General features: G+C 41.7%; 2 protein-coding genes and 1 pseudogene across 2 annotated transcripts; 2 read left to right on the forward strand and 1 right to left on the reverse strand.

Moving 5' to 3' along the window:
• Positions 1 to 15,158: 15,158 nt before the first annotated feature.
• LOC127318124 (GDSL esterase/lipase At5g45910) lies at positions 15,159 to 17,576 on the forward strand. The gene is made up of 3 exons (XM_051348751.2): positions 15,159 to 15,861; positions 16,007 to 16,429; positions 17,136 to 17,576. The coding sequence occupies exons 1-3, from the start codon at positions 15,393 to 15,395 to the stop codon at positions 17,351 to 17,353; spliced, it is 1,110 nt and encodes a 369-aa protein (XP_051204711.1). The 5' UTR covers positions 15,159 to 15,392; the 3' UTR covers positions 17,354 to 17,576.
• A 1,766-nt stretch (positions 17,577 to 19,342) lies between these two features.
• Positions 19,343 to 25,287, reverse strand: LOC127318122 (probable beta-1,3-galactosyltransferase 14). The gene is made up of 7 exons (XM_051348750.2): positions 24,752 to 25,287; positions 24,501 to 24,653; positions 24,343 to 24,425; positions 24,143 to 24,242; positions 21,480 to 21,593; positions 20,131 to 20,273; positions 19,343 to 19,803 (listed from the first exon to the last, which is right to left on the reverse strand). The coding sequence occupies exons 1-7, from the start codon at positions 25,153 to 25,155 to the stop codon at positions 19,709 to 19,711; spliced, it is 1,092 nt and encodes a 363-aa protein (XP_051204710.1). The 5' UTR covers positions 25,156 to 25,287; the 3' UTR covers positions 19,343 to 19,708.
• Positions 25,288 to 25,841: 554 nt separating this feature from the next.
• LOC127316197 (uncharacterized) lies at positions 25,842 to 48,746 on the forward strand (annotated as a pseudogene).
• The last annotated feature ends 23,343 nt before the right edge of the window (positions 48,747 to 72,089 follow it).

Consider the following 72,089-nt stretch of genomic DNA (forward strand, 5'->3'; position numbering starts at 1 on the left):
ATAAGCTGTTTTGGAAGGATATTAAACAAGATGTTCTTATGAATTTATTTTCTCAACCTTAGCTGGGTGATCTCCAGTTGTTTAAGCTCAACTTTGGGATGGTAATTTTTGCTTTCTAAGAATAAAAATGTTATAAAATTCAGCAATATATGACTACATGTCTACTTAATCTGATTTTAAAAGTATCCACTAAAATAGATACTAATAGAATAACTCGGATCGCCCACACAGTTATTAATCGTACACAATATGCCGTTATGCTAGGGCGACATATACTTGAAGGATTAGTCTTTTTGTATGTGACCATTCATGAATTTCATAGGAAGAAAATGGACGGGGTTCTATTTGAAATATACTTTGAGAAGGCATGATAAAGGTCAAATGGTTTTTTTCTTCAACAAACTATGCACATGAAAGGATTTTACCTAAATGGTGTGAGTTAGTTGCTAGTTTAGTTCAAAGAGGGTTACTTGGAGTAAAGATAAATGATGATACTCTCCATTATTTCCAAACTAGGAAGGGACGGGGACAAGGTGATCATCTATCCTTTCAACATTGTGACCGATATGTTGGCAATCTTAAAATCTAGGGCAAAAGATTATGTCCGGGTGGGTGGTCTCGTCCCGCATCTAGTTGAGGGGGTCATCCATTCTACAATATGTGAATGCTACTATTCTTTTCATCGAACACGGCTTTGAGAATTTTTCTTAGCATGAAGTTGATTGTATGCATCTTCGAACAACTATTTGGCCTTAAGATCAACTTTCACACGAGTGAAATTCTTTGTTTGGAAAGGTTAAGGATCAAGAGGAACAGTATAAGCAAATCTTCGGTTGCAAACCTGGTTCTCTTGCCTTTAAATACTTGGTTATCTCAATCCATTACAGAAAACACGGAATGCAATCTAGTGGATAACCGCTTTGAACAAAAGTTGGGTTGCTGGCAAAGCAAGTTGCCACTAGTAGGAAACTAGCTATAGATGGGATGCTATTCTGTGGCGCACTGGTTTTGCGTGCACCACAAAAATTATTTATGTGGCGCACCATATCTGGTGCGCCATAGAAGTAGCTTGTTTTTGTGGCGCACTGAAGAAGCATGAGCCACAGAAATAAGGTGGGCCCCACAACCAGCGAGCCCCAATCATTGGGTACACTATTTCTGTGGAGCACAGTACCACGTGCGCCACAGAAATAAGACATTCTCTAGCGCACCGAGGTTGATGCGCCACAAAAATAAAGCATTATGTGGCGCACCGAGGTGAGTGTGCCACAAAAATAAGGCATTATATGTCCTTATATCTCTGTCCGTACCCTCACAAATACCCCACCCCACCAAGGAGGATGGCAACGCGGACGGTGGCGGGAAGGAGGAGGAGGGCATGGGGGCGGCGCCGCCGCGATCTCCGTCACCGATCCTCTGCGCCGCCGTCGGTGAGATCCCCTACCTTGACGTCTTCTGCGCCGCCGTCGGTGAGCTTCCTATCCCCCTCCCTCCCTCTCCCCTGTGGCCCCCTCCCTCTCCGGCCACCGTCGGTGAGATCCCCTGTGCCTCTCCCCTGCCTCTCCCCTGTGCCCCCTCCATGTCTCCTCGCTGGCCATGATCGACCATGAATTCGTTGCTAAGTACTGGCATATTAATTCTTCTTTCTCAAGTGGCTAAGTACTGACATCTTAATTAGATGGTTATACACTTGTGTTTATTGAGGATCTGCTCTATATATGCTGCTACTTGTCATGTTATAGAAATAATTCTTACAGTAGCAGTGGTGATGATGCTACTGCCTACTATTTGATGTTGGACAAATACATATGATTCCTTGTTATTTATATCTGTTGGAAAATGATGATGAATGTATGGTGCTGGTACAAGCGTATGATTCCTTGTTATTTATCTCTTTTGGAGAATGGTGCTGGTACAAGCATATGATTTCTGGAGAATATTATATGCTCCAGGTTTTGATAATATATGCTCCAGGTTTTGAAAAACTGTTGTAGTGCTAGCAGTATATGGGCATTTCCAAGTTCTTTTCATTTCATCTGTGAGCATTTCATATCTACCAATACTTGGAATATATGGTGATGAATGTGTGGTGATAATGCTACTGCGGGAGCGGCGATTTGGCTCCCGGGAGCATTTGCTCCCGGTTTTTTTTAAAAATCAGAACAAATTGAAAACTTATCAAAAAAATCAGCAAAAAATCATGCACGTACCTGACCATGGCGCGCACAACCGTGTAAAATTTCGTTGCAAAATGTCATCGTATGCGCCCTGGACAAAAATGACAAATTTCTGACATGAAATGAGATCCAAAAATTTGAATCTCAGATCTGGAAATTTGTCATTTTTTCCCAGAAGCATACGATGACATTTCGCAGCGAAATTTCACAAGGTAGTGCGTGCCATGGTCAGGTATGTGCATGATTTTTTCGGAATTTTTTGAAAAAATTTGAAAAAGAAAATTTGCTCCCCAAAAATCCGGGAGCAAATGCTCCCGGGAGCCAAGACGAATTTCCGTGCTACTGCCTACTATTTGATGTTGGACAATTACACTGATAAGAATATATATATAGGCTTGTTATATTAGCCTAGCCAATGATGCATAGGGTGAGGCACAAATTTGTAAACTAAGAACAAATACTATGACTTGTCTTTTAATTCTCTGTGATGATTGTGAACAGCACCTCTGTTCAAGACTGAGAGAAATAATCCTTCAAATCCTCCTAGGCAAGGTCTAGTTGAAGGGTAGATGGATTTGACTGCTTTTATTTATTCCCTGATGTGAGCTTGCTGGTTTGCTAGATGTGGCTTTATTGTGGCTATGTACTACTTGGTTGGCTTGCTCTATAAGCTTGTATGCTTGTTTATGGTCGCCTGACTGTTGGATATAGATGATCATTTATCATCTGACTTTTATTTATGTGTGGTGCAAGGTGATGATATCCAGCCCATGCATGGTTAGAATTGATGTTGGACACTGGTAAGAACATATATATGCTTGTTATCTTAGCCTAGCCAATGATGCATAGGTTGAGGCACATATTTGTAAACTGAGAACAAATACTATGAACTTGGGTTTTAATTCTCTGTGATGATTGTGAACAACACCTCTGTTCAAGACTGAGAGAAATAATCATTCAAATCCTCCTTGCCGATGATTAGAATGTTTGATCACATGTACACTCTAGGGTGGGGCCAGTGAACCTGGTGTGATGACACAAATATCAATCTCGTGTGCATCCTACTTGGCTTCGCTGACCCCATCCATGAATGTTAATATTTGTTTTGACCAACAAAGTATGAGGCATGCTATTTAGTTTATACTACTTGGTTCGTATTTGAGTTGGCATTCTTTGTTTATTTTGGTCTTTCTTCCATTTTAGTACCGATGATTAGAATATTTGGTCACATGTACACTCGGGGTTGGTGCAAGCGAGCCTGGTGTGATGACACAAATATCAATCTCTTGTGCATCCTACTCGGCCTCGCTTACACCATCCCTAAATGTTAGTATTTGTTTAGACCAACAAAGTATGAGGCATATGATATCTAGTTGATACTACTTGGCTCGTATTTGAGTTGGCATTCTTCATTAACTTTGGTCTTTCTTCCATTTTAGTGCCGATGAATAAAATGCTTGGTCACTCGTACACTCTGTGGTGGAGCCAGTGAGCCTGGTGTGATGGCACATATATCAATCTCTTGTGCATCCTACCAGGCCTCATTGACTCCATCCCTGAATGTTAATATTTGTCGGGAAACAATGTATGAGGCATTTATTTATTCGATCCTACTTGGCCTTCTTCGTTTATTTTGGTCTTTCTTCGAGATAGTGCCGATGATTAGAATGTTTGGTCACCGTACACTTTGCGATGGCGTAAGTGAGCCTGGTAAGATGGCACAAATATCAAACTCTTGTGCATCGGACTTGGCCTCATTTACGCCATCCCTGAATGTTAATATTTGTTTTGACCAATAATGTATGAGGCATTTATTTATTCGATCCTAGTTGGCTCTTTTTTGTGTTGAACTTTTTCATTTATTTTGGTTTTTCTTCCATGTTAGTCACTACACACTCGGGGGCGGTGCAAGCGAGCCTATCGGGAGAGAGGAGGGAGCAGAGGAGAAACCTGATGAAGACCACTTTCATCGCGATGATGCTCGTAGTGACTCTCATCTATTTGTATCTCGAGATGATGAACTTTGTATGAATTAAGACTTGTATGTAAAAGTTTGTATGAATCGATACTATATGTGTATCTCAATCGGGCTCTAAGTAATGTGATGATGATGTTCATATTATATTTGTGCAATGTACATACTATTTATTTTATATATGTATACTGCTGTATATAACATGTGTAATATATCTGTATATTGTTGTATATAACCTCTATGTGTATAGCAAGCAGTACAAAATAGTGTATACAAGTGATTAATTCTGTGGCGCACCTATTTCTGTGGCGCACTGAGGCATAGGTGCGCCACAGAATGTTTTAATTCTGTGGCGCATGAACATAATAAGGATTCTGTGGCGCACCGCTCATGCGCCACATAATATGCATTTAGGTGCGCCACAGATGAGCCTTTCCCTACTAGTGTGCTCTTATATCGTGACAGACTAGTGCGTGTAGTTCCGTCCTAACTAGTTTACTGATGTTTAGGCTATGTTTCTAGAAATGTCTAAAGCGGTCAATTAAAGCGTAAATATCGGCTAAAAATGCAGCATAATTTTCTGACCAAAAGATCAAGGGGTCTTAGGCTGGAAGTGTTAGGTATCGAGAATAGATTATAAGTGACTACAAAATAACTTTTAAAACTCTTAAATGGGGAGGGGGTATGCCAAAAATAGCTGCAAAATAAATAATTTTGGACTATAACACTGTCACAAGTGAGTGCAAAATCCACTAATGCTCCTTTCTGGCAAGGGTTGATGGGAATTAAAGATGATTTCTTCTCACAGGGGCTCTCTTAATGTTGGCAATGGACAGAAGACCCAATTCTGGGAAGACTCATGGCTAGGTGAGCAATCATTAGCGTATCAGTATCATTCACTCTATAACATCGTGCGCCGAAACAATTCTCCAAGTATCAAATTTAAAAGAACTTTATCCGATAACAAGTGGGAAGATTGGTCGCACATATATACTCCAGCACCTCATCTCTATTCATTTGATGGAAGATCCGTCTATAAAACTTTTAATAAACTGGTAGTGTGCATCAATTGATGTAGATGCCAGTGTGAAGCTCTCCATTTGGGCAATTAGGGGGAAAGGGTCATGCATGATGAGGCAACAGAGCAATCAATCTGTGATCGATGTGCGTGTAAGCTAGTGCAAGTTCGTTAAGTACGTGCGGTGGTCGCGAGAAGTCGCCGGTGGCAATTATGCTACTCTAGTGACACTCAGCTGGCGTGATGGTTACCTTGTTGGGTAACTGAAGTGCGCTGCCTATATAGCTCTATAGTAATATAAGACCTGATTGAATCCCGCACAATCATGGTAAGTATGTCGTGTTGCGGCTATCTTTGCTTAGCTATTGGTGTCTGTTCCCGGATCACTTGGGATTTCGGAGTTCTTGAATATAATGGCGGTGGTATTGATCATGGATTTCCGTTAGGATGGGTTCGGTCCGGACGACGATGGATCGCCGATGCATCCACTTCATCACCCACTTGTACCGTGGCAATCAGTGGTGCGAAACGAAATACGCTTGTTTCGACAGCGATCACTCGGATGGATATATGCCTAAAAAACAAACAAAATCGTATTGCTCTTGTGTCTACCACCAGTCAGTCATCAACAATGGACCTCAGGCTCCGCACGCAAAGTGGACACATTCCATCCCGTTTCATGCATGGCGTAGATAGACAAAACAAAAGGATAATCATGAGCCATTTATTCGTCTAGCCAAAGAAAGGTGAGCTGAGGATCGGAGCAACGACGCCGGTCAAATTAATTAAGCTTGCATATATCGTTCATGAGTGCCGGTCCCCTTACGTCTTGCTGCTACCTCGAGCATCGCAACCAACCTACTACCACGCCCATGACAAATGACAAACAACTACTCCGTATCAAAGGCAAAGCAAAAAAGAGTGACCGAATTTCAAAACGGGGGGACAACAATCCTTCCGTCGGGGAACGGAACTCGTCGCAGCCCGAAAACTCTAGAAAAAGGCTGACCTTTGCGAAGGGAAACCAACTCGCTCCGCACGCGACAAGTGGCGCGCTGTGGTGCCAGAAAATCCTTGGGAAGTGGTCTCCCTGCCCGCCACGTGTCGCAAGGGGAAGCAAGGTGGGGATGGGGGAGGAGAGAGAAGACTGGGTTGTGTCAGTTTTTCCCTTTTTCTTCTAGATTTGTATTTTTAAAATGAAATATCTTGAGAACCGTAAGTCTAAATTGCGAACCGTTTTCACTTTTGAGATCCTCGCGTCGAGATATTCAAAACTAGATCCCATGTTGATAGGTTTGAAGATACTTTTTTTTCGTACTTCCAATAATATTATGATTGTACCTGTGGTGTGTACCTAACTGTACTCGTGTTTCAACTGATAAGTACTTCTGTTTTTAGTGTATTTGGTGCAATTTTTCCCTTTACTCGCTTAATCAGATCGTGTGCGAGATTGTACTAGATTTACGCGCGATCGTACTGCGTGTGCGCATTTCTTACATGTACTTGCTTGTGTTCACGATCATACTGCTCATATGCGTGTTTGTACTGCTCGTACAATGCTGCGTATTTGTACTTGTACTATTCGTGTGTTATTTATCTTCGTGTGTTGTCGTGAAGCATACCTTTCTTCGTGTGCCTGCATGTATCTGCTCGTGTGCATGACTGTACTTGTGCTTCCTGTGTGTTCCAATACTTTCGTGTGTTGTGCGTGGTATCTTGCTTCTCTTCGTGTGCATTTACTTATTCGTGTCATCCGTATTTGTACTTATTTCTTGTCTTGCGTATCTTCGGTACTCGCTTGTGTGCGTCAATGTACCTATGTTTTGATAAGAAAACGAGGATATATGTAGTGAGCTAGCTACGTGCGGGAGTACGCGTACTTTAGGCGGATAAGCACGGTGCTCGTGAGGGAGATTGCCCAGCTAGCGCGTACTCGCGCAGGAGATGAGCGGCTAGCTACGGTGTACCCGCGCGCGGACGCGCGTACTCGCGCGGCGCGGGACGGTACTCGCGGCGGAGCGCGTGGCGCGGGACGGGATTCGCGTGGGACGGACACGCGTCCGTTTCTCGTACGTTTCGCGGACGCAATTTTCCCGTCGCAGCCACGTACAAACGTCAATTAGTTAGCTGGGCCTCGTCTCGATTAGTCAGGGGAGATCGCCGGAAAGCCTCAGCTAGCTTTGGCTACGTCGAAGGGCGCGCGCAAAGCAGAGGAGAAAAGGATCGTACCTGAACCCAGCTCATGACTCACGACGACTCAGCTAAAGCTCTCTACTCTACTCTCCTTTTCTTTTCTTTTCTTTTCTTTTCTTTTAGAAAAAATATAGGCCTCTGCTAGCCCTTGCATAGCTATCGTGATGAGTAGCCACCGATGAGCGCAAATTATTGTCACGCCGGTGCAACATCGATGGCTACCGGTTTTTCGCAAGCAGAATACCGTTTGCTAAACAGTTTCCAAGTTTGTTTTCGACAATTTAGTACCATATATTTATGTAAACAAATAGTACATGATAGAGATGCATGTGTTGCCTCCAGCAATTACAAAATTAATTCTTCGATGTCTTGAAACCGTGTGCATCATCATGATGCAGAAGCCGGGGTATATCCTCATTTCAAAGAAAAGAAAAATGTCTTGAAACTCTTTCTCTTCTTGCATGACACACTTTTGTGTTTTTCTGAAGGAAGCCAAACAAATCCAACCCAAAGACCTGTAAGTATTAAACGGTTTCCAAGCCAGTTTGCCTCAACCTATTAAACACAGTAATATTAGGTTTTTTTTTCAGCCCGTCACTATGTTTTGCTGGGAGTGCAAATTGTTAACAAACGGACTCACCAGGGATGGGCGAACGGGGCTCCGAGCTTCCACCTGGCAAGCCACTCCTAGAGCGTGTGCACCGCAAAGCCACACACCCAGTGCTCAGAACATTTTTTACGTTCTAAACTCATGTCTAAATGCTAGCAGCTGTCACCCCAAGCAAAAGATCTTTAGAGCCGGTTATAGTGGAGCGATCGAGCCTAAGTCAATAAAATATACTTCTTCGTTTTAAAATTCTTATCATGATTGTTGTTTAAATTAAACCATGACCAAAATTATCAAACAGAGGGGATACATTGGATCCATTCACCTAGCTACTCCGATAACCACCATATCTTGTCTGTGAACTCTCCATGGTAGTATTATACAAGAGTGATTCTACCACCTCCTCAACTAGGGAGTTCACTGGCGTAAAATCCTACGGCAAGCGATTTTTCATGGTGGTTTGTCAAAAAAAAAAGTGTTGTCCACTTGTGGTTCGCACAAGCTTTGAGAAGTTTCCGGGTCACCCTGTTTGTTATTATCGGAAAGTGTTATCATTTGTTTGTCAACTGAGACATGAAATGCTAAACATAACAGTGCATCACATTTTGTCTCAATTTACTTGCATCCGACTCGACCAACGCTGGTCATGCCCCAATACGCGAGTCCGTTTGAAAATTTCACTCGAGGGGGTGCATTATGTACTCTTCTTTTTATCGGGCTTGGCTTTTACATAAATTTCACAAAGTTAATCCTCTTTATCATGTTCATATATCATTTTCTATTGGGGGTTGCATATAGTTATGAGGGTGCATTGGGCACCGGTCAGATGAGTTTATCACCAGACCTCGGTCGCCTGCACCGCCGTACAATTTCACATAAAAACATTTCCCGCACATAAAACATCATCGCAACCATTTTCTAATTGTTCTATAAAATTGTGAAAAATGTTGGTCAACAATTCGATTATTCCATGTAGAAAAAATAATCAGCGTATGCATTATTTGCACATAATCCATAGATCTATGTGTTGCAAATGGTTAACATTAATGAATTCTGTAAGTATTTAATACTAGTATATTAAATCAAATAGAGTATTATTTTTTTGTGAATAAATGCATGGCGTACTTGTGTACCTAAAGTATTCGTATATTATATGATGCTATATATGCTTGTACCTAAAACTAGTGTGATCAATGTTTCCATCAATGGCACATTTTTTCCTGAAATTCGAAAGTAATCCATGATTGATAACTTGCTTGTTCAAGTATGGACAAAACAACTAAATGCCAGGAATGGTGCGCTTTTACGAAACGAAAGATGGAAACATTGATCAAACTAGTTTTGTAATGTTATAACTTGCTTATGGAACTTCGTGATTTACTTTCGTGTCTTAATGATGCTATAATTTACTTGCATATTTGTACAAGTGCAAAGTTCATGCTAGCCCTACATAATCTTTTGATAGCATCTTACTCCTACCTCATAAGATAACTCTTTCCATTCATAGTACTTGTGCCGTACTATCATCGTCTCCAATAACCAGCAAGTCAGGCTACCTGTCAGTAACACGAAATTCCTATCCTTACTAGCTAGAGCGCCGAGACGCCAGTCATGTCGTAAAACGAAGTACTTACATTCCATGTATATATATACGCCAGGGACGCGGCAGATGTATATGAATTCTGATGCAACGATTGGAGACGGTTACCGGGCTACTTACAAACAAGGTGGTTCGTGGCTGTCTAAGAGGATTCGACATGCATAAGCATCCTATATTTATCTCATTCCGTTAAGAACTATGAAACTTTACAATGAAACGGATGCGTGCAACAATCGATGTAGAGGCTGGGGCTAAGTTTCTCATTTTGGGAAAAAAGTCATGCATGATGAGGGAAGAGACCAATCAATCAGTGATCAAAACGTGCGTGTAAGCTAGTGAAAGTTCGTTAGTTAAGTACGTGTGGTGGCGGCGACAAGTCGCCGGTGGTCAGCTGGCGTGATAGGTTACCTTGGGTAACTAAAGTGCTTTGCCTAGATGGCTCTATAATATAAGACCTGATTAAATCACGCACTATCATGGCAAGTACGTCGTGTTGCTGCTCTGTATGCATCGAGCGGTTTCTTGAGTTGGGCCTTGCTCCAATCACTTTCAGCGTCAATGTCATGTTGTGCTGCAGCTAGCTAGCAGATCACACTTACTTACTTATTGGTATTTGTTGTGGGATCACTTGGAATTTCGGAGTCTTTTATTATAATGGCGGCGGTATCAATCGATCATGGTGAAGGTGCGTCAATCTTAGGGTGTGCATACACCACGATGGTTCTTGCAGGTGCTTCTTCACACCCATCTGAGTTCTCCGTTAGGATGGGTACGTCGTCATCGTCCACTTGTACCGTGGCTACAAGCGGTGTGAAACGACATGTGGAGGTTAGACTTGTCTCGACAGCGATTACTCAGATGGATATATGCATGAAAACAAACAAAATAGTATTCCACCACCAAGGTTCTGCTATTGTGTCTACCACCTGTCAGTCGCCAACGATGGACCTCAGTCTCTGCACGCAAAGTGGACACATTCCATTCCGCTTCCCTGCGTAGATGGACAAAGCAAAAGGATAATAATGAGCCATTTATTCGTCGAGCTGAAGAAAGGTGATCTGAGGATCAGAGCAACGACGCCGGTTAAACTAATTAAGCTTGCATATATCCACAAAGAGCTACTACTAGCAGCAATGCACACGCAACACACAAATAAACACATTGTCGATGCATGCATGAGTGCCGGTCCCCTTTACGTCTTGCTACCTCGAGCCTCGCAACCAACCTACTACGTCCCACGCCCATGACAAAGTACAACAACCAAAAGCAAAGCAAAAGGGTGACGGAAATTCAAAAGGAAAGACGAGTAACCCTTCCGGCCGCGCAAGAAACGGGACTCGTACCGGTGCTAATGTCAATTTGCTGGACCTTATCTCGGTTACTCGTTCAGGTGAAGTATGCAAGCTTCATCATGCCCACCGGAACTAAAGCGCAACACGAAATCACATGGAGATCGCCGGAAAGCCTCTCCTAGTTTGGCTACGTCGCCAGAGCTAGCGCGCACAAAGCAGAGGAGAGAAAAAGGCTCGTAACCAGCTCATGACTCATGACTCATGACGACTCAGCTAAAGCCCTCTACTCTCTCCTTTTCTTTTCTTTTCTTTTCGAAAAAATATAGGCCTCTGCTAGCTCTTGCTTGGCTATCGTGATGAATTGCCACCGATGAGCACGAATTATTGTGACGACGGTGCAAGACTGCAAGATGGCTGCTACCGGTTCGCAAGCGGAATACCGTTTGCCAAACCGTTTCCAAGCTAGTTTTCCTGGGGTTTTTTTCAGCCCGTTAAGTTGGTTCCCCTTTTTTTGAGAGAGAATGAAACATATATTAATCTGACATCAGTTTTACACGATTACACATATGTAAAATGTTGATAGGGAGCGGTGGCTTCCAAACAACATTCGACTCGCTCGTTTTTGCTAGTTGTGCTAGCTCATGAGCTAGTCTATTACAGTTTTATCGAAAAAAAAAGTCTATTACAGTTGCTCCCAACTTTAATAACAACCAGATCAGGAAAAGACTCTCTTAGCTTTCTAATATCTTTGTACACATGCCAGTGTATGGAGGCGTTGGACACCAGGCTGTTCATTGAGGTGACAACAGCTGCATTGTCTGACTCAACGTTCTCCATGTTCAGATCATTCGGTATTGCAAGATTGAGTCCAACCCCGACAACGTTCGCTTCTGCCTCCTCTGCATCTCTGCAGGTTTGGAGTTGGATACTGGCAGCAAGCACCACCGTACCTAGGTGGTCACGAACAGTAATACCCGCCGCCGCCTCACTAGTCTCTTTACTGAAGCTAGCATCGACATTCATCTTCAAGTTACTAGGGCTTGGAGGAACCCAGCCGAAACTAATATGAGTCTCTTTCCTGCCATAAACATGATATGAGCAACCAGGTTCAGAAAAAGACATGGAAACGGGTGAGGGCAAACCTGAGTTAGGGTTCTGGATCGTGTCGTTGAGGAAGTTGTCATATCCAAGAAGAAATGTCACTGATCTAGCAATCTTCTTCTCCCTTTTCATGAATAATGTCATTTCGAAGGTGCCAAGAGCGCCAAAGAAGCATTAAGGTTTGACTTGTTTGTTTCTTGCTCGGGTTGGCAAGGTAAAGTGAAAATTAGCCTCGGGGTAACTGCCAGTGTTTTCTCATTTCATATCTCAGTACTCTTGGTTTGGTGCAGTTAACAATGGCATGGTGGCTATCTTCATCTTCTCTTCCACATATGTTGCATATGCTATCAATTTTCAGAGTCCTTCTCATCTTTTTTTCTTTGTGTCGCCAGGTTGTCTCTAGTTGCTCTCCAACCGAAGATCATAACTTTTGTTGCGATATTTGCCTTCCAGATATTGTTCCATAGTAGAAAACATGTCTTTTGTTCAAAACTACACGAAGCATTAGTCCCGGGCGCATTTGGAACCCAGACTAATGTGAACATTAGTTCCAGTTTCAATGGCTACGACGTCGCACGGTTTTAGTCCCGGGTTAAATGGAACCTTTAGTCCCGGTTGGAGATACCAAACGGGACTAAAGGGTTGCGGCAGGCCCCGCCGGTGCGAGCATCTTTAGTCCCGGTTGGTGTCCCCAACCGGGACTAAAGATCTACCCTTCAGTCCTGGTTGGAGACACCAACCCGGATTAAACATTTTTGGGGTTTCTTGGATCACCTTTTTTAGCTATGTATAGTACAAAAAAATGATAGAAAATTAAAAATTAAAAATCCCTTTACATGTAGGTAGGTTAGGTGATCTAGTTATTATGAAAAATAACAAACATCAATTTTCACTTATTTTGCAAAAAAAAACTATATTTTTGGGTAAAATGGCAATATATTTTGCGTACAAACTCGAAAAAAGTTTAATATATGAAAATTATCTACGCGAACATTTACATCCAATTTCACCCCCGGTTAGCCAATTTCTAGATTCTCAACATGCCAAAGGAAAATATGAAAATTTCAGATTTTAGGTTTTGAAAAAGATTATTGTTATTTATTTATTCAAGATTATTATTACATCATTACTTTTGTTTATTAAATAAAATTATTTGGAATTCAAGAAATAAAGAAGTGTGATATCGTGATCAACTGGTTAATAGGATTGATATGGTACTAATATCAATAACGCGTGTGCAAAGCGCTTGGAAGCATGACGAAATGAATTCAGAAGTTAAGCGTGCTAGTGCTGGAGTAGTTTGAGGATGGGTGACCTTTCGGGGAGTTTGACCACGACTAAATAATTTAACTAGAGATTAAGTGCAGTTAGAGACTAAACTGGTCAAATAACTCAATTACTATAAATTCTAAAAAAATAGAAAAAAGAGGAAGTGGGAAAAAATTAGAAAAAATTGAATAAATAAACACACATGGAGGCCTTTAGTCCCGGCCGGTGTTACAAACCGGACTAAAGGCCCTCCACGTGGGTTGCGGGCTTTAGTCCCGATTTCGTAGTCCCGGTTGAACGTGGGTTGCGGGTAGTCCCGATTTCATAATCCCGATTGAAAAATTGGGACCAAATGCCCTTACCAACCGGAACTAAAGCATCGTTTTCTACTAATGTTCGGTCGGCCTCGGCACGGGCGCCTCTCACCTTACTCATAGAGTTGGAGAAGGTTAATAATGAGGGCTTCTTGTGGGTCCTAACGGGTCCTAAGTGATTGGACAAAATAATGCCGGTAAAGAGATCGTTGTAATAGGAACTAAGAACATTTTGCACTTTTGTAAAACTTATTCTTAATTAATAGATTAATGTAAAACTTTTGCTCCCGTTTCTAAAAAAAATACTTCATCTGTTTCTTGATATAAGCAATATAGTTTATGGCACGGAAATTAATCAAAAAAATCTAAAGATATGTATTCTTCAAACCATTATAAAACTAGCATAATCCATATGGTATGTGCTATTTTAAGTTTTTGGAATGCCTAAATACGCTCCTGCTCCATCCTAGTGTTATACAAGGGCGGTTCTACCACCTCCTGAGCAAACAACAACAAAAAAACCACCTCCTGAGGCCGGGTGCAGTGGTGTGCCATCTCATGTCAAGCGAGATTTCACAACGGGTCGTCCAAAAAAAATGTCGCCCACTTGTGGTTAGAACGGGCTTGGAGAAATTTCTAGGTCCCACGCTCACATTTTAGGAAAATGCACTACTACCAAAACCATTATAGATAGGAATATATTTTGTGGCACACTAAGTGCGTGCTCCACAAAATTATTTCCGTGGCGCATCAAAACAATATGCTCCTGTGGCGCATGTGGATGGATGCGCCACAGAATCTTCATAGGGCCCACATGGGGTTCAGCACTGCACATGGGCGAAAGGAATTATGTGACCCATTTGCCCACATGCGTCACAGAAAGTCAAAATTTTGTGGCGCATGTTGGTACATGCGCCACAGAATTTCTTGTGGGGGCCACCACTGACTTCACGAGGCCACAATTTTGTGGCGCATGTGGCAATATGTGCCACGGAAGTCCAAATTTCTGTGGCACGTATTGGCATATACGCCACAGAATGTGTAGGGTTTTTTGCTTTCCACGCTCTGTAAAATAGAAAAAAAATAGATAGAAATTTCAAAAAATAAAATCATTCGAGGTGCCCATGTATTATGTCATCTAGTACCACTGAGAATTAACAAACATGAATTTTGACTTTTTTTGTAAAATTGCATTGCCAAATCATCAAACTGGATTTGTGGTTGCATACGAACTCGAAAAAAACGCACAATATATCAAAATGACCGGGAGAAAATTCTACCTGCAAAGTACAAAGCCCATGCTAGCCTCAGGTAATCTCTGATAGCAGCATACCTTTTTATGAAAAAAAAACTTCAAACGTGCTTTATTAGCTAGCAATGATGGTTACATCATCCATCTGCAATAGTTGTATCCGACATTACTTGTGACATAACATAGTCTGCAACAACCAGCAAGTCAGACGGGTGCTAGAGTGCGTAACAAGAAATTCCTATCGGTAAGGTAACGGTATAAGCTACACAGCCCACACGGCCACACGGGTGCTAGAGTGTAGCAGCGACGGTGGTTGTACGTGGGCATGTATATATGCCTACCTACATATCTGAAAAATCTAGTTGTATATGCGCGTGATGTCCCATCCTGATCGTCGAGCTGGAAAATGCATTGACGAGTCGGAGCCTCGCGCGCGGGGCCTATAAAAGGCGCAGCCCCTGGTTCAATCCAGCCATTCATTCAAAGTGCTCTGCTCTGCTTTCTCTGCCCTGCTGACCTGTGCAGAGGCGCCATTGATCCTCTTCCTCTCCACTTTCCCTCACGGTAGCAGTAGCTTTCTCGCCGCGCGCGGTGATGGCGCCGCCGTCGCTGACGAAGAATCAGCAGCCGCTGCTGCTGGCGGCGCTGTGCGCGTCGCTGCTCGTCGCAGCAGCGTCGGCGCAGAAGTACAATGCGGTGTACAGCTTCGGCGACTCGATCACTGACACGGGCAACCTGTGCACGAACGGCCGCCCGTCGGCGATCACCTTCACGCAGCCGCCCTACGGCGAGACCTACTTCGGCAAGCCGACCTGCCGCTGCAGCGACGGGCGCGTGATCGTGGACTTCCTGAGCAACCAGTTCGGGCTGCCGTTCCTTCCCCCCTCCAAGTCCACGAGCGCCGACTTCAAGAAGGGCGCCAACATGGCCATCACCGGCGCCACCGCCATGGACGCCCCCTTCTTCCGGTCGCTGGGGCTGTCGGACAAGATCTGGAACAACGGGCCCATCAGCTTCCAAATCCAGTGGTTCCAGCAGATCACCTCCACCGTCTGCGGCAGCAGTAAGCGCTCCCCTTCCCTTTCCTTTCTTCAAACCCTCTGTCTGGCCGGACAGACATCTAGCCGTTGCCGCTGCCCCCCACCAAAAAAGACTTCACTTTTCACGGCTCCTCCTGAGTTCTGACCAAGCTGCTCCATGTGCTGCAGGCTGCAAGAGCTACCTGGCGAACTCGCTGTTCATCTTCGGCGAGTTCGGGGGCAACGACTACAACGCGATGCTGTTCGGCAACTACAACACGGACCAGGCGAGCACGTACACCCCGCAGATCATCTCCACCATCGGCGACGGCGTGGAGAAGCTGATCGCGCTGGGCGCGACGGACATCGTGGTGCCGGGGGTGCTCCCCATCGGCTGCTTCCCCATCTACCTCACCATCTACGGCACCTCCAGCGCCGCCGACTACGACTCGCTCGGCTGCCTCAAGAAGTTCAACGACCTCTCCACCAACCACAACAACCAGCTGCAGACCAAGATTTCATCGCTGCAGAGCAAATACAAGTCCGCCCGCATCATGTACGCCGACTTCTACGCCGGCGTCTACGACATGGTCAGGAGCCCAAGCAAATACGGTACGCTCTCGGTTCCCGGCCCCACACGCTTGCTAGAGCTTGGCGGGTACTGTGGCTGGCTGGCTGGCTAGCTAGATTTCAAACTTGCCGTGACCTGCTCTGGACTCTGGAGTTTGGACCCCTCCCCGGAGGGCGTCGGCGCAGAGCAGACTTTGGCCGCGCTTGGTCCGAACAGGACAGTACGTAGCAGGACGCTAGCACGGGACAGGCAACGTGCTTGGCTTAAATACATCGTCGGATTGTTCGATCCGTGATTGCAGGCCGTGCACGATCGGGCGCAATGGGGCTGCTGCTGCTGCTGTCGGATTCCTCCCGTTGGGGCTCCTGCTCCTGCATGCGGCGGCGCATAAAAAAATTGGACGAGATCGCGGCCCGACATGGGTCACACACACCACACGGTTGGCTCACGATCAGTTTTATACAGGCCATCCAATTATGGGGAAATAATTAATGGTAGATCCGCGGATTTCGTTGATATACTAGCTTTTTTTATAAAAAAAAAATCAGCTCAGTTGCAGTAGCAGAGGAAACAGCCAGTGTGTTCCCCAACCAAACACATGCCTCAACAACATGCAGCATATGCCCGCACGTTCTCGAACGAAATTACGAATCTTCCTCAAGTCATCATCATCGTCGCGTAAAAGCTAGAAACCAGCACGGCCACCCATCTCTAATGGTGATTGTGCTCCATCTCCATGTGCTGCAGGTTTCAGCTCCGTGTTCGAGGCGTGCTGCGGTTCGGGCGGAGGCAAGTACAACTACGCCAACGCGGCGCGCTGCGGGATGTCCGGCGCCTCCGCCTGCGCCAGCCCGGCGTCGCACCTCAGCTGGGACGGCATCCACCTCACCGAGGCCGCCTACAAGAAGATCACCGACGGCTGGCTCAACGGCGCCTTCTGCCACCCGGCTATCCTCCACAGCTAGCCCTAGGGCCTCTTCAACATCAACTATTATTCATTCGGTTGGATCATCATAAGATTAATGTTCCATCTGTTCTGGACTCTGGGGGATAAGTTATTAACCTCGCAAAGCAAAATGGTGCTATCTGTCTCTGTGTAATGGTGAAAAAGGGAAAGAAACGGGTTGCCCAAGAGTGGAAAAGATCATGGCAGCTTTCCAATAATATATACTCTTGTTACCACTTGTATCCTGAGAGCAATTGCTTTGCTTCGTTCCTTCCATTCAAAAGTAAAAAAGGTTTTAAAGGCAAAAATGAATGATAAAATACATGAGCTTTCTGCCATGGCAGTTGGCAACTATGGCTTTGGATCTTCTGCCCTGCTGGGTCATGTGTGGTCGGAGACTTTCGAAAAAGACGATGCACAAATCTCGCGCTCATGGTCATCTCCTCACAGACTATTCCAGTCACTCTGGTCACCCCGTGACCGTGAGAGCAGAGCCTTCCCGTGACAACGACAGACAAAACGGACCCAGCCAAACGGCCAGGCCAGGCTAACTCAACAACTCGGATTCATTTCCGTCAAACGCGTCTGCTAAATTGGCGCTGGCACGGGGCTACTGAGAGCGCCGGCACAACATCCCTACTGCTAGTATAGGGAGGGACTCCCCACACCGGACGATTCCAATAGATAGGCTAGCCTCAATAGAAACTTCGGCCCGAAATAAATTAATACTCACAAATATGGCTAGAAATTGAAACTAAGTTTTTCGAATAGATAATACAAATCTAAGTTCGGCCAACACATCCGGCCACGAAATCGTCATCGTAGTCCGGCTACCAAAACAACTTAGGTTTCATAGCCAAATAGGTCGAGTAAACGGTGTGAACGGTGCAGGCACCTCCATCACATCCGGCTTGTCAATCACCGGCGGCGGCTCGGTGAATAATGCCAGCGACGACGGGGATGCGATCCTTGAAAAACCACCGGCTTGTTGGCTCTCACGACTGCGACCGGTAACAGCGCAGTAACCGCACGTGCCTTTGGATTGCATGTCCTCCGAGGCAGGAGAAAGACCTGCGCCGCCAACGTCTCCACCTCTAATGCAGCCTGATTGGTCTCACTGGCCTTGCGGCGCCTCTTGAAGTATGTCGTCAAGATCCGACACTATGCTCGTTGGTCGACTCGCCCTCCATCATGGTCGCCAGCTTCTCCTTCAACTGGGCCTTGCGAGGCTTTACCAGCGTCGCTGGCTTCCCCTTCAACGGGGCCTTGCGAGGCTTCGCCAGCGCCGTCGCCTTCTTTTTTGAAGGCATGCCGAAATGGTCGGTGTCGGGAGAGGGCATGCTCTAGTCGTGATCTAGAGTGGTAGGCAGGGGAATGATGGAGCGGCGGACGGGAGGGGAGGAAATTAAGGAAAATAGTTGCAGGATTGGGTTGTGTGGCTACCAGGGTCACACGTACAAAAACTGACGTGGCATAGGGTGCCGGCCCGCTTCCCATCCAGTCTGTAGAGGCTTGCACAAGTCTCGGTTATCTATTGAGGTCAAAAAATAACCGGCTGCTTGCGCTACACCCACATAGGGCTGTTGGAGACGCCGATGAAAATGTTGTAACATGGCAAAACAAGTTTTTGGTCTAAACAAGATCGATAGGTGAACCATGCTAGATTTGTCTGGAGAGGATATGATCCTACGGACAGATACACAGCCCATTCGAACAGTGACTGATGTGGTCGTTTTGACGTCCGAATCTTAACTACAAGGGAAAAGTAAATACATCTGCAAGTGGCTGACGCAAAGGCCCAAGTGGACTTAGCTGTTCTTCGGCTAACAAGATCCAGACAGCTACAAGACCCATCATCCTTTGGGAGTAGGAGGAACTTTCCTGTTCAGAAGCGAAAAGATCCCTCCTATTCAATGCTACCTTATCTCTATAGATGTCGATGGCATAACTGCTGCACGAAGCTGGAGAACTGTATCGCAGCAAAAGGCTCAACTGAGAAACCCAGACATTCGAAAAAGGGAGCTGATTTATACCATCTTTCGCCGAAAGCAAATTGTATGGTGTGCTGTAGTTTGTAATGCATTTTCTATCTATACAACAAAACTTCCTCGCCTTCTGGACGACCGGCAATAATGCAGTTGTGGTTAAAAGCAGACAAGAATGCGGCAACTGGCAAGAATTGGAGTATAGTGCAGCCCTATATGGCGCCTGGATCGCAGCTGTAGAGGATTCCTCAGCGGTATTACCGCCAAAGTGGCAATGATTGCACCTGGTGATCGAATCAAATGAGCTCGCACTGCAAGAATCTATTGGGGTCAACCGTTGTGTGTGTCATCATGTCGCCTGGTCCGCAGTTCCGTGTCCAGATTGAAATTCATTCGTCATCAGATTCAGCTACCTCAGCTGGACCACCCGTGCATTCTTTTCTCCGATGAAGCTCTAGCATCTTGACCTCTGGGTGGCATAGCCCTGGGTGACAGATAGAATCCGGTTTAGCATTGATGAGCTTTGGTCTAAAGGAGTTTTTATACTCTACACAACCTTTACACCTTTCGCTCTTATGATTTTTTTTTACTGAAAATTACTCTTAAAAATAATTGGTTTTGTTCATTGCTAATTATTACTAACCTTTTGGCTTCATAATGTTGCAGTAGATCAAAGTAAAATGTATAATACAACATTACCCATGCTATTCAATTGGTGGTATAGGCGCAATAGTACATATAAATGCGGAAAACCCTCATTTCACAATCAACTTTTGCCTGAATAAAAAGCTACCCAAAGTTAGAAATCAACCTGAACATTTGGGAATATCCCAAACAGCAATTGAGGATGGTGTGCACTCAGGTTCACAGAGAGCATGTGTGTTCTCGTGGTTGACATTCATAGCAAGCATCCAGGATCCAATAGTAACATCCTCGTTGTTGAACATTCGGAAACTGCACATATATAGGTAAGAATCTTTTAAAAAAGAGATGTATGACTCAATTTGAGCTTCAACAATGGTGGAAACTTATATGTTCCTATGTGCAAAACCGGTGTTCACAACATTTCTAAATTTTCCGTGCCAGGGGCTGTCAATTTCGTTTGCTACCTCTGTATCCTACAATAGACTCAAGGGATACTGATCTTAACATGAACTGAAGAATTCCCCCACTCTTTTCCGGAGCTCTACCTTGACGGGCTTGACCAGACACAGGAAAGCAAAAGTTTGCCTAGCTACATCATTTAGTCATTTACTAATAGATGAAAGAGACATGACCATAAGCCCTATCCATGTCCAATGTAAGTTTCACGACTTGGACCATGCTATCGGCATGAGGGAATTTCGACCATCTACACATTGAAATGCCTCTAGATACATCCGTATCTAGACAAAGCTGTGTCACTTAATTTGGAACAGATGTTGTATGTTCCTGTGTAAAACTGGTGTCCACAACATTTCCAAATTTTCTGTGCCAGAGCCTGCCAATTTCGTTTCCTACCACTGTAGCCTTCAATAGGCTCACGGGATACTGACCTTAACATTAATTAACTAATCACTTTTTCCCAGAGCTCGACCTTGACAGCTTGACCAGGCACAGGAAAGCAGACGTTTGCCTAACTACGTCATTTAGTCATTTCCTAATAGATGAAAGAGACATGACCATAAGCCATATCCATGTCCGATATAAGTTTCACGATTTGGACCATGATATCGGCATGGGGGAATTTCGACCATCACTAACTGATTCCAAAATATTTTTGCCTGTAGGAAGAATGTTCCGTACCAAGACTTGTTTCCATTTTGACGTTCAAAGAACGTTGCCATGTAGTAACGCACTTCACGACTATATGTATTAGCAGTTTAGCACGACTTCATGGTACTATGGGTCAATTTCTTGTACCATCCAAAGATCACTCGAGTTGGAAAATACAATTCATCCGTCACTAAGATATGGCCCCAGGCCTACTAGTCACGCCACATTAAATAGAATTTTCCAATAATTCGTCTTCTTATGGTACATAGCTAACCTTTTAAAGATACCATTAGACATGCCTAAGACACAACAATAGATATTAGCTAGTACAATTACAAAAGCTTGCACAAGATGGCAAGTTTCAGATTGCTAGTTTCACTAGGAGCAGGTGAGCCAGTAGCTTACCTGTTATTTCTCAAGGCAACCAAGCTTGCCACCACATCAGCTGATAAAGCATATATGGGCCCATATGCATGAAGAAAGTATTCCGATCCAAGTAGGAAGGACTGTGGCTCATACCTGCATTCGTTCAATGAGCAAGATCAAACAAAATGAGCAGGCATTACTTTTCTACACAGTATGACCACCCATGTGGAGTATTAGCTATTATGAACAACCTATGGAACGAATTACGCTCGATGTACCTTAATGTGTATGCCTTGACAGCTTAAATCCCCAAATGTGGAATCTCATTTGTTAGGTCTTTAACTTTGCATGTTTGTATCGACTAGTTCTACAAACTACTCCCTCCGTTCCAAAGTAAGTGGCGGTTTTGTCGGTATATAGATGCACTTTAGTTGTAGATCCATCCATAACTAGATAAAGTTGCAACACTTATTTTGCAACGGAGGGTGTAGGAAGTGTTAGTTCTGGCATCTTTCCCAAGTTTGCACCGTAGGGGCTGTTTGGATGGCACCCGCGTGATACTTACCAAACCAGGGCATGCCAAATTTTTGGCGAAGGTTTCGGCCGCTGCCGTTTTGCCCAGCATTTGGCAGAAAAAGTGAACGTGTGACCAAAAAATTGGCTCAGATCCGAGAGTTTGGCTTCAGTCCAAACGAACGCCCAAAATTTTGGCTGGGCAGTAGCAGGCCCGTAATATCATTAGGTCACTTGACTTGCAATTCGGTTTTTTTCAAACTCATTACCCCTATAGTGACATTGTCAGACTAGTAGCTTAATCACAAGGCATTATTTTTGGATGCCACACAAAGGGTTCTTTATGACTGTGTGCATCAACTGGTCACTCCCTGCTTTTCGAAAAAAACACACAGCAGGTTCTCTTTCCCAGATACAATTCAATTGTTCTGCAATTAACCACAACCATAACCACACATTTTCCAACATCTGGCCATGTAATTCTAAATCCTGATCAAAGGGGCTTCCCAAGTACTGATGTCGTATTTGATATATCTTAGTACACCATCCCCATACGGATTTAGGCTACTACAATACTGCTACAAATTCTGCAAGCTAGTAGTGGGGAAAATTGTGTAACTTCAGGAATCACAAATGTATTGCAAGGTTAGTAATCTAACTAATAGAACCATTAATATTTAGTAACAAACTGAGTTACTAGTTCCCATCCAAGTAATATGCATATGGAAGTTTAGAGATATGATCATATCAATTGCAAGGTTGCCAATTTCAATAATAGGCATATCCAGGTATTAGAACTCATGGCACAATTCACTTCAACACATATATTGATTCATTTTCGAGAAAACGCAAAGACTTTGCGTTTCTTTTCATTGAACAGAAGAAGGGTACAAGCCTCCTAGGAGGTGATTACATTCCATCCATGTTTGGCCATTTACTTGTATTGCACATGTAGCTTTAATGGGCAAGCTAGCCAATCTCGGTTGAACATAATTCAAGTAAGCTAATTTCAATACCTAAATACATATATGAGAGATATAAGAAACGATTTTAGTTTTGGATGCTCGAAAAAGTTACTGTGCACTAACCTTATGCACATACTCACAATATCTACTATCTTTCTGGTCAAAATAGATAACATATAGACATGCATAACCAAGTTGCTACCATATACAAGCACATGCTAGGCTGCACATACCATAACCACTGAGGACTAACAAGGCCCTTAACTTCCCTCAAATAGTGAAGATAGGAATCATTATCAAAGTTCTCCAACATCACCTAAGCTTTCTTTTCTGAAACTAATATATGTACAAGGAACTTAAACGTTTGAAGAAGCAATGACATTCACTTCTTCTAATGAAAAACAAGAAACTTGCAACATCACGACAGTACTTACTTTTTTTTTACACTGGAACATTATCTTATATAGGAGACATAAAAATATATATATTAGCGGTCAAAGTTAGAATAATTTGACCAAAACATTGGATTGGAGGGAACATCACTTGACAAAATGCATAGCACACTAAAGGATAGCAAACATGAATTTTCTTCGATTCCACGCCAACTCTAACATAATTGATATCCAGAATTAGTTTTCAAGAGTTCATGATGCAGATGCATTAAGCTCCTATAAGCAATTCAGTAGACTTGTTCCATGCAAAGCAATGCATTTCTCTTTCAAGCGCAATTATTTGCTCCAGACATTACATATCTAGGGTAGCTAAGAACTTCAACTATGAAAAACCATCCATATACGGGAATTATTAGACCCAATCTAAGACAGTTATCCGCACTAAACATAGAGAAGACAAATTTAGGCCCTTGCAGCAAATATTGCCCACTACTTCCATACATCCTAGGATGTGAAGCAGGAAGTGGTAAAATCAATGCAGAGACACTTATAGGTGAAACAAGGATCATTGTCGGCACCACTCCTTGCTTATCAGACAATACCAATAATGGTGGTTTCATACAATAAGATGTGACCATTCTGTTCCGAATCTGGAACACATATACTTCTGAGACAATAGTACTAACGTTTTATGGATATTTTTTATGCTGCAGAAAGAAAATTCAATTCTATACCAGGTTTTGCTGTATTAGGTACTTTCGATATATTTTGCATGTTCCTACATGTATTGCATCTAAGAAAGCATCATGGAAAAGAAAGAAAAGAAACTAACCATTTCAATTTGGGATCAGTAAAAACAGGGCCCTTTTTCATGCATCCAATGTATGTTTGTGGATGTGGACGCTCCTTAGCCAAAAGCAAGGAAAGTCTATCTGCAGAAAAGAATTTGTTGATGGAAGTGCTAGCAGAAAAACAAATGTGTGTCAAGACCATTAAGAGGATATATCTTGGATTATGTTATTTATTACTCACCTGGTCTCAAGTAAATGTCATCATCAGCTTTAACATAGAAATCAGAATCGAACAACGCATAGGCAGCCTTAAAGTAAGCTAACCTAAAACATAAGATCAAATCAGGTTCCATATGATATACTATAGCACAACAACATGACAAGAGTTATATTATTTACGTTTTGTATGGAAGCCTGCTATACTCCTCCTCAAGATCTAAAAGCACAAAATCATCATATTCTTCAACCTCTCTTTCAAGGGCTGCCATCTTAGACATGTCATTGCTTTTGCCGATCACAAATCTGAACGCCAGACCAGTAGCTTCCTCCAACCTGCATTACAGTGAACCAAAAAAGACAATCATATATTAGCTAGATCTCGAGCAACACGAAGGGACTCGAACTAGGAAGCTGTGATACCAGAAACTAACCGGAGTAGACCCTGCCGATCCGCGGGGAGCCACGTCCGCCTGAGCGCGCGGCGGCGGCCTACGGAGCCGAACCCGGTGAAGATCCCGACGAAGGCCATCACCTTGTGCCTACCGCGCGATCCGGTGGCGAGGTGCGCCGGGAGCTCCGTAGCGCCGCCCGCGGCATCCTCCGGGCGGCGGTCCCAGGCGACGGAGACGGAGAGCGGGCGGGAGGAGTCGGGGCAGCGGCCGCGCGCCGGGTCAGGGGCAGGGGCAGGCGCCCGGGAGAGGGAGACCGCGGCGACGAGGAACCCGGCGAGGCCGAAGAGGAGGCAGGCGGCGGAGAAGGCCGGCGAGGCGAGGATGCGGCGGAGCGAGGAGCGGCGGGCGGCGGCGGAGGAGAACACTTTGGGCGAGCTGGGCATGGCTGCGGCGGCCGGCTGTACACCTCGCCGAGCGCGTGCTGCGGCGTGGGTGGGAGAGGATCGCAGGACGGCGGGAGAGGCAGATCGGAGCCGGGCGGGACAGTGGGGCGGGGGCGGGGGCGGAGGGGCCGATGGACCTCGGCCGTTTTGCTTGTGTTTGGGCCTTTGGGAAGTGTGACTCACCTCACGTGCATCTGCGTCGCGTGTGCGTGCTCCGCTGCTCGAACCGAGCCGGCCGTCGCCAAATTTTTTCTTTACAATTAATACCACATATATTATTTTTAAGGGCGCGTCTAGCGGCGGCCGCATGCCCAATAGTCAAACCGAGCGGCCGGCCCAAAAAGGAAAGTACTTGTCGCTTTGGCTGAAAAAGGAAAGCCACCTGGTCCACCACCTGGGTGCCGGTTGGCTGTTTCTGGCACGCACCAGATCCCGAAAAAACAGGGCGGGAGATCCTCCCTCCAATCCCCGCCCAAACCTAGCTCCCCCAGATCCCAGATCCAATATAACGCCCAGATTTGTCGTAAAAACAGAACCAAAACCTACCAGCTCGAGCTCCCAGCTCTTCGTCAACCTGGAGCTCCGTTCAGGCCGTTCGTCTGCCTCCAGCTCCCCATCTCCCTTCGTCACCTTCCCAGCTCCCTTCGTCAAGCTCCCAAATCCCTTCGTCAACCTCCCAGCTCTCCATGTCTACGAACCAAGAACCAGGCATCTCCAGAACAGGAAGATTTCCAGTGGGATCTTCATATCAGGTAACAAAAACTGAACAGAAACCTTCAGAAATTTAGATCCTCCTATTCCTCTCCTGATAGACTTCTTTTTTCATCAAAGAGAAGCTATGGGACATACCTGCTAGTGTCTATGAACTTTGTTGCCTATACATGAGTAGGATTTGCTCCTGCATCTAGATTGAAGTTTCCCATCTAGATTGGAAACAACGAGGCAACTTTTGTTCTTGTTAGCCCTGCATGCTATGTGCCCATGTAGTAATAGGCAAAAAACCTGGGCAGAATATGCAACTGGTACCAATTTGAAGCAAGTACTATGAGGAACTGCAAAGCTGGTAATAATTCTAGGATGAACAAGCAAAAGGAAGCAACTTTTGTTACCCATGCATGCAAATTCCTTGCCTAGTACAAGCAACAAGTAATGTTTCACTGGCAACTTGTAAAAATAAGGTGAAAATATTAGAGTAAGTAACTTTTTAGCCTATGCATGCAACTTTCATGCATAAGAGAAGCAACAAAAAATGTTCCCCAGGCAACAAAGTAATGTAGGATGACACAAAGTAGAAGCAGGTAACTTTGTAAAACCATGCATGCAAATTCAATGCTTAATAGAAGCAACAAGTAAATGTTTCCAGGCAACAAGTAATTTGCAGGTCTGCACTACGGCACATAGTAGAAAATAGAAGTAAGGATCCATCAACAGAAAAGGGAACACATATTCAACAGTGGTCTTGATATCTAGAAGAACTCCATGCTATGTACAAATCCACATATCTGCAAACTAGAGCGTGCACCTAGCCAAGAAAAGTGTACTTTGTTCTAGGTAAAGTAGCAATCGATGTTGAGGAAGTCATGATGTTGTCCTTTGCAATTCCTGTTGCACTTTATATCTTCTTTGTCAACGATGCCTATGCGTTTATAGAACAAGGTGTTAGTTCCAAGTCAAAAATGTAGTTATAAGAAGTAAATATTGCAGATGCAATACATAAGTAGTAAGGCATGAATATAAAAATTAGTATTATGTGGAAGCAACAAAAAAGTACTCACTGTCATCATCATCATCTTCCCTACAAAACCCACCTGGTTTTTGCTACATGTTTGTGCATGTTAGTTGATTTGTTTGTGGTTGTTAGTTGCTTTGTTTGTGTATGTTAGTTGCTTCCATGCCCATGTTAGTTGCATGTTTTCGATAACTATTTGCCTGAGTTATATTTTGTGTTTGTTGTAATTGCTAATGGGTCATTTGTTCTAGGTCCCTGGTACTCATGGAGTGGATTTCCTTGATCTAAATGAGGTTCCTTTTGATATTAATGAGGAACCTGGTATCTTACCTCCCAATTATTTTACACAACTGTTGGATGAGGCAATTGACGAGTCACCACAGCCACCTGTGAACACTCACGCCCCGGTTGTTAATGTAGAACCTGCTGCAACAAATACATACACAGGTCCTCTTGTTGCTACTACAGACACTACTACAATAGCACAAGATGGAAATGAGGATGAGGCTTCGTCCCAGCCAAATGACCCCCATGTTGGCATGCGCTATGATACGTTGGAGGGTGCTAAGGAGCACTACAATGCACATGCTGCAAGGAAAGGTTTCTCTGTGAAAGTAAATAGTAACATGAGGTCTACAATCACCGGAGAGAAACAGAAACAGCAGTTCACTTGCAACAAATTCAGGAGACCAAGGAAAGATGATGGTGGGGCTGAGTTGCAAGTTGATGTTGGGCCAATTCCTGATTCTGTGTCTGAAGATGAGGCTGATATTGAAAATGCAGAGCTTGCTTCCGTTGTGGCTGATCTTGCTGCTCAAGGGCGAAAAGAAAAGGCGCCCAAGAAGCGTAAAAGAGAAAATATTGTGCACACGTTTTGCAAGGCCCAGATGGTTGTGAAGTTAATTGATGAAGATGGGAGGTTATCCACTTTGTGCCTGAGCATAACCATCCGCTTATCCACAAACCATCTCTCACAAAATATCTGAGGTCACACCAAGGCATGCCAAAGGAGGAAAAGGAATTTGTGAAGAATCTTCACAATACAAATTTAACAGCTGGTAAGTTTTTCAGTTTTGATACTGCTAATATTTGTATGTTGCATGTGTAAAAATAAATTCAGCTGGTAAGAATCATTTGGAAAAGTAAAAAAAAGAATGTGACAGTAGTATTTGTAAAAGTTGCATGAAAATAATAACTAGTTGCATGTAATGGTTAATAATTTGCTGCGAATGGTCATGAAGTTGCCTGTTCTATTAATTTACTTGCAGACAGTTGATTTGGTACTAGCCTGGATAGGTTTTATGATTTCATGGATTGTTTAGGTAGTTGCCTGGTTTATTTGTCAAATTCCAGGATATGTTGTGCAAGTTGTCATTGGAGAAAATGCGTGTAGAAAATAGTTTGGAAAGTAATGCTCGAAAATGTGAGGCAAATAGTTGTGGACTATAATGCAACTAACTACCCATTCCTACTTTGTTTTCAATAACAGGGAAAATGATGGAAATCATGTCAGAATTTTATGGTTCAGAGTTGCTTGTGCCATACACAACCAAAACAATCACCAACTACTGTGCAACTCTGACTAGAGAAGAAACAAAAGATGGGGATCTGGCTAAAGTTGTGAGCTACTTTGTAGAGCTTAAAGAAGAAAAGGATCCAGACTTTTATTTCCGGTTAAAATTGGACGACGAAGACAGGGTAGAAAACATTTTCTGGGTTGATGGAGCTGCCCGGAAGGCATATGCAGAGGCTTACCACGACTGTGTCTCCTTTGATGCAACTTACTTGACCAATAAGTACAGTATGCCTTTTGCACCATTCATTGGGATAAATAAACATGGGCAGTCCATCATGCTGGGTTGTGGATTTGTTAAGCAAGAATTGGCACAAAGCTATGATTGGTTGTTTGAGAGTTTCCTTATTGCCATGAATGGTCTTGCCCCGGACAATATTATCACAGACCAAGATGGTGCTATGGCGGTCTCGATTGGCAGATTGTTCCCATCCTCTGTTCACCGTAATTGTCGCTGGCACATAATGCAGAACGCACAGTTGAAATGTGGCCCTACACTGGGCAGGAACCCTGGTTTAGCTGAAGATTTCAATGATTGCATCGATTTCAGCTTTTCACCAGAGGAGTTTGAGGCAAAATGGGCTATGTTTGTAGGAAAGTGGCCAGTTGTTGGTGGTGCAAATTCTTACTTTACGACTCTCTATGCTAAACGTGCTAAGTGGGTACCATGCTACTTCAAGCACAGATTCTTCCCATTCCTGCAGTCCACGCAACGAAGTGAGGGCTTTAATGCCATTCTCAAACGCTATACGAACCCAAAAAAGTCTATACTACACTTTGTAAAACAGTATGAGAAGTTGCAGACTCATGTACTTGTGAAAGAAGGGGGTAATGATTACAGGACGGATTGTTTGGAACTTCGTCCATGGTCACCATTCCCTGTTGAGGAACATGCTTTCAAAGTTTACTGCAGAGACATATACTTGAGGTTCCGGAACGAGTTTGAGCTGATTGGGAGGTACAATGTGTTACCATTTGGTTGCAACTTTTACAAGCTTGAGCCAAACAGGGGATGGTTGATGACGCGTAAACACACGCTCTTTGGGAACCCCAAGTGGAAGGTGTGATGCGTACAGCAGCAAGTTTCCCTCAGTATGAAACCAAGGTTTATCGAACCAGTAGGAGCCAAGAAGCACGTTGAAGGTTGATGGCGACGAGATGTAGTGCGGCGCAACACCAGAGATTCCGGCGCCAACGTGGAACCTGCAGAACACAACCAAAGTACTTTGCCCCAACGAAACAGTGAGGTTGTCAATCTCACCGGCTTGCTGTAACAAAGGATTAGATGTATAGTGTGGATGATGATTGTTTGCAGAAAACAGTAGAAACAGATGTTACGAGATTGTATTCGATGTAAAAGAATGGACCGGGGTCCACAGTTCACTAGAGGTGTCTCTCCCATAAGAAATATAGCATATTGGGTAAACAAATTACAGTTGGGCAATTGACAAATAGAGAGGGCATGACAATGCACATACATGACATGATGAGTATTGTGAGATTCAATTGGGCATTACGACAAAGTACATAGACCGCTATCCAGCATGCATCTATGCCTAAAAAGTCCACTTTCAGGTTATCATCCGAACCCCTTCCGGTATTAAGTTGCAAGCAACAGACAATTGCATTAAGTATGGTGCGTAATGTAATCAATAACTACATCCTCGGACATAGCATCAATGTTTTATCCCTAGTGGCAACAGCACATCCACAACCTTAGAACTTTCTGTCACTGTCCCAGATTTAATGGAGGCATGAACCCACTATCGAGCATAAATACTCCCTCTTGGAGTTACTAGCAAAAACTTGGCCAGAGCCTCTACTAACAACGGAGAGCATGCAAGATCATAAACAACACATAGGTAATAGATTGATAATTGATATGTCCAATTTGCATCACTATTTTGTATCATAATTTGCTGTTATTCATCGATATATTTCATATTGGGACACAATACTTATGTTATTTCATCTATTTTGCATGTTTCATCATTATTGGAGGATCAAGCACCGGAGCCAGGATTCTGCTGGAAAAAGCACCGTCAGAATGCAATATTTCGGAAGATCAACTGTGGAAGGAAATTATACCAAAAATCCTATTTTTCCAGATGACGAAGGAAGCCAGAAGGGTGAGCCAGCTGGACCCAAGGTGGGCCCAGACCATAGGGCGGCGCGGCCCATGGCCTGGCCGCGCCACCTTGTGGTGTGGGGGCCCCACAGCCCCTCTCGCCTCCTTTTCTTCGCGAAACCCTTCGTCCCGAAGACCTAAGCCACAGAGGATACCTCGCGAAGAGTTACAGCCGCCTCTGCGGGGCGGAGAACACCAGAGAGAAAAGAGCTCTCCAGCGGCTGAAATCCGCCGGGGAAATTCCCTCCCGAGAGGGGGAAATCGACGCCATCGTCACCGTCATCGAGCTGACATCATCTCCACCGCCATCACCATCATCTTCATCATCATCACCGCCATCTCCACCGCAGCACCTCGTCACCGCTGTAGCAATTTGGGGTTTGATCTTGATTGTTTGATAGGGGAAACTCTCCCGGTATTGATTTCTACTTGTTGTTAATGCTATTGAGTGAAACCATTGAACCAAGATTTATGTTCAGATTGTTATTCATCATCATATCACCTCTGATCATGTTCCATATGATGTCTCGTGAGTAGTTCGTTTAGTTCTTGAGGACATGGGTGAAGTCTAAATGTTAGTAGTGAACTATGGTTGAGTAGTATTCAATGTTATGATATTTAAGTTGTGGTGTTATTCTTCTAGTGGTGTCATGTGAACGTCGACTACATGACACTTCACCTTTATGGGCCTAGGGGAATGCATCTTGTACTCGTTTGCTAATTGCGGGGTTGCCGGAGTGACAGAAACCTAAACCCCCGTTAGTATATCGATGCAGGAGGGATAGCAGGATCTGAGAGTTTAAGGCTGTGGTTAGATTTATTCTTAATTACTTTCTTGTAGTTGCGGATGCTTGCAAGGGGTATAATCACAAGTATGTATTAGTCCTAGGAAGGGCGGTACATTAGCATAGGTTCACCCACACAACACTTATCAAAACAATGAAGACTAATCAGCTATATGTAGCGAAAGCACTAGACTAAAATCCCGTGTGTCCTCAAGAACGTTTGGTCATTATAAGTAAACAAACCGGCTTGTCCTTTGTGCTAAAAAGGATTGGGCCACTCGCAACAATTGTTACTCTCGCACTTTACTTACTTGTACTTTATTCATCTGTTACATCAAAACCCCTTGAATACTTGTCTGTGAGCATTTACAGTGAATCCTTCATCGAAACTGCTTGTCAACACCTTCTGCTCCTCGTTGGGATCGACATTCTTACTTATCGAAGATACTACGATACACCCCCTATACTTGTGGGTCATCAAGACTATTTTCTGGCGCCGTTGCCGGGGAGTGAAGCGCTATTGGTAAGTGGAATTGGTAAGGGAAACTTTTTACTGTTAGTGCTGATTTTATTTCAGCCTGCTGCTATAATTCATTATGGAGAGATCTTCTCTCGAATGTTTGTTCGAAAAATCTACTACTACTGCAAAGGTAGTGGATAAGGCGCCAGGTGAGGAAGAGACACCATACAAAATACCTATGAAAATTATTGAACGTGTAGTGGATAACCGTTATACAGGGGATGGAACTGTCCACCCTGGAGATCATTTACTGTTCTTACATGAATTATGCGGTTTATTCAAGTGTGCAGGTATTGCTATGGATGAAGTGAGGAAGAAACTATTCTCTATATCGCTGTCTGGTAAAGCGGCGCATTGGTATAAATTATTGGATGATGGGGATTCTCTTGAATGGAATGATATTGTGCCCCGGTTTTATTCTAAGTTCTATCCTCCAAGTGAAATTCATAAGGATCGGAACCGCATATATAATTTTTGGCCTCATGATGGAGAGAGTATTGCCCAAGCATGGGGGAGATTGAAGTCTTTAATGCTCAAATGCCCCATTCATGAGCTTCCTGGTAATGTTATTATTGATAATTTCTATGCAAGACTTTCTTTTGAAGACAAGACCTTGCTGGATACTTCTTGTTCTGGATCATTCACGCGCAATAAGGAAGAGTTTAAAAGGGACCTTCTTAATCGGATCCAGGAAAATACTGAAGGATGGGAAATCGACAAAGAAAGAGAATCAGGTATAAATTATGATTACAAATGCATAGAAGCTTTTATGGAAACTGATAAATTTCGTAATATGAGTGCTACTTATGGTCTTGATTCTCAAGTTGCTGCAGATCTTTATAAAGCTTTTGCCTCTCATTATGAATTGCCTAAGAAGAATTTTGATAAGTTTCATGAACCGTATAAAGATAAAATTGATTCATCTATAAATAAATGTGTTGTAGTTGAAACTATGGATCATGTTATTCCTAAAGCTTATATTGAAAAAACTCCTTTCCCTGCTAAAATGAAGGAGTACTCTGTTATAAATAGTGCGGTTCATAAAAGTGAAAAGAAACCTATAGAACCTGAAGAACAAATAAAAGTTGAACCTGCTGTTGCAATAGTTAAAGATCTTGTGACTGAAAATGTAGAGGAAGGTCATATTATTTTCTGTGAAGATGCTTCTAATATTGTTTCACATCCTAATAAACCCAAGCAAGCTAGTGTTCCTATGCTATCTGTTAGAATTGGTGATCATTGCTATTATGGTTTATGCGATATTGGTGCAAGTATTAGTGCTATTCCTTACGAGCTTTACACGGAGATTATGCACGAAATTGGTTCTCGTGAACTTGAAGATATCGATGTGGTTATTCAGCTGGCTAATAGAGAAACTATCTCTCCGATTGGTATTGTTCGAGATGTGGAAGTTCTATGTGGTAAGATTAAATATCCTGCTGACTTTTTGGTTCTTGGTTCTGCTGCTAGTGATTATTGTCCTATCATTTTTGGTAGACCTTTTCTAAATACTTGTGGAGCTATTATAGATTGCAAGAAAGAGAAAATTTTGACTAAATTTGCTGGTGAATCTTATGAGTTTAACTTCTCTAAATTTACCAAAACCCCTTATAAAGCTGATTTGCCTAGTAATGATTTTAAAATGGAACAGTGTGCATCTATTGTTCTTGTTCCTAATAATCCTTTGCAGCAACATTTGGAGAATAGCGAGAGTGAAGTTTTTAGGAAAGAAAGAGATGAGCTTGAGGAAATTTTCCTTCGCCAACCTATTCTTAAGCATGATTTACCGGTTGAAGATTTGGGTACAACTCCGCCACCAAAGGAAGATCCTGTCTTTGAATTAAAACCTTTGCCTGATAATCTTAAATATGCTCATATTGATGATAAGAAAATATATCCTGTTATTATTAGTTCTACACTTACAGAGTTTGAAGAAGAAAGGCTATTGGAAATATTAAAGAAACACTGAGGTGCTATAGGCTATACTCTTGATGACTTGAAGGGGATTTCTCCCTCTATTTGCCAACACGCCATTAATATGGAAGATGATGCGAAACCTGTTGTTGAACCTCAGCGTCGTCTAATTCCTAAGATGAAGGATGTGGTAAGAAATGAGGTATTACGACTTCTTGAAGCTGGTATTATATATCCTATTGCTGATAGTAGATGGGTTAGTCCTGTGCATTGTGTTCCTAAGAAAGGAGGAATGACTGTTGTGCCTAATGATAATGATGAGCTCATACCTCAAAGAGTAGTTGTAGGTTATAGAATGTGCATTGATTTTCGTAAAGTTAATAAAGTTACTAAGAAAGATCATTATCCGTTGCCTTTTATTGATCAAATGTTAGAAAGGTTATCCAAAAATACTCATTTTTGCTTTCTTGATGGTTATTCTGGATTTTCACAAATTGCTGTTAAAGCTAAGGATCAAGAGAAAACCACTTTCACTTGTCCCTATGGAACCTATGCTTATAGACGTATGCCTTTTGGTTTATGTAATGCTCCTGCTACTTTTCAAAGATGCATGTCTGCTATTTTTCATGGTTTTTGCGAGAGTATTGTAGAGGTATTCATGGATGATTTTTCTGTCTATGGGAATTCTTTTGATGATTGTTTGCGGAACCTTGATAAAGTTTTGCAGAGATGTGAAGAAACTAACCTTGTTCTTAATTGGGAGAAATGCCACTTTATGGTTACTGAAGGAATTGTATTGGGACATAAAATTTCCGAGAGAGGTATTGAAGTTGATAGAGCTAAAGTGGAAGCAATAGAGAAGATGCCATATCCTAGGGATGTTAAAGGTATTCGTAGTGTTCTTGGTCATGCTGGGTTTTATAGGAGGTTTATTAAAGATTTCTCCAAGATTTCAAAGCCTCTTCCTAATCTTCTTCAAAAAGATGTACCTTTTGTTTTTGATGATGATTGTAAGGAAGCTTTTGAAACTCTAAAGAAAGCCTTAACAACTGCTCCTATAGTTGAACCTCCTGATTGGAATTTACCATTTGAAATTATGTGTGATGCTAGTGATTTTGCTGTAGGCGCTGTTCTTGGACAACGAGTAGATAAAAAATTGAATGTTATTCATTATGCTAGTAAAACTCTTGATGCTGCTCAAAGAAATTATGCTACTACTGAAAAAGAATTGTTAGCTGTAGTCTTTGCTTGTGATAAGTTTAGATCTTATATTGTTGATTCAAAAGTTACTATTCATACTGATCATGCTGCAATCAGATACCTTATGCAAAAGAAAGATGCTAAGCCAAGGCTTATTAGATGGGTACTTCTGTTGCAAGAATTTGATTTACATATTGTAGATAGGAAAGGTGCTGATAATCCTGTTGCTGATAATTTGTCTAGATTGGAAAATATTGCTTATGATCCTGTTCCTGTTAATGATAGTTTTCCAAATGAACAATTGGCTGTAATAAAGGTGAGCTCGCGAGACAGTCCTTGGTATGCTGATTATGCTAACTTTATTGTTTCCAAGTACTTGCCTCCGACCTTTTCAGCTCAGCAAAGGAGGAAATTATTTTATGATTTAAGGCATTATTTCTGGGATGACCCACACTTATATAAAGAATGAGTGGATGGTATTATGCGAAGATGTGTTCCCGAATATGAACAGCAGGAAATATTGAGTAAATGTCATGGGAGTGCTTATGGAGGACATCACGCCGGAGATAGAACCGCACAAAAGGTTCTACAATCAGGTTTTTATTGGCCAACTCTCTTCAAAGATGCAAGAAAGTTTATTTTATCTTGTGATGAATGCCAAAGGGTTGGTAATATCTCCAGACGCAATGAAATGCCTATGAATTATACTCTTGTTATTGAACCGTTCGACTGTTGGGGATTTGACTTCATGGGACCCTTTCCCTCTTCAGAAGGTAACACTCATATACTTGTTGCTGTTGATTATGTTACTAAATGGGTGGAAGCCATACCTACAAAAAGTGTTGATGGTGAGACCTCTTTAAGAATGCTTTTAGATATTATTTTTCCTCGATTTGGAGTTCCTAGATATATTATGACTGATGGAGGTTCTCATTTTATTCATGGTGGTTTTAGAAAAACTCTTGCTAAATATGGTATTAATCATAGAATTGCTTCTGCTTATCATCCTCAAACTAGTGGGCAAGTAGAACTATCAAATAGAGAAATTAAATCTATCTTGCAAAAGACTGTTAATAAAACTAGAAAGAATTGGGCTAGTAAATTGAAGGAAGCATTATGGGCTTATAGAACTGCTTATAAAAACCCCATGGGAATGTCACCTTATAAAATGGTTTATGGAAAAGCTTGTCATTTACCTTTAGAATTAGAGCACAAAGCTTATTGGGCTGTTAGAGAATTAAATAAAGATCCTAAACTTGCCGGTAATAAGAGGTTATTGCAATTGAGTTCTCTAGATGAATGGAGAAGTGAAGCTTATGAAAATGCTAAACTCTTTAAAGAGAAAGTTAAAAAATGGCATGATAGAAGGATTATCAAAAGAGAATTTAATATTGGGGATAAAGTCCTATTGTATCGGTCTCGTCTCAGATTCTTTGCAGGGAAATTACTCTCGAAATGGGAAGGACCATATGTTGTTGAGGAGGTGTATCGTTCAGGAGCAATTAAAATTAGTTCTCTCCAAGGCAATGCCACGCAAGTGGTGAATGGACAAAGGCTCAAGCATTATATCTCAGGTGATTCTTATAATGTTGATGTTGATATTATTCAAGTGGAAACACCGGAGGCTTTCATTAAAGGACAAATTGACAGTCCGCCAGAACTCGACTTTGAATAGGTAACAGTACTGGTAATAAAAGTTTCGCAATTTACCCTCCGAACAATATTTTTGCTGTTTTTGGAAAATATGAAAAATTACGAGATCGAAACGGAGTGGAGGAGACGCACGAGGGCGTGCCACCATAGGCCGGCGCGGCCTAGCCTGGGCCCGCGCCGCCCTATGGTCTGGCCGCCTCGTCGCTCCTTTCCGACTCTGGTTCGACCTGGTGCTTTCCGTTTGTTGAGAAAATTTATTCTATATAATCCCCCGGACCCCTGGAGGTCCGTATATCGTCTCCTCGACGTGTTTTGTTTTGAGCTGTTTCTGCCAGGTTCTACTCCGGATCTAGATCCATCATGTCTTCGTCGGAAACTCCGAAGGGCAGCTCCTGCAAGGACGTTGACAACTTGTACATGGAGGAGCTGAGGATGCACCCAAAGGAGTTGACGCTCGTCGAGGGAAAACTGCAGATCAAGGATGTTCAGGGTCCTAAAGGAGAAGGAAGCTTGGAAGACAGGATGGAGAAGCTAGAACAAGAGGTCTTCAAATACAAGAAGATGGCTGAGCGTGAGGTGGATATCTTCCACAAGATTGTGTCTGAACTCATTGCTGAGCACGATAAGGAAACTGCAAAGCTTTGGGGCAACATTCTTTCACTTCATGACACCACCAACCAACTCCAAGCTCAACTCTATGACGTTCGGAATCAAAACTGTGAGTATGAAAACAGGTTTAAACGCATAAGCCGTGCTGCTAGTTTCAGGATCCCCGAGACCAAGATGTCGTTTCTTGATGGAGAGCCTCTTCCCTGGAAGTTTGATGATGGGAGTTCATCACCACCATCGCCAAAGGAGTAATTCATCATCGGTATTGGCATCCCCTTGGTTTGTTCCAAGCTTGGGGGAGTGCCGCGGTATCACATCATCACTACCTTTTACTTTTTACTATCAAGTAGTGTCATATCATGAGTAGGGAAGTTATCATATAAGATGGGTTGCAGTATGGAAGTATCTCTCCTTTAGTTGGTTGTCTATGTATCCCTTGGTGTGAGTTATCGTTATGAAATATTAATGAGAAGTCTTATCATTTACATATTGCACACCTTATTTTAGTTTGCAATTCTATTATATGATTGATCTTGATTTTAGTATTGGTACCACTTTGGGAGCATCGAATAAATCTATTTGGTTTTGGCAAACTTAGCATTGGTCAGTAGCAACAACACTTTGAGGTTTAAGTAGAAAAGAGAAATACATGTAGTTGTTTCATTGTCTTTCTTCCTTGATTAGCTCATAGCTTATTATTCTGAAGCTAAAATTGTTTGTGCTTACAAGGAAGGTGCATGATTTTGTCTATCACATGTATATTTGTTTGTTTCCATCAACTCTTATGCTTGCTAATTAACCTTGCTAGCCAAAGACCTGTACTGAGAGGGAATGCCTCTCGTGCATCCAAACCTGAACCCAAACCTATGCCATTTGTGTCCACCATAACTACCTACTACATGGTATTTTCTGCCATTCCAAGTAAATACTTCATGTGCTACCTTTAAACAATTCAAAAATTTATTACTTCTTATTTGTGTCAATGTTTTATAGCTCATGAGGAAGTATGTGGTGTTTTATCTTTCAGTCTTGTTAGGCAGCTTCCATTAATGGACTAGTGGCTTCATCCACTTATCCTATAATTTTGCAAAAAGAGCTGGCAACGGGGTTCCCAGCCCCAATTAATCAACTTTCATTAATAATTCTCTTCACATGTTTTGCTCTGATTCATCAGTAAGCAACTTAATTTTGCAATAGACACTCCTCCATGGTATGAGATTGTTGGAAGGCACCCGAGGATTCGGTTAGCCATGGCTTGTGTAAGCAAAGGTTGGGGGGAGTGTCATCCTTAAGTAAACTAAAATACATGTGTAAACAAAAGAGAAGAGGGATGATCTACCTTGCTGGTAGAGATGACATCCTTCATGGGAGCCGCTCTTTGGAGGTCTGTTTGGCAAGGAGGTTAGAGTACCCGCTACCAGTCGTTGACAACAACAAACACCTCTCAAAATGTTACTTTCATTCTCTTTATATGATTTCAAAACTGAAAAAGCTCTAGCACATGATTTAATCCCTGCTTCCCTCTGCGAAGGGCCTATCTTTTACTTTATGTTGAGTCAGTAAACCTATTTCCCTCCATCTTATGCAAGCATTTGAGTTGTTGTGATCAAACCATCTATATTGTGATTTACTTCATCATGTCTTTTACTCTTCTTTGTTTAGTACAAGTTTTATCTGAATGAATATAACTTTGCAAGTTATCAATGATCATTATGATTGAGTATGCAAGTTTACCATAAGCTTTAATATGAGAGCATTGCTCAATAGATAAGTATAACCTGTTAATTGTTCTCTGACCAAGAACGAAGTTTGCCATCACCGACTATGATTTCTTATGCACCTTTATTTGTGATTACCTTATACTTGTTTCAAGTTGAGTTATATGAGGAAGTTGTTTACTAGAATGATTTGTGTGTATGAATATGATGCTTCTTGTCCGTATTTCATTTATCGACTCTTCACTCCATAAACATGTGGTCCTGTTTACCGAGTTCAGTTTCGCTTGGGGACAAGCGAAGTCTAAGCTTGGGGGGAGTTGATACGTCCAATTTGCATCACTATTTTGTATCATAATTTGCTGTTATTCATCGATATATTTCATATTGGGACACAATACTTATGTTATTTCATCTATTTTGCATGTTTCATCATTATTGGAGGATCAAGCACCGGAGCCAGGATTCTGCTGGAAAAAGCACCGTCAGAATGCAATATTTCGGAAGATCATTTGTGGAAGGAAATTATACCAAAAATCCTATTTTTCCAGATGACGAAGGAAGCCAGAAGGGGGAGCCAGCTGGACCCAAGGTGGGCCCAGACCATAGGGCGGCGCGGCCCATGGCCTGGCCGCGCCACCTTGTGGTGTGGGGGCCCCACAGCCCCTCTCGCCTCCTTTTCTTCGCGAAACCCTTCGTCCCGAAGACCTAAGCCACAGAGGATACCTCGCGAAGAGTTACAGCCGCCTCTGCGGGGCGGAGAACACCAGAGAGAAAAGAGCTCTCCGGCGGCTGAAATCCGCCGGGGAAATTCCCTCCCGAGAGGGGGAAATCGACGCCATCGTCACCGTCATCGAGCTGGACATCATCTCCACCGCCATCACCATCATCTTCATCATCATCACCGCCATCTCCACCGCAGCACCTCGTCACCGCTGTAGCAATTTGGGGTTTGATCTTGATTGTTTGATAGGGGAAACTCTCCCGGTATTGATTTCTACTTGTTGTTAATGCTATTGAGTGAAACCATTGAACCAAGATTTATGTTCAGATTGTTATTCATCATCATATCACCTCTGATCATGTTCCATATGATGTCTCGTGAGTAGTTCGTTTAGTTCTTGAGGACATGGGTGAAGTCTAAATGTTAGTAGTGAACTATGGTTGAGTAGTATTCAATGTTATGATATTTAAGTTGTGGTGTTATTCTTCTAGTGGTGTCATGTGAACGTCGACTACATGACACTTCACCTTTATGGGCCTAGGGGAATGCATCTTGTACTCGTTTGCTAATTGCGGGGTTGCCGGAGTGACAGAAACCTAAACCCCCGTTAGTATATCGATGCAGGAGGGATAGCAGGATCTGAGAGTTTAAGGCTGTGGTTAGATTTATTCTTAATTACTTTCTTATAGTTGCGGATGCTTGCAAGGGGTATAATCACAAGTATGTATTAGTCCTAGGAAGGGCGGTACATTAGCATAGGTTCACCCACACAACACTTATCAAAACAATGAAGACTAATCAGCTATATGTAGCGAAAGCACTAGACTAAAATCCCGTGTGTCCTCAAGAACGTTTGGTCATTATAAGTAAACAAACCGGCTTGTCCTTTGTGCTAAAAAGGATTGGGCCACTCGCAGCAATTGTTACTCTCGCACTTTACTTACTTGTACTTTATTCATCTGTTACATCAAAACCCCTTGAATACTTGTCTGTGAGCATTTACAGTGAATCCTTCATCGAAACTGCTTGTCAACACCTTCTGCTCCTCGTTGGGATCGACATTCTTACTTATCGAAGATACTACGATACACCCCCTATACTTGTGGGTCATCAATAATCAACATAACATAGTATTCTCTATCCATCGGATCCCAACAAACGCACATGTAGCTTTACAGATAGATGATCTTGATCATGATAGGCAGCTCACAAGATCAGACAATGATAGCACAATGAGGAGAAGACAACCATCTAGCTACTGCTATGGACCCATAGTCCAGGGGTGAACTACTCACACATCAATCCGGAGGCGACCATGGCGGTGTAGAGTCCTCCGGGAGATGATTCCCCTCTCCGGCAGGGTGCCGGAGGCGATCTCCTGAATCCCCCGAGATGGGATTGGCGGCGGCGGCGGTGTCTCAGTAAGGTTTTCCGTATCGTGGCTCTCGGTACTGGGGGTTTCTCGATGAAGGCTATTTGTAGGCGGAAGGGTAGGTCAAAGGGCGTCACGAGGGGCCCACACAACAGGGCCGCGCGGCCAAGGGCCAGGCCGCGCCGCCCTGTGGTGTCGCCACCTCGTGGCCCCACTTCGTCTCTCCCTCGGACTTCTGGAAGCTTCGTGTGAAAATAGGACCCTGGGCTTTGATTTCGTCCAATTCCGAGAATATTTCCTTACTAGGATTTCTGAAACCAAAAACAGCAGAAAACAGCAACTGGCTCTTCAGCATCTTGTTAATAGGTTAGTGCCGGAAAATGCATAATAATGACATATAATGTGTATAAAACATGTGAGTATCATCATAAAAGTAGCATGGAACATAAGAAATTATAGATACGTTTGAGACGTATCAAGCATCCCCAAGCTTAGTTCCTACTCGTCCCGAGTAGGTAAATGATAACAAAGATAATTTCTTAAGTGACAATGCTACCAACATAATCTTGATCATACTATTGTAAGCACATGTAATGAATGTAGCGATCAAAACAATGGTAAATGACATGAGTAAACAATTGAATCATAAAGCAAAGACTTTTCATGAATAGTACTTAAAGACAAGCATCAATAAGTCTTGCATAAGAGTTAACTCATAAAGCAATAAATTCAAAGTAGAAAGCATTGAAGCAACACAAAGGAAGATTAAGTTTCAGCAGTTGCTTTCAACTTGTAACATGTATATCTCATGGATATTGTCAACATAGAGTAATATAACAAGTGCAATATGCAAGTATGTAGGAATCAATGCACAGTTCACACAAGTGTTTGCTTCTTGAGGTGGAGAGAAATAGGTGAACTGACTCAACATAAAAGTAAAAGAATGGTCCTTCAAAGAGGAAAGCATCGATTGCTATATTTGTGCTAGAGCTTTTATTTTGAAAACAAGAAACAATTTTGTCAACGGTAGTAATAAAGCACATGTATTATGTAAATTATATCTTACAAGTTGCAAGCCTCATGCATAGTATACTAATAGTGCCCGCACCTTGTCCTAATTAGCTTGGACTACCGGATCATCGCAATACACATGTTTTAACCAAGTGTCACAATGGGGTACCTCCATGCTGCCTGTACAAAGGTCTAAGGAGAAAGCTCGCATTTTGGATTTCTCGCTTTTGATTATTCTCAACTTAGACATCCATACCGGGACAACATGGACAACAGATAATGGACTCCTCTTTAATGCATAAGCATGTAGCAACAATTAGTGTTCTCATATGAGATTGAGGATATATGTCCAAAACTGAAACTTCCACCATGATTCATGGCTTTAGTTAACGGCCCAATGTTCTTCTCTAACAATATGCATGCTCTAACCATAAAGTGGTAGATCGCCCTTAATTCAGACAAGACGGACATGCATAGCAACTCACATGATATTCAACAAAAGAGTAGTTGATGGCGTCCCCAGAAACATGGTTATCGCACAACAAGCAACTTAATAAGAGATAAAGTGCATAAGTACATATTCAATACCACAATAGTGTTTAAGCTATTTGTCCCATGAGCTATATATTGTAAAGGTAAAGAATGGAAATTTTAAAGGTAGCACTCAAGCAATTTACTTTGGAATGGCGGAGAAAAACCATGTGGTAGGTAGGTATGGTGGACACAAATGGCATAGTGGTTGGCTCAAGGATTTTGGATGCATGAGAAGTATTCCCTCTCGATACAAGGTTTAGGCTAGCAAGGTTATTTGAAACAAACACAAGGATGAACCGGTACGGCAAAACTCACATAAAAGACATATTGTAAACATTATAAGACTCTATACCGTCTTCCTTGTTGTTCAAACTCAATACTAGAAATTATCTAGACCTTAGAGAAACCAAACATGCAAATCAGATTTTAGCATGCTCTATGTATTTCTTCATTAATAAGTGCAAAGTATATGATGCAAGAGCTTAAACATGATCACAACAATTGCCAAGTATCACATTATCCAAGATATTATACCAATTACCACATATATCATTTTCCGATTCCAACCATATAACAATTTAACGAAGAAGAAACTTTCGCCATGAATACTATGAGTAAAGCCTAAGGACATATTTGTCCATATGCAACAGCGGAGCGTGTCTCTCTCCCACACAATGAATGCTAGGATCCATTTTATTCAAACAAAACAAAAACAAAAACAAACAGACGCTCCAAGTAAAGTACATAAGATGTGACGAAATAAAAATATAGTTTCAGGGGAGGAACCTGATAGTATTGTCGATGAAGAAGGGGATGCCTTGGGCATCCCCAAGCTTAGACGCTTGAGTCGACTTGATATATGCAGGGGTGAACCACCGGGGCATCCCCAAGCTTAGTGCTTTCACTCTCCTTGATCATAGTGTATATCATCCTCCTCTCTTGATCCTTGAAAACTTCCTCCACACCAAACTCAAAGCAACTCATTAGAGGGTTAGTGCACAATTAAAATTTACATATTCAGAGGTGACACAATCATTCTTTATACTTATGGACATTTCACAAAACTACTGAAAGTCAATGGAATCGAAAAATCCATCAAGCATGACAAAACAGGCAATGCAAAATAAAAGGCAGAATCTGTCAAAACAGAACAGTTCGTAAAGACGAATTTTTAACAGGCACCAGACTTGCTCAGATGAGAAAACTTAAAACTAATGAAAGTTACGTACATATCTGAGGATCACTCATGTAAATTGGCATAATTTTCTGAGTTACCTACAGAGAATTAGACCCAGATTCGTGACAGCAAAGAAAACTGTTTCTGCGCAGTAATCCAAATCTAGTATCATACTTCTATTAGAGACTTTACTTGGCACAACAATGCAATAAAACTAAGATAAGGAGAGATTGCTACAGTAGTAAAAACTTCCAAGACTCAAATATAAAACAAAAGTACTGTAGTAAAAACATGGGTTGTCTCCCATAAGAGCTTTTCTTTAACGCCTTTCAGCTAGGCGCAGAAAGTGTGTATCAAGTATTATCGAAAGATGAAGCATCAACATCATAATTTGTTCTAATAATAGAATCAAAAGGTAACTTCATTCTCTTTCTAGGGAAGTGTTCCATACCTTTCTTGAGAGGAAATTGATATTTAATATTACCTTCCTTCATATCAATGGTAGCACCAACAGTTCGAAGAAAAGGTCTTCCCAATATAATGGGACAAGATGCATTGCATTCAATATCCAAGACAACAAAATCAACGGGGACAAGGTTATTGTTAACGGTAATGCGAACATTATCAACTCTCCCCAAAGGTTTCTTTATAGCATTATCAACAAGATTAACATCCAAATAACAATTTTTCAATGGTGGCAAGTCAAGCATATTATAGATTTTCTTAGGCATAACAGAAATACTTGCACCAAGATCACATAAAGCATTACAACCAAAGTCATTGACCTTCATCTTAATGATGGGCTCCCAACCATCCTCTAGCTTCCTAGGAATAGAAGTTTCTTGTTCTAGTTTCTCTTCTCTAGCTTTTATGAGAGCATTTGTAATATGTTTCGTGAAAGCCAAGTTTATAGCACTAGCATTAGGACTCTTAGCAAGTTTTTGTAAGAACTTTATAACTTCAGAGATATGACAATCATCAAAATCCAAACCATTATAATCTAAGGCAATGGGATCATTGTCCCCAATGTTGGAAAAAATTTCAGCAGTTTTATCACAGCGATTTAATGATTTAGCAGTTTCAGTCAGTTTTGCTCGCTTTGCATTAGGAGTAGAAACATTGCCAACACCAATTATTTTACCATTGATAGTAGGAGGTGCAGCAACATGTGGAGCATTAGCATTACTAGTGGTGGTAATAGTCCAAACTTTAGCTACATTATTCTCTTTAGCTAGTTTTTCATTTTCTTCTCTTTCCCACCTAGCATGCAGTTCAGCCATTAATCTTATATTCTCATTAATTCTAACTTGGATGGCATTTGCTGTAGTAACAATTTTATTATCTATATCCTCAGGTTTAGCAGCCATTTTATTAATTAAAGAAGATTGTGACGCAAACATGTATGAGCTTCGGGTTTCAGCATTTGCAAGTTTAGTTTGCAACCCAGAGATCTCCATATTCAGATTTTCAAGTTGATTTCCTATATTCTTCAACAAGGTAGATTGCTCATTCATAGTTTTAGTAAACAATTTATTTTGCTCATATTGTGATTGCATAAAGTTCTTGGTGGATCTTTCAATTTCTAACATTTTTTCCTCATTAGGTGAAGCATATCTACCATAAGAGTTACCATTAGTAGGATATGGCCTAGAATTATTATAATTGTTATTTTTAATGAAATTCACATCAACATGTTCTTTTTGAGCAACCAATGAAGCTAACGGAACATTATTAGGATCAATATTTGTCCTATCATTCACAAGCATAGACATAATAGCATCAATCTTATCACTCAAGGAAGAGGTTTCTTCGACAGAATTTACCTTCTTACCTTGTGGAGCTCTTTCCGTGTGCCATTCAGAGTAATTAATCATCATATTATCAAGAAACTTTGTTGCTTCACCAAGAGTGATGGACATAAAGGTACCTCCAGCAGCTGAATCCAATAGGTTCCATGAAGAAAAATTCAGTCATGCATAAAAGGTTTGGATGATCATCCAAGTAGTCAGTCCATGGGTTGGGCAATTTTTAACCAAAGATTTCATTCTTTCCCATGCTTGTGCAACATGCTCAGTATCTAATTGTTTAAAATTCATTATGCTACTCCTCAAAGATATAATTTTAGCAGGGGGATAATATCTACCAATAAAAGCATCCTTGCATTTAGTCCATGAATCAATACTATTCTTAGGCAGAGATAGCAACCAATCTTTAGCTCTTCCTCTTAGTGAGAAAGGGAACAATTTTAATTTTATTATGTCACCATCTACATCTTTATACTTTTGCATTTCACAAAGTTCAACAAAATTATTGAGATGGGCAGCAGCATCATCAGAACTAACACCAGAAAATTGCTCTCGCATAACAAGATTCAGTAAAGCAGGTTTAATTTCAAAGAATTCCGCTGTAGTAGCGGGTGGAGAAATAGGTGTGCATAAGAAATCATTATTATTTGTGGTTGTGAAATCGCACAACTTAGTATTTTCAGGAGTACCCATTTTAGCAGTAGTAAATAAAGCAAACTAGATAAAATAAATGCAAGTAACTAATTTTTTTTGTATTTTTGATATAGCAAACAAGATAGTAAATAAAGTAAAACTAGCAACTAATTTTTTTGTGTTTTGATATAATGCAGCAAACAAAGTAGTAAATAAAATAAAGCAAGACAAAAACAAAGTAAAGAGATTGGATTGTGAAGACTCCCCTTGCAGCGTGTCTTGATCTCCCGGCAACGGCGCCAGAAATTTAGCTTGATGACGCGTAAACACACGCTCTTTGGGAACCCCAAGTGGAAGGTGTGATGCGTACAGCAGCAAGTTTCCCTCAGTATGAAACCAAGGTTTATCGAACCAGTAGGAGCCAAGAAGCACGTTGAAGGTTGATGGCGACGAGATGTAGTGCGGCGCAACACCAGAGATTCCGGCGCCAACGTGGAACCTGCAGAACACAACCAAAGTACTTTGCCCCAACGAAACAGTGAGGTTGTCAATCTCACCGGCTTGCTGTAACAAAGGATTAGATGTATAGTGTGGATGATGATTGTTTGCAGAAAACAGTAGAAACAGTATTGCAGTAGATTGTATTCGATGTAAAAGAATGGACCGGGGTCCACAGTTCACTAGAGGTGTCTCTCCCATAAGAAATATAGCATATTGGGTAAACAAATTACAGTTGGGCAATTGACAAATAGAGAGGGCATGACAATGCACATACATGACATGATGAGTATTGTGAGATTCAATTGGGCATTACGACAAAGTACATAGACCGCTATCCAGCATGCATCTATGCCTAAAAAGTCCACTTTCAGGTTATCATCCGAACCCCTTCCGGTATTAAGTTGCAAGCAACAGACAATTGCATTAAGTATGGTGCGTAATGTAATCAATAACTACATCCTCGGACATAGCATCAATGTTTTATCCCTAGTGGCAACAGCACATCCACAACCTTAGAACTTTCTGTCACTGTCCCAGATTTAATGGAGGCATGAACCCACTATCGAGCATAAATACTCCCTCTTGGAGTTACTAGCAAAAACTTGGCCAGAGCCTCTACTAACAACGGAGAGCATGCAAGATCATAAACAACACATAGGTAATAGATTGATAATCAACATAACATAGTATTCTCTATCCATCGGATCCCAACAAAAGCACATGTAGCTTTACAGATAGATGATCTTGATCATGATAGGCAGCTCACAAGATCAGACAATGATAGCACAATGAGGAGAAGACAACCATCTAGCTACTGCTATGGACCCATAGTCCAGGGGTGAACTACTCACACATCAATCCGGAGGCGACCATGGCGGTGTAGAGTCCTCCGGGAGATGATTCTCCTCTCCGGCAGGGTGCCGGAGGCGATCTCCTGAATCCCCCGAGATGGGATTGGCGGCGGCGGCGTCTCAGTAAGGTTTTCCGTATCGTGGCTCTCGGTACTGGGGGTTTCTCGACGAAGGCTATTTGTAGGCGGAAGGGTAGGTCAAAGGGCGTCACGAGGGGCCCACACAACAGGGCCGCGCGACCAAGGGCCAGGCCGCGCCGCCCTGTGGTGTCGCCACCTCGTGGCCCCACTTCGTCTCTCCCTCGGACTTCTGGAAGCTTCGTGTGAAAATAGGACCCTGGGCTTTGATTTCGTCCAATTCAGAGAATATTTCCTTACTAGGATTTCTGAAACCAAAAACAGCAGAAAACAGCAACTGGCTCTTCGGCATCTTGTTAATAGGTTAGTGCCGGAAAATGCATAATAATGACATATAATGTGTATAAAACATGTGAGTATCATCATAAAAGTAGCATGGAACATAAGAAATTATAGATACGTTTGAGACGTATCAATGGTACGCAAAATATGGTACTAGGACCTACCTGGTAACAGCTAATAAGGAAGAATGGACGTACTACTGTGAGTGCTCCAAGATGGACAGGGATGGTATACTTTGTTGCCACATCTTAAAGATCTTCACCCACCTTGGTGTTGATGAGATACCAGATAGGTATATCCTAAAAAGGTGGACTCAAGGTGCTTTGAGTGGTTATGTGCCAGCAGCAGTTGCTGAACAGCCAGATGTTATGCCTCCAGAATCACAAGTGCAATTGCGGCACGCGAACCTTAATATGGGATTCACAAAACTTGCCCGTATTGCTAGTAGAACAGATGCAGCTACTGCCATTGTTAACAAACATTTGAGAGCTGCAGCAACAGAGATATCTCACTTGAACAAGTCGCTCAAGAAGAAGAAGCCTGTCTCAGCAGTCCCGTCCACTAGTGCACCTGATCAGCCTACGAAACCTAGGGACCCGGCAAAAACAACGACTAAAGGGAGGAAAGGAGCACCGTACAGTTTCAGCTCTTGAGTTCCATCCAAAGAAAAAAGTTCAGTGTCACACTTGTGGTTCGTTCGAGCACAATTCTGCAACTTGCAAGCAGAGGTTTCTGTAGTACTGCAAAAATACAAGTCCTTTGTAGTTCTCCGCGAGCTTTATTTTTTTTTTCTCTTTTAGTTGTCTACATTAGTTGTGACTTATTGAAAAATCAAAGAAAAGTCTTGTCTCCCTTATTGTAGTCTAGTGTGCAACTCTGAAATATGACAAAATTTCTTTGCTATTATGTGTTGTGGCAACTTTTAGGTTAAAACGATGCAAAATGCAGTACTAGTGCAAGCAAATTGCGATGACAATGAAGCAGCTATGAGAACATTGATATCAGACATGTACTGGCGAGTATGGAAAACTGAATTAGGATATGAATTATAACATGTAAGTAGAAAAATGATGCACTGATAACATTTATAAAAAGTAGAAACCAAAAAAAAGGAATGATGTCTGCATACTTGTTCTTCAAATGTTTAGAATTTGCCTCCAGTTTCCTTTGTTATCTTCTGAAGTAACCCAATTGTGCGTCAGCAACTTCCTTATCTTTGGGATATCCTCGGCTTTATATTCTGGTGGTGATCTCCCTCCCCAGCCGTCCGCATTCATGAGCGTGCAAACCCCACAATCATGGCTGCAACACCATAAGACGCGACAGAAAGAAAAGAACAAGTAAAATAAAAAGGCAGTGAGTAAAGACCATGGAATGTTAAACACAAAGTGGAAAAGAAAGCATAAAAAAATAGTTTATAAAACAAGTGGTATTGCTTACTTATTGGTTTGCTTTGGCACTGCTATTTCTTGCAACATGAAATCATCTATTTTGATTTTAGACTTGTTGTAGTTCTCCTCCCATAGAATGGATAGAGTAGTGCGGATCTTCTTGTAAGTTTCCCTTAGAGCTTTGTCATTGAATGTCCTCCATGAATCGAGCACTTGATACCTCTTGTCCCTCATGTTGATAGTTAACAACCAATAGTGGTTAACAAGAGGTTCATTTTTTGTCTTCTTGTTTAGTGGTTCGCAGACAGGTATCATGACCTGGTAGTTTGGCATATATGATTACTGTTTGGTCAGAGCTTAAAATAAAACAGAGCAAAAATTTAGTAAAAAAAAAGTTATTCATGAGAAGACATGTGTTTTGTTGCCTGTATTAGTTGTGAAGTTGCATGAATAGGAGCTGTAGTTGCCTATATTTGCCTTGAAGTTGCATGAAATTTAGTACAAAGTTGCTATTCATTCTATCTTAACACCAGAAGTACAAACATGTCTAAAAATAAATTAGTAGTTGCACATATTGATTATGAGTTTGCATGAAAATAGCTACTGTATTTGCCTTGAATTGGTTCTAAATTACACATAGTAGTAATAAGGATGTTGGATGGGTATGGTTTGAAATTACTTATTGTTTGGAAGTATTTGCTATACAAAAGAAAGAATGTTGCCTGTAAATGTTTTTGTTGGTGATAAATAATGCTGGAGTCACTAAAGTAGTTGCTTCTTAAACAGTAGAGTGTTGCCTGGAATGGGATTGAAATTACTTTGTATGTAAAGAAAGTTGCTTCTGAAGTACAGAATGGCATGTTTTTAGCATGAATTGCATGGTTAGCACCAACCATAAAAAACGCAAACAATAAAAATTTTAAAAAAAATCCAGAGAAAAGAAAGGAAGTTATACCATGCCTTTCTTATCTAATCGTCTTTCATAACTGAACAGCTCCTTCATTTCATGGCGGTTAAAGTCGAGGTTCTGCAACCAAGTCTTTGCAATTGTAACAAAAAAACAAAATAGTAATCATCATTTTCATGTCCAACACAAAAAAAGTTTTGCCTACTGTACATGACTTGTACTTACTCCTATCCTCAGTGGCATGATGACCTTGTTAGATGATGGTGTCATGTTCTTTGTGATTGCCTGAATTCCCACTTCCATAACTGCACTATGTAGCCAACCACCTGTTATCACCAGAATTTAACCGAATCAAGAGGTGGGCCGTGATTTAGATGGGCTTGGAAGCTATGCACGTAAAGGAGATGATGAATCGGCCTTGTACGAGATTTTGGGCTAAGTGGCCCGTGTATCTGTAAACTATAGTAGTTTCCGTGTCGGTTAGGAGTAAAGAGTTAGAGTTTAGCTCGTACACGGTTGGGATTATTCCCACGTTAGAAAGTCTACGGACTATAAATATGTATCTAGGGTTATTAAGAAGGAGGACGAACACGTTCACAACAAATCAATCTAGGCGCATCGCCACCCCTTGTTACGAGGGTTTCTTCCGGGTAAGCGTCATGCTGCCTAGATCGCATCTTGCGATCTAGGCAGTATCTGTTTATTCGTTACCTGGTGTTGCTCGTGCTGAAGCCTTGTTGATGGCGAGCGACACCATTATCATAGATGTTTTAGGGCTGACGTGGATGCTTTTCTGATATACTTGCTTAGCTACGTCACCTTTCAACGTCTAGCTACCTTTACACCTATCTTAGGCGTAAGGGTAGCATCTTGTTTAGTCTTTACTTGGTAGATCTGATCTGTTATAGTTGCTCCTTGTTCTTCAAGGATTGGTTTGATATCTGTATGGTTAGGCCTTGCAAACGGGTTGAATGATCCGGTAGTGCGTGAGGTGTAGTTTTGCTGTTCCTAGAGGGATTGTTCCGGGGATCGACTTTATGTTGGTTTTTAGGCCTCTTTAGGGATAGTTTTTCCTACTATCTTGCGTATCTCCTAGGCTCAATTACGTGTAGGATGTTCCGGTTATGCGGTAAAAACCCCAAACTATCGTAGATTGATTCATCTTGATATCGATTAAACAAGAGTCCCATGTTACTACAAATCTAACACGAACCACGGGACAATCGGCTCTTTGAGCCGATCCACAGAACAACTTAAGAGCCGATCGGGGCTCGTATTTAATGTTTACGTGTTTTGCCATGCAGGAAGCTAATCGAAGCAATCCAACACCTTCCGGACCAGGTATAGGTTAGGTGGCACGCCCTTGCATTTATCTGGGACGTGTGCCAGAAGGCATTGCGGGCCGTCGCCCGAGGGACCAGTGCCAACCGCAGTTCTGGGAGCCTCCCGGCTCTACGGTGTTGCCCGTCGCTGCTCGCCGGTGGGTTTTGGCAGGCAACACATTCTGGCACGCCCGGTGGGACAGTCTTCAGCAACCACGCCCACATCTACACCTGAGATGGCAGACGAACCAGTCACGTACGAAGATCTGCCCGAGGAGCATAAGAAAAAGTATGATGAGATGAAAGCTCTCTTAGAAGCCGATCTCATCGGCTCTTTTGCGAAGACCCGATCACATGGCATCAGGTGGAAAGGGTTCTCGCCAGAGGGTGCTCTCGATCAGGTAGATCTGTCTACCCCTTCAGAGGAACGCACCAGAGCTCTGCGCCAGGAGGTTGATGACGCGTAAAGCACACGCTCGTTGGGAACCCCAAGTGGAAGGTGTGATGCGTACATCAGCAAGTTTCGCTCAGTAAGAAACCAAGGTTTATCGAACCAATAGGAGCCAAGAAGCACGTTGAAGGTTGATGGCGGCGAGATGTAGTGCGGCGCAACACCAGGGATTCCGGCGCCAACGTGGAACCTGCACAACACAACCAAAGTACTTTGCCCCAACGAAACAGTGAGGTTGTCAATCTCACCGGCTTGCTATAACAAAGGATTAGATGTATAGTGTGGATGATGATTGTTTGCAGAAAACAGTAGAACAAGTATTGCAGTAGATTGTATTCGATGTAAAAGAATGGACCGGGGTCCACAGTTCACTAGAGGTGTCTCTCCCATAAGAAATAGCATATTGGGTAAACAAATTACAGTTGGGCAATTGACAAATAGAGAGGGCATGACAATGCACATACATGACATGATGAATATTGTGAGATTCAATTGGGCATTACGACAAAGTACATAGACCGCTATCCAGCATGCATCTATGCCTAAAAAGTCCACTTTCAGGTTATCATCCGAACCCCTTCCGGTATTAAGTTGCAAGCAACAGACAATTGCATTAAGTATGGTGCGTAATGTAATCAATAACTATATCCTCGAACATAGCATCAATGTTTTATCCCTAGTGGCAACAGCACATCCATAACCTTAGGGGTTCTTGTCACTCCCCCAGATTCACGGAGACATGAACCCACTATCGAGCATAAATACTCCCTCTTGGAGTTACAAGCATCAACTTGGCCAAAGCTGTAGGATAACGTTGCATAGAAAACAAAAATTTTCCTACCGCGAACACGCAATCCAAGCCAAGATGCAATCTAGAAGACGGTAGCAACGAGGGGGTATCGAGTCTCACCCTTGAAGAGATTCCAAAGCCTACAAGATGAGGCTCTTGTTGCTGCGGTAGACGTTCACTTGCCGCTTGCAAAAGCGCGTAGAAGATCTTGATCACGATCGCTTCCGGCGCCACGAACGGGCATCACCTCCGTACTCGGTCACACGTTCGGTTGTTGATGAAGACGACGTCCACCTCCCCGTTCCAGCGGGCAGCGGAAGTAGTAGCTCCTCTTCAATCCGACAGCACGACGGCGTGGTGTTGGTGGTGGTGGAGAAATCCGGCAGAGCTTCGCTAAGCGTGCGGGAAGTGGAGGAGCGGGGCGGCTAGGGTTTGGGAGGGGGTGGCCGGCCACTCAATGGGGTCGGCTAGGCTGTGGTCTTGGGGTAGCCGGCCCCCTCCCCTTGGCCCCTCATTATATAGGTGGAAGCCCCAAGAGTTGGTGTCCAAGTCTTCGAATAAGACCCGAACCAAAAACCTTCCATATGGTGGGGAAACCTAGCCAAGCTAGGACTCCCACTAGAGGTGGGAGTTCCACCTCCCATATGGGGGGGGGTTGGCCGGCCCCTAAGGGGGAGTCCACTTGGGACTCCTCCCCCACTAGGGTTGGCCGGCCAAGGAGGTGGAGTCCCATGTGGACTCCACCTTCCTTGGTGGTTTCTTCCGGACTTTTCTAGAACCTTCTAGAACCTTCCATAGAACCTTCCGCGTCAATTTAATTCACATAAAATGACATCCTATATATGAATCTTATTCTCCGGACCATTCCGGAACTCCTCGTGATGTCCGGGATCTTATCCGGGACTCCGAACAAATATTCGAACTCCATTCCATATTCAAGTTCTACCATTTCAACATCCAACTTTAAGTGTGTCACCCTACGGTTCGCGAACTATGCGGACATGGTTGAGTACTCACTCCGACCAATAACCAATAGCGGGATCTGGAGATCCATAATGGCTCCCACATATTCAACGATGACTTTAGTGATCGAATGAACCATTCACATACGATACCAATTCCCTTTGTCACGCGATATTTTACTTGTCCGAGGTTTGATCTTCGGTATCACTCTATACCTTGTTCAACCTCGTCTCCTGACAAGTACTCTTTACTCGTACCGTGGTATGTGGTCTCTTATGAACTTATTCATATGCTTGCAAGACATTAGACGACATTCCACCGAGAGGGCCCAGAGTATATCTATCCGTCATCGGGATGGACAAATCCCACTGTTGATCCATATGCCTCAACTCATACTTTCCGGATACTTAATCCCACCTTTATAACCACCCATTTACGCAGTGGCGTTTGATGTAATCAAAGTACCTTTCCGGCATAAGTGATTTATATGATCTCATGGTCATAAGGACTAGGTAACTATGTATCGAAAGCTTATAGCAAATAACTTAATGACGAGATCTTATGCTACGCTTAATTGGGTGTGTCCATTACATCATTCATACAATGATATAACCTTGTTATTAATAACATCCAATGTTCATGATTATGAAACTAATCATCCATTAATCAACAAGCTAGTTAAGAGGCATACTAGGGACTTCTTGTTGTCTACATATCACACATGTACTAATGTTTCGGTTAATACAATTATAGCATGATATATAAACATTTATCATAAACATAAAGATATAAATAATAACCACTTTATTATTGCCTCTAGGGCATATCTCCTTCAGTCTCCCACTTGCACTAGAGTCAATAATCTAGTTTACATCTGTAAAGATATAACACCTTGGCCTTCTGGTGCTTTATCATGTTTTGCTCACGGGAGAGGTTTTAGTCAACGGATCTGACACGCTCAGAAACGTATGTATTTTGTAATTCATTTGCGTCTCAACGCATCACTCATTTCCAAATGAGTTGGCATTAAATATGTTTGATCTTCTGGTGGAACCTTAATTCCGCGGTCTGAAATATGTCACTAATATTGTCACATACAATATAGCTTCAAAGTTCTGACACTATCGGAACTACACCAAGTTCTCAAAGAACTTCTTGACTTAACATCCTTTGTCATTGTCAAAACAATGACATACTCTGCCTTCTTTTGTAGAATCCATCACAATATTTAGAACTCTTCTAAATCTAGCATAGACAACTTCTAGCTCATTGTGCTACCTTTTAAACAACACTTAGTCTAATTTGAGATTTGAAATTTTATTTTCATATGTGACAAAATTAGTATCGGTGCAACACCTTACAGCGATTTGTTTTGTCATTTCTCCATATAAAACTATATATATATATACTTGGTTCTTCTTAAGTACTCAAGAATATTCTTACTGTTTTTCAGTGATCATCACATGAATCATGCTCATAACACTCTTAGAGCATAGGATATCTGATTGTGTACATATTATTCGTGATCTATAATCACTCATGTGTTTTTACTCATTGAGTATCAGATACACTCAAGTCTTGTTAAAACTTCACATGACAAGAACATTTTCTTAATATTTCTATATTGAACTATTTCAATATCCATTCTATGTACTTTGACTTAAACTTATTTTGTGTTTCAATCTATCTTCATAGATCTTGACACTAGATATGTTTCAGTCCATATCCTTTCATTGAAATTAATTTCTCAATGAAACCTTTTAATCAAGTATATAATTACATCATTTATAACCAACTATATGTCACCTACATAAAGTGTAATAAATGTGTCTTAGCGCTCCCACTTAATTTCTTGCAAATGCAAGCCTCTTCATCGTCTCTGATGAAATCAAAAACTCTTTGACTATTTCATCTGGTGAAGATTCCAACTCCGTGATACTTACTTCATCCAATTTGAAGTCGTATACCTATCTAGTATTCCATGGACCAGCAAAACTCCTAGTTGTATCTTGTATACACTTTTAATACACACTTCTAATAAGTAATGTATTTTTCCATCCTACTAACATATCTCATAAAGGAAATATGTAGTGTTTACTAGAATAATCCATATGGACTTTAAGCATTGCTACGAAAGATCTAATCTTGTCGTAGTCAACTCTTTGAACTTTGTCGTAAACAACTTTTCGATAAGTCGAGCTTATTCAAGGATAATCCATCCAAGTCCATCAATTTTATAGATCTATTTACTTTCAAAAAGTATTCATCTATCTTGGATTTCATGGCGTATAGCCATTTTAATGGAGTCAGGGCCCATCATAACTTCCTAGTTTGTAGTTGGTTTATCATTGTTCAAAATCAATCCTTTGTCCACAAATCATTTATTTGATCACAAAGTAAACCATACCTACAAGGTTCAATATGTACTTCGATCTCCATGACTAAAACACTTTGTAGTCATGGGAGCCATGATCGTTGTGGCCGCTTCTGAAACCAATTCCGATGCTGTGCTACTCTGATCATTATGCTCAGGTTCATAAACCTTATCAAATTATATTGTCCTCCCACTCAAATACTTCACTAGAAACAATTTCTCGGAAATAAGAAACATTGACAAACACTTTTGTCTTTGTCTCGTGGGAAGAATTCCCAATCAAATCTCTGGAATAACCAACAAAGACATTCATCCGATTTTGGTTGTAAACTTATTTACTTATGCTATGCATACCAAAATTTAAGAAAAGACTATCAGGTTTCTTACCTATGCCATAACTCGTATGGTGTCATTTCAACGGATCATGATGATGCTCTATTTAGTGTAAAAGCGGTAGTCACTAAAGCATAATCCACAAAAATATAATGGCTTTATTTTATTTTATCTCATCATTAATCCAACAAAGTTTGGATACATTTCTTGGATACTTCATCATCACTATGATACTCCAAGAAACGTGAGTTGTAGAACAATTTCATAACTCTCTTAGATGTTCGCTAAAACTCGTAATTCAAATATTTCCACCATGATCCAATCATAGATATTTGACTTTTCTATTACGGTGATTTCTACTTCTTGCTGAAAATTATTTGAATCCATTCAAATGTTTCAAACTTCTTCCTTATCGAATATATCCACATATACTCAATTCATTGTTTGAAAATTTTCATGAAGTAGAAGAATCTTCCGCACACAACTATGCCCAGTGAACCACATACATCATCATGTATGTTTTTCACTAAGTTAGTTGCCCGTTCAACTCTTGGCCTATGAACGGTATTTTAGTCATTCTCTTTTGAAAAGATTTGCAAGCGCCAAATGATTCAAAAATCAAATGACTCCAATAATCCATTTGCATGGAGTTTCTTCATGCGTTCCTTTCCAATATGACCTAAATGGCGGTTCCACAAATTAGTGGAATTCAAATCATTTGCCTTATGGCATTTTAGCGTCAGTATTATGTGTGTGTGTTTCACCATTAAGATTTATAATAACTTATCCATCGTATATGGAGTAATGTCATAATTTGAACAACTCATTGTTTTGATTTGACCAGAGCAAAATAACAATTATTAAGTTCTTTATTATAAAATCTAAGGGCTAGATAGAATGCCAACGACGAACATAATAACACTTTATTTTTGTTCCAGACGTGCATTCTTATCATATTCCTTGTTAGTCACTTAGGCCATTGTATTCTTGTATTGCGTTGTTTTGTATGACACTTCATGCCAACCAATATGGTACAAATACCCAAGAATTTCATTGTGTGACCTAACTAGGAATACAACCATAACATGTATATCATTTATATACACCTGAGCTAGACTTTCTTTTTCTTTCTTTTTGCCAAAATATCTTTTGCAGTTTCTCTTTTAGTTTTCCTCATTATTCAGAAAAACACTTTAACATCAATAACTTCTAGGTTTGTTGGTCAAATACCAATAACCTTGAGGTTCTTACTTTGAAGTTGATCATCATATGACAAGTGTTCTAGATTTCACTTATTAGTAACTTTGTAATATGATGAACAATTTCACTCATATTTTTATCCATCAATTCATGACAACTTTTTGAGACCATGTCTGTACATGCTAGGCTCATAAAGTTTAACCTTAGTATTCGCATGTGCAAATCTGGCTTGCACCCGTTGTATGCACACGTAGAATCTATCACACCCGATCATCACGTGATGCTTCGAAACGACGAGTCTTAGCAACGGTGCATACTAAGGATGATAACTTCATGGATATGCGAATATTATTAGTGCCCCAATAGTTGGAGGATTGTGACGCCTGGCGTCTTCAACCTTCATACATTCCCATAAAACTTATGAGTTTATGTAGTCTCACCAAATTTATATTCTATCATCTTGCAATAAGGTCTTAGATATCACATATATCTCATACCTTGATTATTTCTGAAAACTAAATTTTCATTTCCTTACTTTTCAAACAGATTTGAACTTCAAGTTTCACGGAGACAAGATAACTTTGGGTAATAATTGAAATCATAGCTCTTTGAATCAACAATGTGAGGTTTACTAAAAGTTTGCAATAGGACTTAATCAATTCTTGATTCTTTAACAATACGGTACTAATCCGTAAAGTTTCTTATCAGATTTAACAATATTTCTATCTCAATAACAAGACTAGCGCATAGTAGTAAACGGATGCCAATACTACAAAATTAATACAAAATACTACTCAGACTATGTTTATGATAATTAGTTCATGTTTTAATCTAATTACTAATGAACTCCCACTTAATACAACATCCCTCATATTTGTTAAGTGGTACACGATCCAAATCCACTACACCAAAACCGATCATCACGTGAGATGATGTAGCTTCAATGGTGAACATCAACATGTTGATCATATCATCCATATGACTTGTGTTCAACCTTTCGGTTTCCGTTGTCCCGAGGCCATGTCTGTACATGCTAGGCTCGTCAAGCAAACCCAAGTATTCCGCGTGTGCAACATTGCTTACACCCGTTGTATGTGAACGTTGAGTCTATCACATCCGATCATCACGAGATGCTTCGAAACGACGAACTGTACAACGGTGCATACGAGGGGAGAACACTTTATTATCTTGATATTATTGTGAGGGATCATCTTATAATGCTACCGTCGCGATCTAAGCAAAATAAGATGCATAAAAGGATTAACATCACATGCAGTTCATATGTGATATGATATGGCCCTTTTGTCTGTGCGCCTTTGATCTTCATCTCCAAAGCACGGACATGATCTCCATCATCCTAGGGCATGATCTCCATCATCGTCGGCGTAGCGTCAAGGTCAATGGCGCCGTCTCCATGATTGTCCTCCATGTAGCAACTATTACAACTACTTTGAAATACTACTCAACATGAAATTTAAAGACAACCATAAGGCTCATGCCGGTTGCCACAATACAATAATGATCATCTCATACATATTCATCATCATATCATGGCCATATCACATCACCAAACCCTGCAAAAACAAGTTAGACGTCTCTAATTTGGTTTGCATATTTTACGTGGTTTAGGGTTTTCGAGTAAGATCTAATCTACCTACGAACATGAACCACAACGGTGATACTAGTGTTGTAAATAGAAGAGTAAGTTGAATCTTCACTATAGTAGGAGAGACAGACACCCGCAAAGCCTCTTATGCAATACAAGTTGCATGTCGAACGAGGAACAAGTCTCATGAACGCGGTCATGTAAAGTTAGTCCGGGCCGCTTCATCCCACTATGCCACAAAGATGCAAAGTACTCAAACTAAAGATAACAAGAGCATCAACGCCCACAAAACCATTGTGTTCTACTCGTGCAACCATCTATGCATAGACACGGCTCTGACACCACTGTAGGATAACGTTGCATAGAAAACAAAAATTTTCCTACCGCGAACACGCAATCCAAGCCAAGATGCAATCTAGAAGACGGTAGCAACGAGGGGGTATCGAGTCTCACCCTTGAAGAGATTCCAAAGCCTACAAGATGTGGCTCTTGTTGCTGCGGTAGACGTTCACTTGCCGCTTGCAAAAGCGCGTAGAAGATCTTGATCACGATCGCTTCCGGCGCCACGAACGGGCAGCACCTCCGTACTCGGTCACACGTTCGGTTGTTGATGAAGACGACGTCCACCTCCCCGTTCCAGCGGGCAGCGGAAGTAGTAGCTCCTCTTGAATCCGACAGCACGACGGCGTGGTGTTGGTGGTGGTGGAGAAATCCGGCAGAGCTTCGCTAAGCGTGCGGGAAGTGGAGGAGCGGGGCGGCTAGGGTTTGGGAGGGGGTGGCCGGCCACTCAATGGGGTCGGCCAGGCTGTGGTCTTGGGGTAGCCGGCCCCCTCCCCTTGGCCCCTCATTATATAGGTGGAAGCCCCAAGAGTTGGTGTCCAAGTCTTCGAATAAGACCCGAACCAAAAACCTTCCATATGGTGGGGAAACCTAGCCAAGCTAGGACTCCCACTAGAGGTGGGAGTTCCACCTCCAATATGGGGGGGTTGGCCGGCCCCTAAGGGGGAGTCCACTTGGGACTCCTCCCCCACTAGGGTTGGCCGGCCATGGAGGTGGAGTCCCATGTGGACTCCACCTTCCTTGGTGGTTTCTTCCGGACTTTTCTAGAACCTTCTAGAACCTTCCATAGAACCTTCCGCGTCAATTTAATTCACATAAAATGACATCCTATATATGAATCTTATTCTCCGGACCATTCCGGAACTCCTCGTGATGTCCGGGATCTTATCCGGGACTCCGAACAAATATTCGAACTCCATTCCATATTCAAGTTCTACCATTTCAACATCCAACTTTAAGTGTGTCACCCTACGGTTCGCGAACTATGCGGACATGGTTGAGTACTCACTCCGACCAATAACCAATAGCGGGATCTGGAGATCCATAATGGCTCCCACATATTCAACGATGACTTTAGTGATCGAATGAACCATTCACATACGATACCAATTCCCTTTGTCACGCGATATTTTACTTGTCCGAGGTTTGATCTTCGGTATCACTCTATACCTTGTTCAACCTCGTCTCCTGACAAGTACTCTTTACTCGTACCGTGGTATGTGGTCTCTTATGAACTTATTCATATGCTTGCAAGACATTAGACGACATTCCACCGAGAGGGCCCAGAGTATATCTATCCGTCATCGGGATGGACAAATCCCACTGTTGATCCATATGCCTCAACTCATACTTTCCGGATACTTAATCCCACCTTTATAACCACCCATTTACGCAGTGGCGTTTGATGTAATCAAAGTACCTTTCCGGCATAAGTGATTTATATGATCTCATGGTCATAAGGACTAGGTAACTATGTATCGAAAGCTTATAGCAAATAACTTAATGACGAGATCTTATGCTACGCTTAATTGGGTGTGTCCATTACATCATTCATACAATGATATAACCTTGTTATTAATAACATCCAATGTTCATGATTATGAAACTAATCATCCATTAATCAACAAGCTAGTTAAGAGGCATACTAGGGACTTCTTGTTGTCTACATATCACACATGTACTAATGTTTCGGTTAATACAATTATAGCATGATATATAAACATTTATCATAAACATAAAGATATAAATAATAACCACTTTATTATTGCCTCTAGGGCATATCTCCTTCAAAAGCATCTACTAGTAACGGAGAGCATGCAAGATCATAAACAACACATAGACAATAGATTGATAATCAACATAACATAGTATTCTCTATTCATCGGATCCCAACAAACGCACATGTAGCTTTACAGATAGATGATCTTGACCATGATAGGCAGCTCACAAGATAAGACAATGATAGCACAATGAGGAGAAGACAACCATCTAGCTACTGCTATGGACCCATAGTCCAGGGGTGAACTACTCACACATCAATCCGGAGGCGACCATGGCGGTGTAGAGTCCTCCGGGAGATGAATCCCCTCTCCGGCAGGGTGCCGGAGGCGATCTCCTGAATCCCCCGAGATGGGATTGGCGGCGGCGGCGTCTCAGTAAGGTTTTCCGTATCGTGGCTCTCGGTACTGGGGGTTTCTCGACGAAGGCTATTTGTAGGCGGAAGGGTAGGTCAAAGGGCGTCACGAGGGGCCCACACAACAGGGCCGCGCGGCCAAGGGCCAGGCCGCGTCGCCCTGTGGTGTCGCCACCTCGTGGCCCCACTTCGTCTCTCCCTCGGACTTCTGGAAGCTTCGTGCAAAAATAGGACCCTGGGCTTTGATTTCGTCCAATTCCGAGAATATTTCCTTACTAGGATTTCTGAAACCAAAAACAGCAGAAAACAAAGAATCGCTCTTCGGCATCTCGTTAATAGGTTAGTGCCGGAAAATGCATAATAATGACATATAATGTGTATAAAACATGTGAGTATCATCATAAAAGTAGCATGGAACATAAGAAATTATAGATACGTTTGAGACGTATCAAGCATCCCCAAGCTTAGTTCCTACTCGTCCCGAGTAGGTAAACGATAACAAAGATAATTTCTTAGTGACAATGCTACCAACATAATCTTGATCAATACTATTGTAAGCACATGTAATGAATGCAGCGATCAAAACAATGGTAATGACATGAGTAAACAACTGAATCATAAAGCAAAGACTTTTCATGAATAGTACTTAAAGACAAGCATCAATAAGTCTTGCATAAGAGTTAACTCATAAAGCAATAATTCAAAGTAAAGGTATTGAAGCAACACAAAGGAAGATGAAGTTTCAGCGGTTGCTTTCAACTTGTAACATGTATATCTCATGGATATTGTCAATGTAAAGTAATATAACAAGTGCAATATGCAAGTATGTAGGAATCAATGCACAGTTCACACAAGTGTTTGCTTCTTGAGGTGGAGAGAAATAGGCGAACTGACTCAACATAAAAGTAAAAGAATGGTCCTTCAAAGAGGAAAGCATCGATTGCTATATTTGTGCTAGAGCTTTTATTTTGAAAACAAGAAACAATTTTGTCAACGGTAGTAATAAAGCATATGAGTTATGTAAATTATATCCTACAAGTTGCAAGCCTCATGCATAGTATACTAATAGTGCCCGCACCTTGTCCTAATTAGCTTGGATTTACATGGATTATCATAGCATAACACATGCTTCAACCAAGTGTCACAAAGGGGTACCTCTATGCCGCCTGTACAAAGGTCTAAGGAGAAAGCTCGCATTGGATTTCTCGCTTTTGGTTATTCTCAACTTAGACATCCATACCGGGACAACATAGACAACAGATAATGGACTCCTCTTTAATGCATAAGCATTCAACAACAGATAATATTCTCATAAGAGATTGAGGTTTGTTGTCCAAACTGAAACTTCCACCATGGATCATGGTTTTAGTTAGCGGCCCAATGTTCTTCTCTAACAATATGCACACTCAAACCATTTGATCATGATAAATCACTCTTACTTCAGACAAGACGAACATGCATAGCAACTCACATGATATTCAACAAGGAAATAGTTGATGGCGTCCCCAGAAACATGGTTATCGCACAACAAGCAACTTAATAAGAGATAAAGTGCATAAGTACATATTCAATACCACAATAGTTTTTAAGCTATTTGTCCCATGAGCTATATATTGTAAAGGTAAAGAATGGAAATTTTAAAGGTAGCACTCAAGCAATTTACTTTGGAATGGCGGAGAAATACCATGTAGTAGGTAGGTATGATGGACACAAATGGCATAGTGGTTGGCTCAAGGATTTTGGATGCATGAGAAGTATTCCCTCTCGATACAAGGTTTAGGCTAGCAAGGTTTATTTGAAACAAACACAAGGATGAAGCGGTACAGCAAAACTCACATAAAAGACATATTGTAAACATTATAAGACTCTATACCGTCTTCCTTGTTGTTCAAACTCAATACTAGAAATTATCTAGACCTTAGAGAGAACAAACATGCGAATCAAATTTTAGCAAGCTCTATGTATTTCTTCATTAATAGGTGCAAAGTATATGATGCAAGAGCTTAAACATGAGCACAACAATTGCCAAGTATCACATTATCCAAGATATTATACCAATTACCACATATATCATTTTCCGATTCCAACCATATAACAATTTAACGAAGAAGAAACTTTCGCCATGAATACTATGAGTAAGGCTAAGGACATATTTGTCCATATGCAACAGCGGAGCATGTCTCTCTCCCACACAATGAATGCTAGGATCCATTTTATTCAAACAAAACAAAAACAAAAACAAACAGACGCTCCAAGTAAAGTACATAAGATGTGATGGAATAAAAATATAGTTTTAGGGGAGGAACCTGATAATGTTGTCGATGAATAAGGGGATGCCTTGGGCATCCCCAAGCTTAGACGCTTGAGTCTTCTTGATATATGCAGGGGTGAACCACCGGGGCATCCCCAAGCTTAGAGCTTTCACTCTCCTTGATCATGTTGTATCATCCTCCTCTCTTGATCCTTGAAAACTTCCTCCACACCAAACTCGAAACAAACTCATTAGAAGATTAGTGCATAATCAAAATTCACATATTCAGAGGTGACACAATCATTCTTTATACTTCTGGACATTGCATAAAGCTACTGAAAGTCAATGGAACAAAGAAATCCATCTAACATAGCAAAACAGGCAATACAAAATAAAAGGCAGAATCTGTCAAAACAGAACAGTTCATAAAGACGAATTTTTAAAAGGCACCAGACTTGCTGAGATGAGAAAACTTAAAACTAATGAAAGTTGCGTACATATCTTAGGATCACTCACGTAAATTGGCATAATTTTCTGAGTTACCTACAGAGAATTAGACCCAGATTCGTGACAGCAAAGAAAACTGTTTCTGCGCAGTAATCCAAATCTAGTATCATACTTCTATTAGAGACTTTACTTGGCACAACAATGCAATAAAACTAAGATAAGGAGAGGTTGCTACAGTAGTAAACAACTTCCAAGACTCAAATATAAAATAAAAGTACTGTAGTAAAAAAAAAATGGGTTGTCTCCCATAAGCGCTTTTCTTTAACGCCTTTCAGCTAGGCGCAGAAAGTGTGTATCAAGTATTATCAAGTGATGATGCGTTGACATTATTACCAGGGGTGTTGCTCTTACCCTTCTTACTCTTATTCCTACTCTTTGGTTTAGGGAATACATGACCGCATCCGGGTGTAGAGGTAAAATTTAGAGTGCCTTTCCCCACATCTATGACTGCTCCCATGAGTTTCAGCAGGGATCTTCCAAGCGTGATTTGTCCTGTTCCTACACATTCAATAACGAGATAATCAGTGGATACCGTCCTTCCAAGAAAGGTTGTGAAAACACCTTCAGCTATACCCTTAGGAATTATAACAGAGTTATCAGTAAGAGTTATCTCTTCTCCCCCTTCAGTAAGTTCCCAAAGTGTCAAAGATTCATAAATACTTTTAGGCATAAGGTAAAACTCAGACATAATATCACAACGAGCAGGAAAGGTTTCACCACCGATAGTAGTTTTAACGGTAGGCACCCACATTGAAGGTTCGAAGCTTAATGGAACATAATCATAAAATTCGCGAATTTGGTTATACACTTCTTTTAAACAGGATATATTTGTTTCAATAGTGTTTAATCTATTATGCATGCTAGCATGAGATGGATCAAAATTATTATCGGAGCTAAATGATGTAATCAATTTCCTTATAGCATTAAAAACTTGATCCCCATCACAATGAAGGAAATCTCCTCCCACTACAGCATCTAAGGCATATCTATAGCGAAGAATAAGCCCAAAATAAAAGTTACTAAGAAGCAAACTTAGCGTCATTTTAGGTTCAGTTTTACTATAAAAATCAAAAATTCTAGACCAAGCTTCTTTAAAACTCTCTTCACCTCCTTGTTTAAAAGTGAAGATTGATTCCTCAGGTGATAGAGTAACAACTACAGGACTAGTCATGATAATAATAATAAGGTAAATGCAAGTAACTAATTTTTTTGTGTTTTTGATATAGCAAACAAGATAGTAAATAAAGTAAAACTAGAAACTAATTTTTTTGTGTTTTGTTTTAGTGCAGCAAACAAAGTAGTAAATAAAAGTAAAGCAAGACAAAAACAAAGTAAAGAGATTGGATTGTGAAGACTCCCCTTGCAGCATGTCTTGATCTCCCCGGCAACGACGCCAGAAATTAGCTTGATGACGCGTAAAGCACACGCTCGTTGGGAACCCCAAGTGGAAGGTGTGATGCGTACAGCAGCAAGTTTCCCTCAGTAAGAAACCAAGGTTTATCGAACCAGTAGGAGCCAAGAAGCACGTTGAAGGTTGATGGCGGCGAGATGTAGTGCGGCGCAACACCAGGGATTCCGGCGCCAACGTGGAACCTGCACAACACAACCAAAGTATTTTGCCCCAACGAAACAGTGAGGTTGTCAATCTCACCGGCTTGCTGTAACAAAGGATTAGATGTATAGTGTGGATGATGATTGTTTGCAGAAAACAGTAGAACAAGTATTGCAGTAGATTGTATTCGATGTAAAAGAATGGACCGGGGTCCACAGTTCACTAGAGGTGTCTCTCCCATAAGAAATAACATATTGGGTAAACAAATTACAGTTGGGCAATTGACAAATAGAGAGGGCATGACAATGCACATACATGACATGATGAATATTGTGAGATTCAATTGGGCATTACGACAAAGTACATAGACCGCTATCCAGCATGCATCTATGCCTAAAAAGTCCACTTTCAGGTTATCATCCGAACCCCACTACAAAGGAAAACAAATTTTTTGACAAATCACTTTCGTCATGTTAAGGCCAATTTTCGTCAAGGATTACTTCGCGGTGACAAAATTTGATCGTCATGGGGTTCGTCAAGGAAGCTCCGTCATAAAATATCGGGGGTGACGGTATGCATTTTTTCGTCAACGTCAAATGTTTGATGGTGACGACCTGCAAATTCGTCAACATCAAAGGTTCATTGTTGACAGACAGGTTTGTCACGAAAAATTGCAACTTTCGTCAATATCTAAATCTTGGGAAGTTTCTGATTGGTCCAAAAAAAGCATACGTGTCCTTACATGTGGGTCCATTTGGCTTCTGACAACATGGGTCCGACGGCGCTGACATGGATATCTGTCATGTGGGACCGGCATGGTACTATTTTGGTGGGACCCACAAAATATTATGACAAGCTGGTCCCACAATATTCTGACCGGTGGGATCCACAAAATTCAGACAAGTGGGACCAGGTTGTTGCCGACATATGGGTCCCAATAATGCTGACTGGTGGGACCCACAAATTCTGACAAGTGGGACCAGAAATTGGTGCCACGTGGTTTCATTTAATAGTGACGTTGTGACATTTTCCGTCGCCTTTTGAATTTGACAAAATTTGAGAGCATTTGAATTATTTGCGAAATTTGGGAAACAAAAAAACTGGCGAAATATCAAAAAGTAGACAATAAATATCATACTTAAATGGTGGCACAAGAAGTATATATGTCTCTCACGGACCGAAAGATTCATAAGAAAATTACAATTTGAACACAAAGAAATTAAAAGACCTATGATTAATAATGTTGTAGGACGGTGGTGCAATAGATTAGTTGCCCTGGGATTGAGACATGGATGGTGGCTGGGATGTCCTCAAGAGCAAATTAAGCACGGCATCCATTTTACGTCACCTCTTTTCATAAGCCGTAGTCTTTTCTTCTTGGGCTTTCTTCACAGCTTCAAGTTCTTCCTCCTGCTTCTTCCTGATCTCTTCAAATTTTTCATCTTGTTCTTGCAGTCTTGCCTGCATCTCACTGTGGTACGTTTCAGCTGCCTGTATGGAGTTCTGCTCTTGATCTGCCAGTCTTTGTTGTAGCTCTCGGATGCGTGTAGCTGAGACAGAAGACTTCCTGGAACTTGTTGCGACGCCCAATCTTGGTAGGAATGTGCTGTTGCAGGTGGTGGATGGGCTTTTCTCGCTCAGAACTAGCTGAACAATTTGCAAATCAGTCAAATCAGGTTCATCTTCATTGCGTGGCGCCGCTTTTTTTGCCACCATTTGATCCTGCATAAAGATTACAATCATTGCATGGACAACATACAAAACTGGATTATATTATATTGTGCTAATAAGAAATATTTCTTACATATGCACTTTTTGCTTCAGCACTCATAATGTTATCCTTGTTAGTGTGTGTGATTCTAAAAAATTCAATTGGAGAGGTTTCTTCTTCCTGCTGCTTAGCCTTCTGCTTGAAAAAATGTAGAATGCACATTACCATTGTACACTGTGTATGACAGAAGTATGAACTGTATTGGGAAATTCAGAACACTTACTAGATGTTCCCAGTGAGCAACATAGCTTCGAGATCCAGTGGTATGGAACTGTTTCACAGCTTCTCTGTTCTTTCCATTTATTACACACAGTCCCTATGTTCAGCATAGTTTTAAAAACCGGACCGGTAATCGAACCGGTGAGGTCGTCGGTTCAGGTTTTCACCGGTTGGATCACTGGTTCACCGGTTCACTTTTCGGTTTTTTAATAGAAAGTAATATACTTTTTCTTACAAATGTTGCATTAATTAAATAATTATTTGTGCAAAAAAATTAGACTTGCAATTTGGCATAATAATCCATATAATGACATAAAAGAGTAGTCAGCTGCTGACCAACAACTTGCTAACTTTTGCTGTGTCCAAGAATAACATGCTACCAGGCGTCCAACTGAAAACTACAACAACCAATTATATGCAATTTTCCAACTTTCCGACCCTTCCTATATGCGTATAAGATTTTTGCATGCAATGCAAGCTAGAAGAAAGCCCATACATACTGTAGCGTTTAACTTTCAGTGATGCCTTGTAGATCATAGTAGAAATAAAGTGTATCTCTAATTACATTGAGCTTTCATTGATTCCTTGTAGATTATAGTGAAAAAGAAGTGTATCTCTAATTATCATATCAAGTAGCACCAGCTAAGCTGGTCATTCCCCAATTTATGCAGACGTGATGTGCTGGGTTCGAATCCTCTTGCCTGCTATTAACTTTTTACAGCACTCAGCCCATTAAACCAGTCGAACCAGCTTTCCGGTTTAATGCGTGAACCCGGTGGTTGGACCGCGGCTTGGCCGGTTTATTCGGGCCCACCAGCGCATGCGGTCTGGTGCGCTTAAAAAACCGACATAGGCACTGGTTCCGGTTTTTCCCGGTTGAACCGCCGGTCCGGTCCGGTTTTTAAAACTATGATGTTCAGTACATGCATTTTATTTATCCAGATCAGAGAAATGTAAGAATTCAGTAGCTGTTATTGAAAGGAATAACGTTTATGTACCTGGTACTTCTCATCAAACCATCTTTTCACCAGTTCTTTCCAGCTTTTCTCTTCTACATGATCTGGCTTCTTGAGATATGCTTGCTCCAGTGTGAGATTTTTAATTTTCGGCCAATACTCCTTTTTAAGCCTATATCGGAACTGCCGAATACTAACTTGCAGCATATCAGTGCACACATCTTGAGCCACCTCATCATTTTTGTCCATATTAAACTTTCCCTTCAAAATAGTGATGCATTAATCAGTAGATTCTTAGATAGTTGATCATGTAGCATACTAATTAGGTTAAACCAAGATTGTACAGGACTCACCGCTACTGTACTTATAGCATGAGGAATGACATGTTTGAGAGTTTCATCTTTCTTGTACTGTGTCCAGTGTGTTGCAAGCGGCATTTTTTCACGGATGTGAATACCAACCTCATTGCTCAGCTTTGCTGACTGGACATAATCCTTGGGTCTCCTGACACCAGCAGTGAATTCAATTGGCATCTTATTGCCACCATGTCTTCTTGTGTACTCATGTAGTCCATGGCCCATGGTACGTCTGCGTCCACCTCTCTTTCTCTTACTACCGCCAGATGTTGTCAATGTCTCTGAAAGAAGAGATATGAAATGATTCTCTTTTATATGAAAATATGCGGTACAGTGTTTAGTTTTTACAAATTTTCATACCTTGCCGCTCAAAGTTTACAATTTGATTGTCCTCAGGAGATGAGGTGCTGCCTCCAGATGTCATGATCTGGTTAGGTGAGGGTGCTCCTTCAGTGTTCAGACCAGCAGTGGCCGTCGGCTCATCAGATGACCCAGCTTCAGGTTCAGTTGTTGCCATTGATCTTGTTGCAATGTTGGATGGTGCAACTTCAGGTATGGATCGCTTCTTCTGTGCAACTATTGCAGAAGAAGCAACTATCTGCAAGCAAAGTAGAGGCTACATTAGTAGGAAACATTTAGCATGTACGTATTTCGTATCATAGTTCGACATAGTTCCACGGACACGAGCTGAAGTTTTGCCGAGTGCGCTGATCCTCATCTGAATGAAGATCATCATCGGCGGTGGCTATCTCTTCGGATTCGGTTCATACGAAGGGTCCTCTTCGACCTCCATCTCTTCGCGATCTGTGTCCTTTAGATTGTTACTAGTTCCTATTTGTACCCTACCATACACTAATGTACGTGCAAAACCAGAGAAATCTTTCTGAAATTTGTGGCCAGGTCCATATCTTTCAGCGAAATTTTTTTCCATGCGTACTATATTTTCTTGCATTTGTTTCTCCTTGGCAAGCTCATATGCCGGCTTGACGGGGTTTTGTGTCTCCGCTGAAATAATCGGAAGAGCGGAGCGTGAACAAAACATAAGAGGGGGCCAATTCCATAGAAAACAGCAAATAATTGTCTTTGCAAAATATTGTACAACAGCAAATGATTGAAAACATAAGAGTCTACGTATGATGTCGGCGAACAAAACATAAGAGGGGGCATATGCCAGGCTAAGGGACATCATGTGCTTTTAGATATCTACTCGTAACAAATAATTGACACATGAGACTCCCCTCGCACACTGAATTATGCATGTCTGTTGATAGCTGGTTTCGATGCTGTTATTGGACAACTACCACCTCACATGGTGGATACTACCCTTCTGGTTGCTTGGCGGGCTTGGTATGCACGTAATGAGGTATCGGTAGTTCAGTCCTATACCGATAGAAGTTCAGATATGTGCTGATAGAAGTTCAGATATGTGCTGATAGAAGTTCAGATTTGTGCTGATAGAAGTTCAGATATGTGCTGAAATTTGATTTTTGACTTTTGAAAGACATAGATAAACAAAAATTGTGGAAATAAATAGACTGATGAAACAAAGTACATGATTAAAAAAACTTCATTACATTGTTAAGACGTGCATTGCACGTGCAAACTAACTAGTTCCATAGAAAACAGCAAACAATTGTTCTAGATCAAACTCTGCTTCCCTCTGAAACTGAGGAATAAATGTCTGAAGCAATGTCGTTGTTCACTGTAGCTCGTCAGGCTGTTTTCGGCAACGGCTGGAATTAGTTCAGTTAAGTGTTTTGGCAAACAATTGTCTATGCAAAAGATTGTACAGCAGCGGGATGGCAAAGATTGTATAGCACGGCATGATTGTCTCTGCAATAAAAACGATAAACCCTATACGTATGATGTCGGGATTGGATCTATCAAATATGCAAGATCTAGATATAGGTCAAACGGGCGTGGTAGACATGTAAAACCGATCTCTCGATCTAACCATCCGAAAAACACAATAACAAGCCGATCACCGACAGATTTACCTTGGCGTTTCTTCGAGCCGGGCGCCTTCTTCGGCGTGTGTGCGCGATTTTCCTTCCCCCCGACGTTTCGACGACTGCCGGCCATGGCGACCACCGACCGGGGAGATAGATGCGAGATGGAAGAACGTCCGGCGAAGACACCGGATCGGGGTGAGCACGAGAGCATGAGGTCGGGGGGGGGTGGGTAGTTAAGATGCTCGTAAATCATGGGGTAGAGGCACGACGTATATAAGGGAGGGCGAAATATTTGATAGGTGGGGTGCGCGGGAGGAGTGGAGGGAACAAAAAATTTAGGCGTTTTGGCAGCCGGCGTACTACAATTTGGAGGGAACAAGTTTTTGCCGTGAAAGAAAAAATATTACTCTGAAAATGGAACTGTACATGTATATTTTAATTAAAAAATGACAGAAAACGAGTAAAACTCATAATAAATGCTAAATTCAATGTAAAATCATCAGTAACTAGTGGGACTGAGTAAATGTTGTGACATTCATGTGGAAAATTCAAATTGTTCATGCGGTGAAGCAAGTCTCCTTCATCTTCTTTCTCTCTCTTTTGTGCTGAAAAACTCTTTTCTCTCTGAAGATTTTCGTTTGTTTTGAGAGGTAGGAAAATATGTTTGAAACTAAGGAGTATAACTTTGAATCTGGGAATGTTGTTCT

Source organism: Lolium perenne, chromosome 7 (genome assembly GCF_019359855.2).
Source record: "Lolium perenne isolate Kyuss_39 chromosome 7, Kyuss_2.0, whole genome shotgun sequence".
Lineage (NCBI taxonomy): Eukaryota > Viridiplantae > Streptophyta > Magnoliopsida > Poales > Poaceae > Lolium > Lolium perenne.

Excerpts from the sequence above, each read along its gene's own strand:
- LOC127318124 (XM_051348751.2), top strand. The coding sequence starts at position 15,393 with ATGGCGCCGCCGTCGCTGACGAAGAATCAGCAGCCGCTGCTGCTGGCG. Across the intron at positions 15,862-16,006 it reads CTCCACCGTCTGCGGCAGCA|GCTGCAAGAGCTACCTGGCG; the intron begins GTAAGCGCTCCC and ends CATGTGCTGCAG. Across the intron at positions 16,430-17,135 it reads CAGGAGCCCAAGCAAATACG|GTTTCAGCTCCGTGTTCGAG; the intron begins GTACGCTCTCGG and ends CATGTGCTGCAG.
- LOC127318122 (XM_051348750.2), bottom strand. The coding sequence starts at position 25,155 with ATGCCCAGCTCGCCCAAAGTGTTCTCCTCCGCCGCCGCCCGCCGCTCC. Across the intron at positions 24,243-24,342 it reads TGACATTTACTTGAGACCAG|ATAGACTTTCCTTGCTTTTG; the intron begins GTGAGTAATAAA and ends TCTTTTCTGCAG. Across the intron at positions 19,804-20,130 it reads GGATATTCCCAAATGTTCAG|GGCTATGCCACCCAGAGGTC; the intron begins GTTGATTTCTAA and ends TCTGTCACCCAG.